We start from the raw sequence: 72,089 nt of genomic DNA, 5'->3' as shown, positions 1-72,089 counted from the left end.
ATTTGACTCATTGGCGTCCTAGCATGAGGTCTTTTATTTCCCATGCCAGTTTAAGCATTGGAAGCCAAAGACATTAAATTATTGCTTTCTTATACTTCTTTGAACACGACGAAGACATCAAAAAAAAAGAAAAAAAAAGAAAAGAAGAAGAAGCCTACAATGTGTGTTTTGCTTCTACTGAATTGACGGGGATGGAGGAATTAGCATTTTGGAATACTCTATGGAGAGAGGAGGGCATGATTTTATAAATCGATAAAAAAGAGAGAAAAAAAGAAAAAGGGTGATTATCCAATTAAAACGGGTCGATTTGACTTTCTATTCTCTTTCTTATAATTTTGTTGATTTTATTATTAAAATTGATGTGTTATTTTTTTATTAGAACATATAAGAGCATCTCCAATGCAAATAGTCATTTTTGCATGCCAAATTTATAATTTGACTATAGTTACAGTGTCAAAATGTTATATTTTAACAACTCTGCTCCAATGGTGCATTTCATCCAAAATGCTATTTTTTGGCACAATAACCCATTTTTTCCAACTACCATTATCAACTACCAATTTTCAATAACTATTTTTTTATTTTTTTGTGAGTGTTTGTATTTTATTTAGCTTATTTGCCTGATTAAAAAAATAATAATAATTAATTATCAAATTCAATGTAAAAGATAAGAATGTAAATTATATAAAAATAAATGGGTAAACTTGTCATTTACATAACAAGTAAACTCTATAAAAAAACTTGTCATTGCAGTCATGTGAATCTTTACTCTGTAATTGCAGTCAAATGAATTTGCATGTCATGTTACCCTTGTTTTGCTTCATTGTGGTTTCATCCATTACTGAAAATTCCTTACTACTGCTTTCCATAGGAGTCTGAGTTGTGTCTCAGTTCTAGATGTGTGTGATGTTTTCATTTGACAATTGTGATAATTCAATTCACAATTATTTTGTTTTGTTTGCTTATAATTCAGTTCTCTTTTGCTACGATTGGTGTCTCCATTTATTTGAGAAATCAAGTAAATACAAGTGATTGAAATCTCATTACCCTGTTAAGAGTCAGAAATAACAAGCAATATGTACAATGATATTACAACATTCAAAGCTAGCTGTTTAAAACATTGTCCTTTACACAAAAATTGAGCTGCCTTCAAACATTGAACCCATTTACACAAAAGATTTGTTTTTGACAGCCCATTTACACAAAAGATCAGCAACTAGCTGCAAAAGTCTCAACTTCACGTGTCCTAACACAATAATCAAAGTTTGTTGAGTGTGTTTGTAGTTTGGCAAGAATCTCATCCTTGCGCAGCTGGTAATAAACTTTCGCCTGAGGGTCCATGTTAGAAAGGTTCATCATAATCTTATCATCTCTCTCTTTTTCCTTGGCTTCTTTCTCTATGAACCTACTGTAATATATATAACAATCACATTGATAATTATCAGAATTGAGAATACCGAAGTGTTCTTTAATATATATAACAATCACATAAACAACAGCTGAGCAATTGAGTTTTCAAAAAAAAAAAACAGCTGAGCAATTGTGTCTTAGGCAGCTTGGCTGATCAAGCTAATTGTCCTGACAAAAACACACACGAAAAAACTCACAAATGAGACTGCAAATTAAAGTTCATCACATCATGCAAAGACAGATATAACTTGTGTATCTCACTTTTACACACACACACACACACACACAGACACACATATCAATGCCCATTAAAGAGAGAGCTTTCATATAAAGAGGGTCAACTTGAATTAACTTTCTATAACTGACAGAATTTACATCAGCTTTAAAAACTCAACACCCATTAAAAACAAGAGCCTTCTAATTCAACAGAAGAAAAATCAAATACCTCTCATTGATTTTGTTTGGTAAAAATGCTTCAAATTCAAAGTTTTCATAGGAAAAAAAGAAAAGTGTATCTCACACTTCACATAAAGAAGTTACAATTTGAAAAACTAACCTCGTAACTGAAAAAACATAAATTTGTATTAGCTTTGAACCCTCAACAACCATTAATTAAAATAAAAAAAGAGTCTTGTAATTCAAAGTACATAAGAAAAATCAAACACCTATCACTTATTATTATTATTATTATTATTATTTATTATTATTTTTTTTCTGTTGGTAAGAGATTGAGAGAGAGTCTATCACTCTGAGAAGAAGTTAAAATTAATAACATGGAAACCAAAGCTTTATTATGCAAAGATTCTTCTAGCTCTATACTTTAATAGTGGTGTCTCATTGTAAACCAAACCAACTTTTTCTATTTTTCATCGGCAAGCAAGATTCATGTTTAACCTTTTTAGTGAATTAAAATTAAACCTAATTTGGCTATGATAACTATTTCAATTTGGTTATGAACCTACTGATATTTTATATAGTAGGAAAATAGTCCATAACAACATATAACATTGTAACTTAAACCAACTTTTTCAATAACTTATATTCTATCCCTGCGAATCTTTTATTTATGCATCAAATTCTATATATAATCTTTTATTTGCATTGCCCATCTATGGCAAAACTGCGAATTATATAATGTAAATCAATTTGCAAGCTTCTGTAGTCATGAATCATTGATTATGGAGATCATTGTTGTTATCTCAACTGAAAATGGATTCAAATGCCTTGTTCTGTTTCTGGGTTTCCCTTATATTTTTTGTTCTGTTACTACATACTAGATGAGGCATGTCTGATTTAATCTCTTAATTTAATAATTTTGATTCTTTTCTTTGAGTAAGTCTTATCTACTTCTTCTTTTAAGTTTGTCTTAGCTAGAGTGAACTATCAACTGTTAAATTTATTATCAAATTGGGTGATTTACAATGTTTTTCCTTTATATTTTAATCCTTCAGTTTAATAAAGTATACATTTGTTTATTTATTCTACTTATTTATTTATTTAAATTTTCCATCTTTATGTGATCAATTTTATGTTGGAAGTTATTATTATTCCATTTTACAGATCAAGTTTTTGCATTTTACCCTTAGATGAATGCAAACACAAACACACACATACATAATACCAGGATGTATGAATGAAGATAATACATTTTCTGAATTTATGCTGCTCTTTTCAGTTCATTTTTCTATTATAGTTTTTACCTTTATATCTATTTCTCGTGTTTCTTCCAAATTTGGTTTGTCAAGTTACTGTCCTTTTGCCCCAAATTAACTGAATAATCTTTTTCTGAAACGCTAATTCAAGTTTGTTTGTATCAAGTCCGATTTTATTTTTTTATTGTTTTGAAAATTTCAACTGTGAGATAACACCATTTATGGTGTACTGGGTGTCTAATATACCACCATACTATTATTTATATGTATAGGCAATTTGGGGACGAAACATGGGAAGGATTTCAATATTCTTCTTAGGGATTTTAGTAATGTGCTGCTGGGCAGCCATGGTAGAAGCGTAAACAAGTGTATATGTAAAAAAAGATGAGAAATCAACACAGAAATTGAATTGAAGGCCCAATTGGGAATTAGCAATTACCCAATAAACATACTTGTAAAACAAAACATATGCACAGAGAGACAAATCTGGATCCCAAATACAAAGCCCATGCCGGATTTTAGAATGAAATTGAAATTTCTTAAATCAGAAAGCATATATATACACATATATATATACACACATGCAAATATATACATATCATACCTGTTGCTTCCTTCTAGAGTTTCAAAGCGACGGAGGAGTGGCTATGGTGTAGGCATTTGTCCATGGTTTGAGGAGAGAGTGTGTGGTGTAGGAGAGAGAGAGGGAGAGAGGAGGGCAGGGCTGAGGTAGAGCTCTGATCGGGATGCTGGTGGTGGGGTTTGATCGACAAATAGCGGGCCGTTCTCTTCTCTCTCTCTGTCCTCGTCGCTGCCGTTCTCTTCACTCTCTCTCCCTGTTGCCCTACATAGGGAAATAGCAATTGCCATTTCTTGTGCTAGAATTGACAAAAGAAATGGCAAAGTTAAAATTTAGCGGGCTAAATGACAGTTCATTGTAGAGCCCATTTGAAGCCCATTGTTATATTTTAATAATAGCAACTCAAATAAGATTGAGTTAGAAATGCTCCGAAGGTGAATAAGATAAAGCTACTCATCATTAAATAACTAAATATTATCCTTATAATTATTAGGTAAAAAAGCAAAAAATTCCTTAAACTGTACAATAATTACATAATGCCCCTCAATAGTTTTTTTTGAAGTAAGTTATACCATCAACTATAAAAAAAAAGCAAAATGCCTCCTCCAAGACCATTTAAGACAAAATTTTGACCGGTAAAATAATATAATTATTAATTTATTTATTAATGTATTATAAAAAATATTAAATTCATGAATGTTAAATAGCAATGTTCGCATATTTTTATTTTATTTTTTTCTTCTCTAGTCTTCCCTGCCGCAAAAAGTTGAAGCCAAAGTCAATAAGGCTGCCATCGCCCACAGTGACGCCGGTGATTTCTGTCGGAACAGAGCTTCATGTTTGGATCGGAGATTTCAGAGACAGAGCAATCACTTCTGCGTTCGGATCTATAAACAAAAATAAACAGATATATTAACTTCTATATATATACGTACTATATAATTTCAACTGTTCGATACATATTTGGAGAATTAGTTCAATGATTTTACCTGGCATTCCAGGGAGATTTCGCTTCTTCTTTGATGTTGATTTTGCTGGTACTACTTAATTGCCGGAAGAAGAGACACTCGCTTCACCTGAAGCTATGGAATCATTCATGCGGATAAGTTATCTACGTCAGCTGGCATGGTGATGAAATTTGTTATAGGGTTTTTTTTGGGTGGCCAAAAGAACGAAATCTAGGGCATTTGTCTTCTCAAAGAATTTAAAGAGACTATTGAGATTAAATTTCTACTTTCTAGGGTTCCAACAAAGTTTTCTCTAACTTCCAGTCAATCTTGCTATTTCTCTTCACATCTACCACTTTCTTACCAAAACCCATATTAACAAACAACCTAATTAACAAAACGCACGACTTAAAATCAGCTCTGAGCTCGAACAAAGATGAAGACTCAGAACAAATCGCCTGTAATACCGGTAAATTGATCGCCGGCGAACACAGTACAATCCAATATCGAAGTTAATGGAGCTTTTTCACTCTATAAAAAACATAACCAAACAAATAAATTAGAGATTTTGCCCAAATATGTGAATTTTCGGACATTCAACTTTACTTGATAACAACTATCCAAAAACAATTTCAAACGTTTCGACGAAAATGATTGAAGTAACGAACCGATTCAAACGCCGAATATCACAATAAGAAAAGCTCTCTATGTCGACGGCTAAAAAAAAAAAATTACTAAAGAGAGAGAGTTTTGCAAAGTCGTCTCTCTGTTAGTCTTAGTTGTTGTCTCTTACTTTCTTGAAGAAGAAAAAGGAAATTGAAAACCCAATGTCCAGTATCATTGGATCGATAAGACACGGATGATTAGTTGGATGAATGCCCATCATCAAAACCCAATGTTCTGACGATGGCAGCCTTGTAGAAAAAAATAAAATAAAAATATGAGTGTATTATTGGTATTTTATATTTATGAATTTTATATTTTTATAATAAATTAATAATTAAGGGTAAATTAGTAATTATATCACTTCGCCGGTCGGAAAAGTTGTCTCTGTTGGTCTTCAAAGGGGCATTTTGCTTGCTTTTAATAGTTGAGGGGGACAACTTGTTCTCAAAAATAATTCGGGAATATTATGCAACTATTGTATAGTTTAGGGGCGTTTTTTACTCTTTTGCATAATTATTAGCATCCCTTAATAGCTAAAATTATAGCATCACTAAAAAGAAAATTATTATTTATTTATAAAATAAAATAAAATAACATAGTTTTTTTTTCTATCTCTCTGTATAAGTATACGGGGTCGCGTGTAAAAAACACCCCTCAAGTATGCTTACGGTACATATCACACCCTTCATGTGCAAACAACACCCCTCAAATTTCAATTTGGTGCAATTAAATCCATGTGACATATTTAAAACCAAACTTGACTAAACTACCCTTAGTCAACAATAGGGCAGCAATCGAGCCGAGTCGAGCCGAGTAGTGGGCTATTTGAGCTCAATTCAATCTGCAGCAGGAGTGTTCGAGCTTAACTCGAACTCGAATTGAGCCTTGGCTTCATTGTTTAAACTCGGCTCAACTGTGTTCGCCAAAAACTTGAGCTCGGCTCGAAATTCGTTTATAATATATATATATATATATATATATATATATGTGTGTGTGTGTGTGTGTGTGTGTGTGTGTGTGTGTGAAACGCACAAAACACACATACAAGAACACATCAAGAAGAAACCTAGACTTCAAAATCTGAGATCCCAAAAGAAAGTAAAAACAAGGAAATTGGGGGTTTTCAGTAAAGAGTAAAAGGAGAGAAAAGTAAGAGCTCTAGACATTAGCACCGCACTTCGCATCGATCTTCTCTCAATAATACTCCGCTTTCGTCTGTAAGAGATATATATATCGTGTATATATATAAAGGGAGAGAGAAGAGGAGAGAGGAAGGTTGAGTGGTGATGGATGAAGGCGGTAAAGCCACCGATGGTAGATGGAAGGGATGCCAGAGGTAAAAGAGAGGGTAGATGAGGGAGTGAGATCCTGGCGACCGATCTTCGTTGATGGTTGGGGACAAAGGCGGATTCAGCCTTTCTAAATGGGATGGGTTAATTTTGGATTGGGCTAACTTTGGACTGGACTATCATTATTTTTATTTATTTATTTATTATTATTTTTTTTTACCATACTACTTTAAGCCCAAAAAAAAAAAAAAAAAAGAAAAATTTATGGAGTGGGCTGAAGCGTAGCTTCGCCCACCCTTGGTTGGGGATCAATACCTCAAACTCTATATATAATTACAATATGACCCCAATATAAATATATATCTACATATAAATGTGTTACATACAATTACAATCTGACCCCAACTTTTGTATATATTATAATTGGGTTTGTGTATGTATATATATATATATATATATATTATAAACGAGTATGTACGCAAACGCATTATCGAGCTCAGTTCGTAAACGATTCATGAACAAATGAGTCGAGTCTACTGATGTTCAGCCTCGGCTCATTTATGAATCAAGCCTCATAATTAGGCTCGAGCTCGGTTCGCCGAGCCGTTCATGAACTGCTCGGGCTCAGCTCGAGCTCAGTTCATTTATAAAATATATAAAAATACAATTTTTTTTGTAAAAAAACCAAAAAGAACAACCAACAAACGTGGTCGTTTTGCACACCCATTTACACTACACCACATTCCATCATTTCAAAAACCGTAACCCATCGTCATCGTCTACCTCCGTTGCCTCGCGTTCTTGAGAGAAAAGAGACCAGAAACCCTAGCCACCATCGTCCATCATCTGCCTCCATCACCTAGCGTTCTTGAGAGAAAGAGACTAGAAACCCTAGCTCATCGTCCATCATCTGCCTTCATCACCTCGCGTTCTTATCGATTCAGAAAGTAAGATCAGTTCGTGTTCTTTTGCGTAACTGTAAGTTCTCTCTAACCCTTATTTATCTTTATATTTTGTTTTAGGGTTTTTCTGTCTCTCAATTAGGGAATTTTTTCTCTCTCCATTAGGGTTTTTCTTTTCTTTCTTTGTTCCCCAAATCAATTAGGGTTTTTCTTTTGTTTCTTTATTCCCCAAATCAATTAGGGTTTTTCTTTCCTTTTTCTTTTCTCAATTACGGATTTTTTCTTTTCTGCCTTTTCTTTCCTTGAGCGAATCATCTTCGTCGTTATACTCATATTTACCTTTTAATTCTGTTTTTGATGTTTCTTTATTTCTCATTGTGAACATTTCAGTCGACGATTTAGGGCTCTCTTTCTCTGGTGTGCGACTGCGATTCCAGACTTTCAGCGGCAATCCAATTTCTCTCTGGTATGTTCTCTCTCATCTTCTTCTCCGGCGATTTAGGGCTATTTTTTCCATCTCCTCTTCTTCACAGCTTCTCTAGATATTTTTTATGGATCATGTGTTTTTTTTTTTTTTTGTTTGGATCATGTGATTAATTTTTTTCTTCTGGGTCATTAGATTTTTTTTTTTTTCTTTTCTGGATCATGGGATTATTATTATTATTATTTTTCCTGGATCATATGATTATTATTATTATTATTTTTTCTTCTAGATCATTAGATTTTTTTTTATTTTTTTTTTATGGATCATGTGATTATTAATTTTCTTCTGGATCATGTGATTATTATTTTTTTTCTGGATCATATGGCTTGATGGACCTTAAAAATGTATTCACCAGGATGCATAATTGATAGAACATATGTCTTAGTGTCTAGTCGTACTTTAAACTGCCATGCGATTAGATATTTGATTTCCTCATTAAACTATCATATTGCTTAATTTAAGGTTACGAGATTTTAAGATACGTTGTTGCCTTAATTGATTGGGTGCCCACAATGTGGAATCTTGTGTTGTCAATGTAGTTGTCTTGTTGTGTAGAAATTGCTCCTTTTTAGATAGCAATTGTTTCCTGTGGTGATGGTTTTTTTGGGTGGAACATTGTTCCTCCATTAATTGTTGATTTAATCATATAGAAAGTACCATCTGAATATATTTCCAGTGTATGGCTAACACTACAATGTTGTGCCTATACATAATGTGTCCGGTTGTTGTTAATGGTATGGTGGACCTTAAGTTGAAAAGTGAGAACTTTTTATCTACACTCTAGACACTTTTTAAATGTAGGGAATCATTTGGTGGTACTCCTTGGTTGCACATATTTAAGTTCTAACTAGCAAGGAAAAAAAAAAGGGTTATAACTAGCAAGATAGGTTTCCCTAGAAGCTAACCAGTTTTGTCCAAGGATTATTATTTTTTTTCTGGATCACGTGATTATTAATTTTTTTTCTTCTGGATCATTAGATTTTTTTTTATGGATCATGTGATTTTTTTTATAGATGGAGACAAGTCATTTAATTCATCTGCATCATTCGGGTAATTTCAACAAGTGTAACAAGTATGTTGGACGGGACTTGCAGCTGTTTGATAATGTGGACCCTAATACAATGTCATATTTTGAAGTTCAAGGTATACTGAAAAGCCTTCATTTGACTGCACACAGTAAGATTTTCTACACGTGTAACAAGCGTTTGATAACTTGGAATATTGCATATTTCTAATGGTGACATTCATGATGTTGAGAATCAGGGAGGTGATGGGAATGGTAGAGGTAATGTAAACGAGACAGTTGCAGAAACTGTGAGAGTGAGACCTACAAGGACTGTTGAGGAAGAGTTGCAGCCATACAAGGGCTTGGGATAGGGAGAGCAGCACGGACAGCACAAGGAAGAGGTGATAGGACTGTTAGAGGAACTGGGAGAGGAAGAGCTACATGGACTAGGCAAGGGAAAGGTAGGGGCAGTGGTAGCATTGGAGTGACAACACAAGGAAGGGGTGCATTAGACAATGGGACTTCCAACTTTGTAGATGTTCCGGACACAACTAGTGAGGTATGGGTGCGCTTGTTTTAACAACCTATCTTCATTAAATAATACTTATTTGTGCCTTTGATATGACCTAATTATTTGTTCAAAATTGTATTAATAGGTTTTTAATGTTAGCCAATCTCAAATTGTTGACATGCCTACTCTCCTATCACAAGCCACCCAAGACTATTGATGGAATTTGGTATCTCAGCAACATAATTGGTGTATGATGACTTAAAGTTGCAGAAACCGGTATTGGGTTTTGTTTAGGATGATGGTTGATGTATCACGGCTTTACTTTTTGAAGGTGCATTAGATGCTTTAGATGTAATGTTTAATGAATGCTTGATTGCTTGTCAGTAAGGTATTCACTTGTATTATTGGGTTTTTATTTTACTGAAAGTGGTACATTTGTTGAATGTGAAATTGGGTTTGCACTTATTGAATGGTTTGATAAATGACAGGTTAGTTGAATGCATTACTATAGTTGAATGTTTAAAAAAAATTCTTCATTCATATATTCATTCATATGGCTGAAGCATTAAAGTTGAATGCAATATTACATAAATAGATTTCCTCTGGGAACTCAAATAATAGATTCACATCACTATATAATACAGGTTAAACGAACCAAAACACATTCTTGCACAACGATAAAACATTCTACCCGAATTTCAAATCTTCAAAGGACTTCTAACTTAACAATAGAGAGATGGGTTTTTGAGGATGAAGATTCCATGTAAAAAGGAGAAATATAGAGAGATATAGTGCTAAGAAATGCAAGAGGGAAGTAATATATAGTGAAAAAAGTTATTAAAAAAAATAATATATAAGGTAATGTGCACATAACACCCTTATAATATGAGATTAGTAGCATATTTTCCCTCTTGGGTATTTTCGGAAGACTAAAAGGGTAAAATAGGTATTACAATAATAATTTAGGGGTGTTTATTGCACAGAGGAGTAATGTTGTACAATTTTAAAAGATTAGGGGTGTTTATTGCACACCTTTTCAAATAGGGGGTAAAAGTGTTACACAGAGTATACTTGAGGGGTGTTTTCTGCACTTACCCCTAAGTATATATACCCACTATTACTATAATTTTTGTATCCATATATACATATCACTACTACCTCTAACTAAATACCTTAATCCATATATATATATATATATATATATATATATATATATATATAAAAGTGAGAAAAACAACATTAATGTTTTAATTTTGGATAAATAATATCCCTATCTTTTATTTTCGTTATATAATCTCGTTAAGTTTGAAAAAAATGATCAAGTAATGACTTATAGGTTTTGTCGACAAATAGTCCTTACTTTTTTAAAATGTGCATTTCAATCCATAAAATTAAAAAACTATGCAAATAAGTCCCTTTGACCACTTTTTGGTCAAAATTGACATAAAATAAATTTTAAAACCCTAATTTACCCTTCTCTTCCTATTATGCCCTTTTTTAGTGGACTCCCGGTAGCCACATCACTGCCGCCACAGACACACTGCACAGCTCTCCGGCACCCAAAGCCACCACCACTCCCACACCCAAAGCCGCCACCACCACCACCTCCACACCCAAAGCCGTCACCACCACCCCTAAACCCAATATAATAATAAAAAAATGCAACCGTGAGGTTCACGCACGACGAGAACGACAAGAGTCCGAGAACAATGAAGAACCCACTGGCAATGGTGGAGGGATAGAATAGCGGCAGCGAACAAGAATGTTGGCAGCGTGACTGAACGACGATGAAAGAGTGACCAGTGACGAACAAAGATCGGACTTGTAGCTACAGACTATGGTTTGAAGCGGTGGTGATGGCGGCAAGCTCCACGACAGCGTAGGGACGGCGGAACTGGGTCTACCGTGATAATGGATTGACAATGGATTGTGATATTGAGCAAGGATGTCGACAACAACGGCGATGAAAGAGCTTACCGGCAAAACTGGGTTTGTATAGCCAAGGAAACTGTCCGATGGTTTGAACGGCGACGAGCTTGGTTATGGTGGTCTGTTATGCTCGATATTGTTCAATGGCCGTGAACATAACTGTGAGCGAAGATAGTTCTGCCGTCGATGAAGCTTTTGTCTTTCTTTCTTGGCGAGGAAGACGGTGAAACAGTGGTAGTGGGTTGAACAGCACCCAAGATGATGATGAGTGTGATGCACTGAATCATAGTTGGCAGGTTTATACGGCGATGATGGAGTGTACCCGTGGTAACGGAACCAGCTACAGTGGAATGAACCAGTGACAGCGGCGATAAACCAGTAGTGGCAGAATGAATGGCTGGAAAGATGATAGAATTGTGCTCGATAATGATGGTGTCGGCGTAGGGGAAGTGGGGGAGATGTAGCTTGGGTTCGAGTTCTCTGACCTCGGTGAAGAATGGCTAGGGGTTTTTCTCAATGTTAGCGACTCAGCGTCGGTGTCGGTGGAGGTGATGATGATGGTGTCGGTAGAGGGGAAGTGGGGGAGGTGGAGGTGCGATCGACTATGACTGTGTCGGTGGATGGTGTCGGTGGAGCTTGGGGTCGAGTTCTCTGACCTTGGTGAAGAAGAAGATGGAGGAATTGACCTTGATTGTGTTGGATTGGGAAATTCGGGTTTTGATGGAAGGGGGTGGAGGAGGATGTGGTGGTGGTGAAGAAAATTAGGATTTTGCAGGGGTGGAAGAGGCAACCGAGGTAGAGAGAGTTCGGGAATGGTCTAAAAGAGTAATTTCACCTTGCATTGTTTTTTTTAATATTATTTTATTTTACTGAGGGTATTATAGTTTTTTATGCGATTAGGGGGTATTTGCACCAAATTGATAATATAAAGGGGTTTTATACCACACAGAGACTTTTTTGCACTATACTCTATCTATAACATATGGAGTTTTTTTTGCAGTTAACTCCATTTATACTTATTAATTTATTCCACTGAAATGAGGGTATTATCATCATTTTAAGTCTCCAGGGGTTATTAAAATCAATAATATATGGGTATTTTACACTACATAGGGACTATTTTGCATTATATTGATAATAGAGGGGAGTTTTTTTTGCACGTAACCCAATATTTTATGAACAAACAAAGAATTCACATAGATTTCGTCTACATTGTCGCTTCAGATTTTTTTGTTGCTTCAACTGCTTGACAATTTCATCAATCTGCATGTGTGTATATCTGAGAAACAATAAAATGGCAGACTTTTTAAATTTCAAAATAATTGCTATATTTACGATGCCTGTGGGATTTTTTTATTATTATTTTAATCCGGTTTTTTTATTGTGACACGTGGGTAACATTGAACCCGCAATGAAATCCTCAGCAGATTCTCACCTCATAACTTATTAGAGTTACTTAAGTAATTTTTTCGATAATTGCTTGATACACGTAAGACGAGATTACATATGTCTGATGGTGTCCGGATTTTCACAAAATCCCTTATCAAAACTTTTCCCAAAGCCCCTTTTTCATTTCAAAACAATTCTTTCCCATTTCATTTCAAAACAATTCTTTCCCATTTTTCCTTGCCCAATGCTATGCAATTTCCCCAGAGCCAATGGGTTTTTGCCTTGTCCCAATCATAATGGGGTGGATTTGGTAACTTTCTAAATGAGTTTGGAGTGGGTATGATAAAATAATTGAAAACTCGAAACAGGTTTGACCCACTCCACCACATAGTAAGATATTGTCCGCTTTGGGCCTGAGCCCACACGGTTTTTGCTCTTGGGCTTCACCCCAAAAGGCCTCATATTAATTGGAGGTGACACACTTACATATAAGCACTTCACCTTTCCTCTACCCAGGCGATGTGGGACTGTGCACCCGTAGCTCGCCAGTGTGGTAGCCTGACAGTGTCTCTCGCACCCGCCCACGGCACACCCGCCCACAGGGTCATCACAAATGTAATACCCCTAATTTTAAAAAGAATATTCCTGGTATTTAATGTTATTTAATTTATTATTTAAGTGCATTTTATTTGATTATGTGTCATTTTTTTTTAGGTGCTTAATTGTTTTCTTTTGTGATGATTTAATTTATTTATAGTTATTTGATTGGAATTACTTGTTAGTATTTTAATTATTTAATTAGCATTAATGGTTTAAGTATAATTGGTTTAGTTATTTGATTGGAATTACTTGTTAGTGTTTTAATTATTTAATTGGCATTAATGGTTTAAGTGTAATTGGTTTAATTATTCTATGTGTGTCTTATTTTATGTGTGTCTTATTTGGTTTAATTGGGTTTACTAATTATTATTTTGTTCAATTAGATTATTTGTTAAGTATTTAATGGTGAATAGGGTAATTAGGTAAATACATCAAACTAGGGTTTTAATTACAGTATAAATTAGGGTTTTGTATTATAGCCGTCGTAGGTTTCTACGTTAATTGGATGGGCCGGTTAGGATTGTGAGTTGGACTTAAATGAACCTAGGGTTTAGGAAAACTCTATAAGTATAAGGTAGACGTTTGTGTAGGGTTTTTTTAAACAAAGCACACGTTTTGTGGAAGTGGAGAAGGAAAAACGCAGTTTTTCACATTCTGCCAAGGTTTGATCAAAGCTCCGATCCCGCTTCGTCCGTGATCCGATCGAGCTGAATTTTGGAGGAGAGGTTCACGACTCAGTGACGCACAATCTGAACGGTGGAGATCAGAGTTTGACCTCGGGAACAGTGATTCGTACACATGAACAGTAACCGGGTCGCACATGTTTTTTCCATTCTGCCCAGATTTCATCAAACATCCGATCCCGCTTTGTCCGTGATCCGATCGAGCTGAAATTTGGAGGAGAGGTTCATGACTCAGTGACGCACAATCTGAACGGTGAAGATCAGAGTTTGACCTCGGGAACAGTGATTCGTACTCGTGAACAGTAACTGGGTCGCACAGGTTTTTTTTCCATTCTGCTCAGATTTCATCAAACATCCGATTTTGCTTCATCCGTGGTCTGATTGAGTTGAAATTTGGAGGATAGGTTCATGACTCAGTGTTGCACAATCTGAACGGTGGAGATCAGATTTTGAGTTCGGGAATAGTGTTTCGTACCCGTGAACAGTCACCGGGTTTTGGAACTTGCCGGGATTTTTTAAGAAGACGACGTTGAAACTTTGAACAAAAGTTTCTGAGGCAGGATTCTATTCTTACTCTTTCCCTTAGGCTTCATACTCTTTGCACTCTTAAATGATTCCAGGATTAATGAAGATTAAACTAAACTAAAATGATATCTGTTTTGCTATGAAACTGGTAGTTACAGTAGTGTTGTATGCTTATTCAACCTAGACTAAGCATGTTTGTGGATGCATTGTGGTTCTGTGGTTCACGTTTTTCCTTACCACTGCTAGTATAAATTATTGGAAGGATAGGTCTAGATGATAGCTATCTTAACTTCTGTAATAGCAACTGTTGGAACTTAAATACTAGGAGGATTTGAGTTTAACACTAGATCGGTTTTGTGAAACACTATAAGTTGAGCATGTCTACATACATACTGTGAATATTGTTTTGATGCTTACATTATCACAGTTAGTATCAACTGTGGAGGTTAGGATTTTGTGATGCATACCCTACATATCTGTATGTCATTTGTAAGGTGTTAAATGGAAGTTTTAATTAATTCTGTCTTTATATCAGACTAAAGGGAACAACTTAAATTGGGCATGTATATGTTGTTGTTGTGACCCTGTTTATCAATACTTATTTTATCACTGCTGACATTGAATGTTGGAATTTAGTTGATATATACTTGATTTGTTGGTATTATTGACTATTGGATGATTGGAAAGTAGGCACCGGTATGGGACGGTGGCATACTAAGGATGGGTTTGGTTTTTAAATCAATACCATTACTCACCTACTTGGAATAAGGATGGGATTAACTAAAAGTTAAGTCCCGTGGATTTGTATTGTCATGGCAACTACTTGTTGAGCGGCAATACCAGGGATTTTGGATGGATTTTATATATGTACTGTTATGGTGCCTCGATATGAGCTTGAGCCTCAGGACCGATGGCTAGGGAGCGTATATGCATCGGGATGTGTAGCTGGCTACGATGGTTGGAGGTGTACCCTGTTTAGGTATAGGTACATATGCCCACTTCGTGTGCGTTTTAGCATGTTACCTCTATTCAGGTTGAGACCGGCCTGTAGTCCAGTGAGAGTCCTTTAGTGTGACTATATATATATTTACGGACTATTAGCTATTGTTGAATTGTTTAGGATGTACATGCGTATCGGGCCTCTATTTGGATTGTAGTAGTATAGAACTTGCGCGTGGGCCTGACCCACTTCTATTTTTCAGGTACACGACAGTTCCAGGCTTAGACGTGTTCGTGCTGAGCAGAGGTCTCTATTCACTCTTCCGACGATGTAGGGCTCTCTCTATAGTTTTATTTCTGGACGTTTATTACATTTGTTCTATTTTCCGTTTGGATGTTTAATAGGGGTCCACTAGAGATGGATTCCCAAGTTGTAAACTGATGGAGTTTTGGAGTTTGGGTTTGATGGATTTTAATAATTATAATATTTTGTGGATTCTATTTTTAGTTCCTTCCAGCTTTAAGTTCATTTCTTAATTTATTTTGTATTCCGTGTTCATTATAAAATATTAATTGTTTGATATTCCCTCGGGTTTGGGCCTGGGCCTGATCAACCCGTGTCTCGGATCCGAGGGGTATCACACCTCGCCCTTATTATATATCTGTACCTTTAAATTTTTTTATATATGTATTTAATATTTTTAAAACCCTTGTTTATTTGTTGGAACTGGAAGTTTCAATTAATATTTTAATGTTTACTCAGTAATTTAAAAGTTGACCCGACTTATTTATCAGCCCAATTTGAGCACATTGGACTAGTTTTGTTTTGTTTTTTTTTTTTTTTTACTAAATAATAAAAGTGGCATAACCCGCCCTGCCTTTGCCCTTACCCTGTAATTAAACGGAGTACACAGGGCGGAGTCGGTACTTTGTCTAACGGAGTAGGGACAGAGATGGTATACCAGTTACAAACTCGTCCCAGAGTTAGGGCGGAGTTAGTATAATGAATTGTCTAACGAGACAGAGTATGGTTTAGCCAAATCTGCCCCAACTCCGGCTTGTTGCCATCCCTGTTTATGATAGTGTTCTTGTTTGGAAAAGATATTGTGTATTACCTAAAATATATGTTTTCCCCGGTGCATGATCTCGAGTACTTTCCTTCCCTTTTATTGGTTGTTTGGCTCAAGTGAGTTTAAAGTTGGTGTTTTAGGCATTTTTTATTGAGTCGTCATGCTCATCCCTTTATTTTAACATTTTTAGGACATTAAAAGGAAATAGTGGACGATACGCCTCCACAAGCTTAGAATGAGCTAGAAAGCTTGTTTTGACATCTTTTGTAATGATATTAAATAGACGATGACCATTTTTGTAATTAACCTTAATTTTTTGTAACCATATGTTTTTGGGCACGACTTGTATCTTTTGGGTAATCATGTATATTTTGAGCATTGATGTCATTACATGTATTTAATACCTGTATTTTGAACTATTTTTCGTGCATGTCAATGCTTATCAATGTTCTATTTCATCTTGTTGTGAATTGGGAGAGGGACTAAATGATTAAAATGACCAAATTTTGGTTCGAGAATGAGACATAATTGAAAATGGGGCAAAAAGTACAATATGGGGACCTCCGAGCCCTTACGAGTGCTTGCTCATCAAACCCATGGTGTAACGACTCGAACCCGGGGGTTCGAATCGCTAATCGGGTCCTTACCTGAACCGAGGACACAGTAGGGGTAAAATTATAATTTTATATTAAGTATGGATAATCTGACCATAAGCTAGTCAAATAAGGTTTTTAATAATCATTTTAGTCATTCCGTAACATTCAAAGAGGTTTTACAGACATTAGTTATGGTTGCCCAAAAATGTCCTTATTCGGTTTAAAGGAAATCCTAATGCTGTCTTACTAAAACAACCATATCTCTCGGCATGAATAAAATCTGAATATGAGGTTAGTATCATTGGAAAGCTGACTCAAAAACCTTGAAATTTGGCTCAAGAATAACCCTATTTGGGTTTGAAATGAAAAAGTTATGACTGCTCGAAGTTAGGGGTTCAAAGCTGAAACTCACCAAGGGAAAGTGGTTCTGGGAGGCCTGAAATGGTTCAGGAATTCTTGAACCGGTTCAACATGGGTAGTATGCCCACGTTAGGAACCAGTTTCACCCTTGAACCAGTTCAAAGGGGGTGGAACTGTTTCAACATGGGCAGAATGCTAAAAATTGCCCAGGACAACCCAAATTGAGTGCAAGGGTCATGTCTCATTTGCATAAGGATAGTCCCCAAGTTTATGTTAACTTTACATATATGAAACTGAGGTCACTATACATGCCCGATTTATATTTAATCATACAAAACATTATGATTACAACCCAAAATGACTACATGGTTCATATACACATTAAGTGAGTTCAAAATACATTGTTTTAAGTCCATACACATTAAAGGATGATCCATGATACTTTGGAATACAAAATAATACAAATTGAGCCAAAACTTTACAAAATATACATATGCAACAAAATATAGCAAAAAAAGACTCTTTCTAATCCTATCTACGCTTGTAGGGGAACGTCGTCCACCACTTCATTCCCGTGACTTGAAAAATGTAGATGAATGAGCACAAGGCCAGTAAAGAATGCCTAGGTGGTTCTCCTAAAACAAAGTAAGTAATCACATGTCTTGCATACAATGAATAGGAAAGAGAAAAGAGGCCATGCAAAGGGTTCACAAGCAACACTTCCATATTCCACTAATCACCATTATCATCCACATGCAATGCAATGCATAAAATGCCTAATACAACCACACGCCATACCCATACCCTTGCATGTCCATGCTTTATATCCACACCCTCACATACCCACACACACAAGTTTCTCACCTACACAACTTTTATGCCAATGAACACCCTTATGCCATGCATATAAAAATGCTTCAATTTCAATCATTCAATACTCATCATGCCTTCATTATACAATAAACAATTTCATGGCCACAACAAGATAATTTGACAACTTTAGCATGTTCCAAACATTCTAGTAGCATCTAGCAAGTGTATAACCAAAGACATAAAAAACAACCATATAAGAAAAATATATAATCCGTCACATAGCCACTTCATAGTATGTCATTTGAAATTTATACCCAAGATAAGCATATAATTACATCAACACATCAATTACACAAAACTTATGCATAAACCAAAACCCTAGAATTACATCATTCAACTAACATAAAATTGACATGCCAAAGGAGGGGAAATATATCCGATTAACTACCAAATCCAAGAAATTTGACAATTAGACAACTCTACCACTTTAAATGCAAAAAGCCCCAATTTTTGAAATCCTCAAGTTCACCCAATGAAAAATCTGCTCTGATCACTTTGTAGCTCTCGTTGAGCTCTACAACTTTGCTTTCAATGACAAAGATCAAAACCAACTAAAAGGAGATGAAATCTAAGCTTAAATCTTAGGTTTTTAAAGAGAGAAAGTGAGGGTTATGGCTTGGAGGAGAAGAATGCATAGAAAATCGGATACAAATGATATATATGTGGTCATGTATAATAAATTTGGTTAATTGCGGGTCATACATGGTTCAAAATATCTAAATTGCCTCATTATACATATTACAATCATGTAATAAAACACCCAACCACATAAATATACCCCAAATAATATAATATGAGATACATTGACCTCAAAAAATAATTCCGAGTATGAAAAATCCAGGTGTGGGTCCCACCCGAGACCTCTCGGCCCGAAAATTCAAAGAATGCCGAAATTGTCAACAATGCATTTCTAAGAATTCTGAACTCGAAGAAATGCCCCAAATAACTCTCGGGACTCATACGGCATACCCCACGTTGTTCGGCACGCAAAATGAGACAATAAATAAATTAAACCAGAAAAATAAAAAAAATTCCCAAAAAATGAAAAAACGAAAAATTGTGAAACATTACACGTGGCCTTGGTATTGTTCACCAGTGCACTGGGGCTAACTACGAGCGCTCACAGGTCACCTGTGACTGATCACAGCTTCCAGCCCCACCCACGCAACGACGTGCATTACAACCTCCGAGCGCTCGTAGGCTGCCGTGCGAGCGATCGCAACTTCTCACTAGGCACACTTTGGACGTTTTACCCTTGGTCCAAAACCTATAATTGACTCCCCCATTCATATATATTGATAACATATGAGCTGTAGTATACCTATTGAAGAACATAATGATGTTAAATGACCATATTACCCTTATATGTTATATGGTTTGGGCTAGGACCCGATTAATTATCCGGATCCACGGATTTGTGTCATTACATATGGATCATTAATAATGTACATGAGATGGTTGTGGTCGAGTCTTGGGTTGAGGGAATAAATGTCCAAAGTGTGCATGGGTTGGACACTACGATCGATTATAGGGCACCGTACGATCAATCGTACTTGCAGCATGCGCATGCGCCAGGAAGCTGTGCACGCGCGCGGAAGACATGGCATGCTACGATCAACCGTAGGTTTTCACCAAATATGTTTTATGTTTTTAATTCCAAAAGTCTTGCAAAAAATAAATGTTACCAAATATACTTCCGATTACTTTTTAAAATTCTCTACAACAAAACACTTGTTTGGTTTTTGGTTAAAACAAAACGCGTACCAAATAGCTCCAAAATGTTCTAGAGTGTTCAACAATTATCATACACCGACAAACATATAGATAAACCACCAAATTTATACTTAATTATGGAATCCAAATTCAAAATCAGCCTTTTTAAATGTGCATTTCTTAAATCATAATACCATTTCTTAGGGCATGTTTGATAAAGATGTGGTTTTCAATTTTTTTTTTATTATTTATTTTTTAATTTATGTAAAAATGGAAAGTTTTAAAAAGCTGTGCAGCCATTTATGTCAGAACCAAAAAAGTTTGGTAACGTACATCTGCTGCTGAATTTTTTAAAAGAAAAATGAAAAAATATATTTGGTATTTTTTTTTATAAATTTTTTTTGACTCTTTTATCTATTATTCAAGTATAACTGAAAAGTAATAGAATAATATTTTATTTACTATTAGAGTATAATTGAAAAATAATAAAATACAATTTTTTATTTTACCATTTGAATAAAAAAATATTTTTTAAATTTTATTTGTTATTTGAGTATAATTGAAAAATAATAAAATAACATTTATCTAATTGTGAAAAATAATAAAATAATATTTCTCTAATTCTCATTTTTTAAAAAATATATATATTTTTTACTATTCAAGTATAATTAAAAAACAATAAAATAATATTTCTCTAATTCTCATTTTGAAAAATAATAAAATAACAGTATTAGAAACCAAAAGAAAAAATTAAAGCTTCATTTTGAAGTTGTGGAAATTTTGAAGAACTAACAACGAATTTTCAAAAATTTTGAAATGTAAAAAATCAAAATAGAGTTACCAAACATTGCCATTTAAAAAAAAAAAAAATGAAAACCACAACCAAAAAATCAAAAACTCAAAAGGCTACCAAACAGGAGAAGTCTTTTCTTCTTTTTCAAAATATGCTTTTCATTTAAAATCTTTCTCACAAGGTGAGATGATACATCCTACCTAAATTAGACGGTGTTTTTCTAATCAATTTACAAGGCTCTTAAACTAATTCTACCCAAAATCCTGTAATATTAAATCTTATTAAAAATTTCATAAAATTATTTTTACTTAAAGTATATATATATATATATATATATATATATATATATATATATATATTTTGGAAAAACTTCAAGTAAATGCACACACCAATAAAGTTGCATGGCTCAAACACCCAACGTCTAAACTAATTTTAGATTTCTCTTGAAAGTTAAAATGCAAAGAGAAATTGAATTTTCTTTTGAGAGTAAAATACTTCCATAGTTCAACACTTCAACATAAGGATATATATATATATGATGGTGGTGACATTCGCTCTCCGAATGGAGCTCCATCTATTATTTTATTTGATTGAAATGACAAAATAAGCCCCAATCAAACTTTATTAGACTATCCTCTTTTTCCTCCTATTTTTCCTCCTCTTTTTCTTAAAATTGTTCTTTCCTTTTTCTCTCTTCTTACAAACCCTATCGCTTCATTCCTTTCATAGCTCTTGCCTTTTTTTCTCTTCATGGTTTCCTTCCTTTCATGACTACTTGTTTTCTCAACTCAACTACGAGTTCTCAAAGTCGTCCACCAAGCTAACATATGGACAAACTGATGAACAAGAAAGGCTTGCATCATAATTAAACCAAATTGTCTATCTATTGAACACAAACTGAACAATCGAAAAAGTATTAACAAACGATGTGAACAACAATGAAGCTGATTTTGCATTCAAATTCTAATAGCTCCTTAAATTTTGAAAATATATTGGGTTAGAAGAAGAATTCAGAATTAAAATATATTAGGTTATAAGAAGAATTCAGAATTACTGATCCGGAGAAGGAAAAAAAAGTTGCAAGGTTTGCAATGGAACATGAGAGAACATACCAAACCCATTTTATTGCAAATCTACTTTTACCATTAGAAAAAAAAAAAAAAATGAGAGAGTAAGAGAGAAGTTGGATAAGAATGTCTTTGGTATTTATTAAATTATTTTGTTGATAATATAGTGGAGCGCCGCTCAAGAATATCACTAACCTTTATATAAAGGGGGAAGCCATCATTATTAATTTGGGACCGCCAAACTAATAATATAAAAATAAAATAAAATAATTATAGTAATTTTTTAATGCACTGTTAATTTGTATTTTTAATAGCATGTGTATAAAATGATATGAGAAAAAAAAAATGGAGAGAAAAATAGTTGAATAAATGAGGTTTCAAGTGTTGAATATGCTCCTTTTCTTTTTAGTTCCTAATTTAAATTCATAGAACGAAAAAACTTAAAGTTGTAATTTATATACATTGTCCATGGGGCCAATATATCCTACAAACTTTGGGCCTAATTAAAACTATACAAACAACTGGAGAAAAAGTTACTGAATAGGCGGCTGTGTGATGAAATAGTGAGTATAAATAGGTCCATGTTGAGAGTACCCTCTGCCTGTCACGTATTCAGAGCAACCGATTCCTTCTCCTTCACTCCCCCCTTTAGACTCGGACCCTCTTTCTCTATGGAGACAATTACCAGAAAGCCACATTCACTTCTATCGTTTTCCATTTTCTTGATCTTCTGTGGATTTACTCCATCTTTGTCAAAGTTCAGAATATTAACAAGAATATATATATATGGCTTGCATGAAGCTTGGCTCTAAATCTGAAGCATTTCAACGTGAAGGCCAAACCTGGTAAACCTTGTTCGCTTATGTATCTCTAATTCTTGCATGAAATTTCATTTTCCTTAATCAATCGATCATATGGGTTTAAAGGAAATCAATTGACATGGATTGTTGTTATATCAGGAAATATGAAATGGGTATTTTATGTTTTTCAGTTTGGAATTGGAATTGGAATTGAAATTGAAATTTGTGGTGCTACATACATACATTTGACTTGATGTTCTTGGTAATCTGTAACTCTAATTTCTTGTCTTGTTAGAATGTGGGTATGTGAGCTAGGATGGGTTTATCTTATGTTAGGGGCTCAATTCTAGCTTACCCACAAGAAAAAAAAAAAATCTGTTAAAAGGGAAATTCCCATAATGTAGATTACATTGTTTGTGTAATATTGAGGACTGATACACTCAATTGAGCTCAGGTCGAAGGCTTTCTCTAACATTTATTGATTCAGAAGTAGTGGTTACTATTGTTAAATCGAATTCAAGCTTTGTAGTTGTGCATCTTTTATGTGCCTATTCATTGGGCTAGTTTCCTGCATAACTACTTCCTCATAAATTTAATCTTTACATCAAGGGCTCCCTCCAACATCTCTTTGCAAGAGATTGATGCAAAAGTGGAAGTATTATAGTTTTAAGTTGCATACATCAGCTTCATCCCTAATAATTGTGCACACACTATTCCCAGTGATTTATTTAGTTTATTGCACATATATAACTACTTCATCATAAATTGTGTTGTAGCAGTGGTTAGTAAATTAAGTAGCTCTACTAGGAAGGCCATATGCATGGAATAAAATTTAGTAGGAATCTAATACATGATGGTGATTTTGTTGATACTAACTTAGAATGCACATCGACTAAGTGCCATCTTTCTTGAGGAGTGTAGAAACTGAACAGGGACTCGTGCTCTCCCTAGTAGGTCCTTTCATACGCAACTTTGACTTGCCTATGTAATGCGTATCCGGTATGAATGTATGTCTAGGATCCTCATGTGTTATTATCTAATCCTTATGTATCATCATCTAATATATTTAAGTGTCATTTAAGTGCATGTGGACAACACTTGCATAAGTTGTCATTTCTATTGCATGAGGACTACTTAATTTGAATTTGAGTGGATGTGGATACCACAGCACATCATAAGATATAAATAAACCAGCATAATATAACTAAAACAATTAATGAACTTAAAAACAGAAAATAAGATGCAGAAATCCTAATTACTGAATTTCATCACAATTTTAGTTTGACAGTCCATAAATTGCTCGTCACTTTCTAAAAGATGTGTGATTGATGGGTGTGATCATAGCAGGAGTCGCAAGCCACTACCCAACATATTAATGTGCCCGTATAAATTTTCTTTACAAACCACTCCGTATATCACTTCTCCTCAGAACTGATATGGTCCATTGAATAAATTGTTTTTCCACAATGAATTTTGCCTAGTTAGGAATTTACTATGGTTTCATGGAAATTCCCTATGCTCTCTTTTCAGGCATTGCACAACTGGACTTCCAAGCGACGTCACGATTGAAATTGGAGAAATGTCGTTTCATCTTCACAAGGTGCATTTATTTGGTTAAAATCAACCTTCAAATATAATGTGATAAAAATTATTCAAATTTGTGTGTTCTGCCTCTACATTTTTTCCACCCATTGATTCAATTCACTTGCATATTCATACTATCTATTTTTTTGTCCCCATTTTGGCAAATGCTGCAGTTTCCTTTGTTGTCAAGAAGTGGGAAATTAGAAAAACTTGTCCGAGAATTTTCCGGTGACAATGGATCAGTTTGTGTCTTGCAACTCCATGACATACCTGGTGGAGCCAAAGCATTTGAACTTATTGCCAAATTTTGCTATGATGTTAAAATAGAGCTCACTGCTTTGAATGTAGTCAGTCTTAGGTGTGCAGCAGAGTATCTCCAGATGAGTGACGATTGTGGTGAAGGAAATCTCATTGCCCAAACAGAGGGTTTCCTTAATGAAATCTTTGGCAATTGGTCAGACACAATAAAGGCTCTCAAAACCTGTGAAGAAATTCTACAATATGCAGAGGAGCTTCATATCGTCTCAAGATGCATCAATTCCTTGGCCATGAAAGCTTGTGCAGATCAGAACTTATTTAATTGGCCTGTATCAGGGTGCAATAATACACGGAGCACAGAAGACAGTGCCTTGTGGAATGGAATATCTACTACAACCAAGCCACAACCTATGAATGATGATTGGTGGTATGATGATGTGTCCTTCCTTGGTTTACCTCTCTATAAACGGCTGATCCAAGCTGTTCAGTTAGGAGGGATGAAACCTGAGAACGTTGCTCGTTCCGTTGTGTTTTATGCAAAGAGATACCTCCCCTTGGTGAATGAGCAATCAAGCTTCAAGGATGTTAACCATGCTAAACCCGGCTCAACTATTTCTGCCCCTTCTGAGACAGATCAGAGGGCTCTTCTTGAAGAAATTGTGGAGTTACTTCCCAATCAGAAAGGAGTTACACAGACTAAATTTCTGCTCAGACTGCTCCATACAGCTATCGTCTTACATGCAAGTCCATTATGCACAGAAAATTTGGAGAAAAGGGTGGGGGCTCAGTTAGACCGCGCTTCACTAGAAGATCTTCTTATACCAAATATGGGCTACTCAGTGGAGACCCTCTATGACATAGACTGTTTTCAGAGGATTCTTGATCATTTCACGTTGATGGAACAGGATGCAGCTGCAGCATCACCTTCATTTATAGTTGAAGAGGGGCAGCTGATGGAAGGAGCCCATTCACTCACATCAATGACAATGGTGGCTAATATTGTGGACGCATATCTTGCTGATGTTGCGCCCGATGTTAATTTGAAGTTCCCAAAATTTCAGTCACTTGCTGCCGCCCTCCCTGATTATGCGAGGCCACTTTCTGATGGCATTTACCGTGCCATCGATATATACCTAAAGGTAACACAATTTGGAAATGTTTTAAATGCATTAGTTACATCACTCCCTAAAGCTATAATGTTCTTATGTTAGAGATTAGAACATGAAGGATAGGTTTTACATTAACCCGTCCCTTCGATGGGAACTCTTACAAATTTTATTTTATGTTCCTGTTTTATGTAGTGGCTACAATACCTACTTCCCTTCTAGAGAATGGATAATTCAGCTACAATAGAAGACAACTTTGTCATTCTTCCGCTCTGTTTCTTCTTTGCTTTCTCTCTTTGAATTGGACTACCCTCTAAGCAGATTTACCACTTCTTGAAGTTCTTACTTGTCTAAAGTGTGCCACTGAAATGATTTGATTAGCTTTTTATAGAGTGTTAAATAAGATATTAAAGTAAATGTGTTTAGAATTAAAACATTGTACTTTGTGAAGCCATCTTGTCTCTGTTTATGTCTCTCTGGAGAAATTCTTCAAAGTTATAATGTTCACAAGGTTTTCATTATATCTATTTTAAAGTCATTTTATGTGTACAAAAATAAAATGATACGGAAAACAGAATAAATAAATTAGAAAATTTACAGACACAACAAAGATAGCTAATGCATTTTAAGAAATCTTGACCTATGGACTTCTTTTCATTTCTATTTTCTCTTGCTAAAGTGAAAGCTGGAGAAGAAAAGAAAAAAGCATAAAATAATTTGCTTCCTCTGTCATTTACAAAATTATGTCAGTTCACTTGGGTTCTTTTACGGTAAGTAGTTCACTTTGAGATAAAAGACAATAAACCTGTGTTTCGTGTGATTTTCCAAATGATATAGTTATAACATCACAAGCTTTCTGCTCTTCACTAAAGTTGATTTTTTTGGCCGTTAATAAGGTTTATGTGTTGACCTTGTGATGGATCATATTATATCCAACCAGTGTCTCTTTGTATGTATTGGGGTTGGATTTAGTAAGTTATGGGTCTATAAATTCGCTTTAATCTTATCACAGCTTAAGTGCAGAGAACTAAAATTAAAAATCATTTAGAAGCAAAAGAAAGTGAGGAAATGCCAAAAATGTTGGGATTCGCACCCTACTAATATGTTGGTAAGCTAGGTAACTGGGTATAATTGACGCCCTTTGACCATTAATGGTGTATGATTATTAGCATGCTAAAACTGTTGCACATTTTAAACTTCAGGCACATCCTTGGCTCACAGACTCAGAGCGGGAGCAAATCTGCAGGCTCATGAATTGCCAGAAGCTGTCATTGGAGGCCAGCACCCACGCAGCACAGAATGAAAGGCTACCTCTCCGTGTGATTGTTCAGGTCTTGTTCTTTGAACAACTTCGGCTACGCACATCAATTTCTGGCTGGTTCTTTGTCTCTGACAATCTTGAGAACTCGCAAAATCCCAATACGAACCTTGCACTCTCTAAAACTGATGGTTCCAACCAAGTGGACGCTGCACAAGACAGAACTTCGAGTGTTGAAGACATGAGAGAGCGCGTGTCTGAGCTTGAAAAGGAGTGCGAGAGCATGAGAGAGGAGCTTAAGAAGCTGGTGAAGATGAGGAGAAGCTGGAACATCTTTTGCAGACGGAAATCACATTGTAATTCTAAAGAATCTAAACGTTGCAACCTAAAGCCACCAATATCATCTGCTAGTGGATCACAAGATCATGCAAATGGTTAGTTGGGAAATTGAATTTTGAAAGCTTAAACTAAGAGGATAAGAGGACCCTTATTATTTTTCGTTACCTATTTAATGCTACATGATTTCATATTTTCCATTGTTGTATTGTTTCAGATGATAGATTGTACTTAACTTCATTGGTAATTGGTTCTATTTCACATTCAAGTTGCTGCTTCTCATTGTTAATTTTATACTTACATTGAAAGATGGCAGAGGACTGCAATTAAGATACATGCTTCGATATGAATAACTTTTGAATCTATAAACTGGTCAGGGTAGTGTGAAAATTTCATCAGTAGTGTCATGGGAAAGGGTTTTGGTTGCAACCTGTTGAAAAAGAGATATTCGGTTTTAATAAGACCAGATTTTAGGGGATATGATAGGTGTGTAAATATAGATAGTCAATGACTAAGATTAGGAATTTTTGTTAGTGTACAGCCTGTAACTTCTGTTAGTGTACAGCCTGTAATTACAGCCTGTAGCTTGCTGTTACAGCCTGTAGTTTCCTTTTGTTAGCCCCTTGCATTTCCTATTTAACTAAAGCATTGTAAACCATTCAAAGTATGCCAATATACAGATTCTTTTCAATCTTGAAATCGCCTATTTGGTATCAGAGCATCTTACCGATTCTTCTGGAAAAAAAAAAACCCTTAGCCGTCTCTTTTTTTTCTCTCTTCCAAACAATCCTAATCACCATGTCTGAAGATGTACCTGAGTCCAAGACCAAGACCAAGACCTTTGAGTCCTAAGTCCAAAACTTTAAAACACACTCGGTCCAGATTACCATAATTCGGCTAAATGGTGAAAACTTCCTTCGCTGGTCCCAGTCCGTGCGGATGTACATCCGAGGCAGAGGCAAAATCGGATACCTGACAGGAGAAAAGTGTGAAGTTTCTTTTTTTCTTTTTTCCATTTTCGTGAGCTTTTTGAATTTTCTGAATTTATTTCATTTTAGTACCTCGTTTTGCGTGTCACGCGGCACCGAAGGGCATTTTAGTCATTTCCTCGAGCCGAGGGTTCTGGTGATGTATTTTTAATCATTTTAAGTCATTTAGAAGTGGAGGTATCATTCTAGAAATTTTTTGAGGTCGGAATGATTTTCGTGTTCCGGAACTTTTCCCGGTTTTCTAATTTTAATAAATCCTTTAGTGTATTTTTAGTAACGTGTGGGATAACCCAGAACCAGTCGACGTAAAACCCCATACGTTGACCGAAAGACCTGAACCAGTCGACGTGTAGCCTCTCACACGTCGACCGGTATCTTGGCAGTAGCTTTTTCACTGTGCATGTCCTATACCAGTCGACGTGTAGCTATCACACATCGACCGGTATCTTGACAGTGGGCAATGTCACTGTGCGTGACCCAAACCAGCTAACGTGTAGTGTACACACGTCGACCGGTTCCAGTTCCAAACATTTCTCATTTAATTTCCCTAATTATCCACTTATTTAAAGTTACGAGTATTTATTTTAGGACCCAATAAAATTCAATAATTATTTTGTGGCCACAGAAAAGACTATATTGCCCCGGACTTTATATTATTTATTATGTGATACAAGTAAATGACTATTTTGCCCTTTGAAGTCTCAGACCATTAGAATTGTGATAAATGACCATCTTGTCCTTGTTGGACTTTAATATACAAATTTAACGTGAAAGGACCATATTACCCTTGGATGATTTTGGGTCGAGTAAGGACCCATTTAATGATCCGGATCCAATGGATTTGGGTCGTTTCAAATTTGTTATCAGAGCGTTAGGTTCAAATACCTAAGGACGACGGGTGGGGTTGACCTAAGTGGGACTTAGATTGATTTCGAAGTATTGCATGTTAAAGTGTTATTGTTTTGAGAAACATGTTTACTTGTTACTTGCTTATATGTTTACAGTTTTGAAAGCATGCTTACTTGCTAAGTGCTTACGTGTTTAAATTGCCAGTAAATGTAAATGAAGTGTACATGTTATATGAAAGCATGTTAATTGTAATAAGATGACAAGTATAAGGAATGTGGTGATGGCAAGTGGTAAGCACGGTGTGTGCAGTTTCATTTTAATGATAATATGGTAAATAGTAAGCACGGTAGGTGCAAACGTGTTTTGTATGATATTGTGGGTTTCATTCATTTTGTATAAGTATATATATATATCTATATTCTTATGTGTTTATACGGTTAAGCATTGGGATGGTTGCTAGTACGGTGGGGTACTTATTACGGTATTGAGGGTTGTGTAAGTTTTGACTTGAGTAGGCGAGGAACTCGGTTGCTCTAGGGTTGTTTGGGTGCCGGTTTTAGCTCGTAGATTGAGCTGTTTGGTGTGTGGTCATCCTGATCTTCTTAGATGCATTTTGTGCGGTGCTTAGAGCATGACTTTAGAGCAGGTTCTTATTTCATGGCATGGTGCCCTTGTAGTGTGTGAGTATCATGCATTGGTGTATGGGTTTTGGTGACCGTGGAGGTCAGGTGTGCGAATAATAGTTTTGTGGGAGAAAGGTATGATATTAGAAGGTTATTGTTTGTGACTTGGTTCACAGTTTGGTGCGGAGGTTTATTTCGAACCGGTCGTGGTAAGCGTGATAGGGGTTTCTTGAGTCATAAGTATAGTCTATGGGTTGTAGATGTGTGATTGAGAGTGTTCTGGTACTGTCCGAGGAGGCGTGTTGGTTCTGATTGTCTTGGGGACTTGTTGGACTCTATAGATCTAGGATGACGTAGGCATTGATTGGAGTCATGCTAGCGTTGTGTGATCGATTGTTTGATGTGATTCGGTTCGTGTGTGGTGAGAGTCTGTTTTAGAGACTGATTTGTCAAATAATGATTCTCATTTTTGATAGTTGTAGGAGTGTGGTATGGGTAATTGACTCTTGGTAAGTCGGTTGTATGGCTCGATTGATGAGCGAGTTTTTGGGTTGGCACGGTTATTGAGAGAGTCTTGAGGTGGTGTATAGTGGTAAGTGGTAGCTATGTAGTGCATGATTGCACGATAAGGTAGATAGTATGTGGTCAACGGTGTGCTTGTTTGTTTACGGATAGAGGGTAGATGATAGGTATTGTGTATCAAATGGGTTGTGTTTTGGAAATTAGAAGTTGTGGGCCAGAGTGTATCTCAAGTATGTTTAGAGTATCAGGTGATTGTGCTGGGTGTTTGAGGATTCAAGTAATAGATTGTTGATTTGAAATGATTGGGACGAGGATGATTCTGTAGGCCTAGTTGGTAGCCCCATTTGGCTTTTGTCGGGGCTAAGGGTGTTCTGAGGAACAGGAATGATGAGAAGTAATGATGTTGAACCTAGGGCGTGAAGTTTTCTTGTTTAGGCATGTTGATTGCCTTAGAATGAGTGGTTTGAGTAACTGGTTGAACGTTAGTGATTGATTGCATCGTTGATGGTTTTTAGGAGACAATTAGGTGTTGAATATTCTGGGTTTTGAGCTCATTTTGTTTTGAGGATTTGTCGGCATGACATTGCCGTATGGAGGTTCTTTTCTAATGGTAAATAGTAGTTATTGTGGGAGTATCAAAAGTAATGCTGATTCTTTCGTTATGGTGGTCTTATTTTAAGGATGTGTAAGGAAGAATTCATTGGTAGTGGTTTGATGGTCCGGTAGGATGATAGGTTTGAAACGTTATTGGAATGAGTGGCAGTAGAGATGTTTTGGTGTTATGGTGTGGTGTTTAGTACTGATGAGCGAAATGGTTTAACGTGTGATCCAAGGGTAGATTAGAGTCTACGAGTTGTTTGTTGCGAGTTGCTAGATAGATGATGAAATTGTGCGCTAATTGAGGGGATTGTGGACGGTTTTGTCATTAGAGTCAATGAGGACAACGTAGTTGGTTAGGCACCTTCTTCTTTTGACGAGTCAGTGGGTTGTTGTGACTGAGGTCACGGGTCTTGTGCGCACGGTGATTGAGGCAGTGTCGCTTGGGTAGGCAGAGATAAAGTGGATGGTAAAGTGTTATGTTATAACGTAGAGGTTGTCGGTTGGGAGTGACTGATCTAGGTAGAACGGGACGCGGTGTTCGAAGGCGCTATGACTATTTCTAGTGTTAGTGTGTCGTGAGCGTCGGTGTTCTTACCGGATTGGTTTTTGGTTAGTTGGGGTATTATAGTCCGTATGCAAGGTTTCTATGTTGATAGTGTGCGATGGTCCGTCCGTAGTGAGGTTTCCTGGGATCGAGATCGTAATCCCGTGTGTGTTTCCAGTTGGTTATTCTCCTTGTGTGTATGGAGTTCAGTTTTCCTCATGTGAGATTGGGTGTTCACGGTTGGACGGTTAGTGAGCAGCATGTGACAGGGTGTCGGGTGCATTCAGGTGTGAGTCGTCAGTCTCTTATGAGAGTAGGGTTCAGTACCCTTTCCGTTTGTTCTGGTCTTGACAAGGACATTGTTTATCGTTGGTTTTGTCCTCCATCTTAGAGTTGTGCGCTTCCGCGGATATGCGGACCCGGGTGTGGTTTGTTATACTGTTAGAGTTCACTGCTAAAGGTTTGGTGGAATTGGTCGATTCACTCCCACGGAAGGAGGTAGAGTCTTTGGTTTTTGTTGTGCTTTATCTGAGAGGTCTTGATTAGTGGTGTGTGAGGCACGAGTTGTCTAATAGGGATTGTGTATTTCTAGTGTCTGGTACTATCGGTGATGGCTAGGAGATATGTTGTGAACTGTAAGTTTAAGGATTATTAGGTGATGTGATGTGAGTCACACACTCGAATGTTTTTATAGGCGTTTGATACGAGCAATGTCTTGAAGACAAATGTTGATGTCGCCTTAGAATTACGTGATTAGAGAACGTGAATGTGGGATTCTGATTAGGAATAATGGGAAAGATTGACTTTGGTTTTGAGATCTCAGGCATGAGATAAATTGTGTGTTTTGATGAGGTCAGAACTGAATTAAATGATGTTATGGAGTTGTTTACATAGTATGAGTATTATGAGGAGATCGGAGAGCTCTTATGCTGGTCAATGATTGTGGTATTTGGTGCTGTGTTGCTTTTCGTTTGTTATGGGTTGTGTGTTCAAGGTATGGTTGGGATTTTATAGCATGTATGTGACCGTAGAGTCGTTAAGGTTACGTAGAGTGATGGATTGATAGTGAGTAAATTCTGTGGTTGTACTGTGGACTCTATGACATTTTATTTGAGGTTTGGACATGAGAACAGGAATGACGTCTGTGCTGAGACCGGATCGATGATGAGAATGGCTTGGCTAACCATTTCTCCTGAATCAGTCCCTCTTAGCACGATGTCGGGTCAAAGGTCAATGATTGTTTTAATTTGTCAGGGATAGTGAAAGCACGGTATTACGCGTTGTGTCGGTGTAACAATGTGGATTCAAATGATTTGTTTTGGGTGAGGAAGTGTGTTAGGTAGTACCAAGTGTCTGGTATAAGGCTTGCGAATCGATGATTAATTATTGAAGATTTTGTTTTGAGGATTTGTGACCTGGGTACAGGATAATTTGTTTTATTGTTTTAGTGATTCATGATTATGTAGTCGTTGGGAGATTCATCATTTAGTTATCTTGAGGATGATAAGTTTACTGTTTGCCGCTTGGTGTGTTGGTAGTCGTTGTACAGGTGTGTAATGGTGTAGTTAAGTGTTAGGTAGTGAGTGTTCTGTCTGACAGGGATGTATAGATTAGAGTTGAGCTTGATTGTGAGATGGATGGGGTTCTTTGTCTGGGGTCTTGTGTGTCCTTTTAGGGAAGAGTTGTGATTGAGGGTTGTCATATTCGGCGGTTTAGTGACCGTTCTTCTTTCGGGCTTTGGAGTCTTGCGTAGCAATGTAGAGTGGACCGATATCCGTTTTGAGTCGGGTGTAGGGCCTAGTTGGTCTCGTGTTCTGATGTTAGGAGTGATGAGTACCCTTATAGAGTGATGAGCATTGGGTTTTTCTGGCAAGAATGTGCGATTGCCTATTGACATCGGGTGTCAAAGGCAAGGTTGTTGAGTTCTTAGTCTTGTGGTTTGGCGAAGTGTTTCTCGGGAAGATGTGTCGTTGTAGGCCTCTTTCTTTAAGGAGGGTAGATTTCGAGGATGAAATCTTTTAAGGAGGGTAGATTGTGAAGTTTCTTTTTTTCGTTTTTCCATTTTCGTGAGCTTTTCGAATTTTCTGAATTTATTTCATTTTAGCACCTCGTTTTGCGTGTCAAGCGGGCACCGAAGGGCATTTTAGTCATTTCCTCGAGCCGAGGGTTCTGGTGATGTATTTTTAATCATTTTAAGTCATTTAGAAATGGAGGTATCATTCTAGAAATTTTTCGAGGTCGGAACGATTTTCGGGTTCGGGAACTAATCCCGGTTTTCTCATTTTAAGTGAGGGGCATTGTAGTCATTTCGCATGCACATACATATATTTGTATCTATATATTAGAGGTAGATATTTATGGGATGTAGATGGTATTGTGTGGAAATAGGAGGGGTACAAAGGTAACTTAGCATAAAGTGGTAATCAACAACAAGGTGACATGTGACACATTATGGGCCTTGGAATTAAAACTGCAAGACCACCTTTTCACCTTCTCCTTCTTCTCATTCGGGCACCATTTTCCTCTTTCTTTCACTTTCTCTAACTCCCTCTATATTCCTACACAAGCACCCATTTATGCCTTCTAAGGAAAAACTTTGATTCAGAGAGTTTAAGGTGGGATTTTGATGGAGAGGATGAAGGGAAGATGGAGAACTTGGCATGAGCTTCAAGTTGAGACCAATATTGCTAAGGCTTTAAAGGATTTCGAGATTTGGAGGCCTTAGGGCTTGTTTGGCTAGCTTCAACGAGGTAGGGGTGTTCTAATGCATGATTTCTTGTACTTTTGTGAGTTTTATAACTTGAATTGATGTCTAGCATGTTCAATTAGTATAAATTCTTGTGAAAATTGCTTAAATGATAGATATGGAATATATGTGACTAATTGTTAGTTGTTTTATAGCATTTAAACATGCTTACATGAAGTTGAATACATGTCTTATATGCTTGTTATGCAAGGTTGATGTTAAATGAGAACTTTAGTTATGTAGTTTAGAATGTTGCTTTATATAGCATGTGTGAGAGTTTTAAGGTGGAATTGATGAATTGGAGTATGAAACATTCAATGCATTCGTTGGGATAGAAAAAGGGGAAAAAATGTCTTTAAAACAAGTGAAATTGTTTTGGGAAAAGTCTTCTAAAAGTGTTTGCGAAAACCCGGACGCCTAGGAGGCGCCTAGTGGTCCGTGGTGTTAATGTAGTCTAGAGGGAAGTATGGTTGAGCTAACCAGGCCGGATGCGACGCCTTGAAGGTGCCTTGTGGTCGTGGATGGTTAGCCAATCCTCCTTTCGTGACGCCTTGGAGGTGTTTTGGGTCGGATTACACTAACGGTTTGAAAGTTGAAACGGAAATGTTTCGGATATAGGGAGTGACATTCTCATGACATTGCACTTCAGTAGTATATTTGGTAGGTATGTGTTTGAGTGACAATTATTATATACTTGTCGTTGTGGTTATTGCCAGGTACCCCTATGTTATGATCCCGTTTTCTTTCACCTATTCCTTATGTGGATTCGAGGGGTCATAAGAAGTATGTCTTAGACACTTCCTACTGAGCGTTTAGCTCACCCCATTATTTTAATATTTTCAGGTTCGGGAAAAGAAGTGGCGGACTACAACCCACCACAACCTTAGCTTGGATTAGAAGAATGTCTCTTTTGTTATCTTTTGTTTTTAGGCCTCATTTTGTAAAGTGTTGACCCAAAAATGTATTATTTTGCTGTATGTGAAATATTTAGACTCATTTTGTATATGGCCATTGGGAAATGTAATAATGCTTAATTGCACTAAATCCTTTAGTGTATTTTTAGTAACGTGTGGCAAATTATGTTATCAATGTTATCACTGTTGTTGTTGCTTTGTTGCTTTGGTATTAGACGTTAAAATGTATTTAAATTACGTACGTTGGTATGGTGGTGTTGGGTGATTGGTCATCAAAGTTGGTGTATTTCGGACAGTGGGAATTTCAAGTGTGGATAACCTAGAACCAGTCGACGTAAAACCCCATACGTCGACCGAAAGACCTGAACCAGTCGACATGTAGCCTCCCACACGTCGACCGGTATCTTGGCAGTAGCTTTTTCACTGTGCATGTCCTAAACCAGTCGACGTGTAGCTATCACACATCGACCGGTATCTTGACAGTGGGTAATGTCACTGTGCGTGACCCAAACCAGCTAACGTGTAGTGTACACACGTCGACCGGTTCCAGTTCCAAACATTTCTCATTTAATTTCCCTAATTATCCACTTATTTAAAGTTACGAGTATTTATTTTAGGACCCAATAAAATTCAATAATTATTTTGTGGCCACAGAAAAGACTATATTGCCCCGGACTTTATATTATTTATTATGTGATATAAGTAAATGACTATTTTGCCCTTTGAAGTCTCAGACCATTATAATTGTGATAAATGACCATCTTGTCCTTGTTGGACTTTAATATACAAATTTAATGTGAAAGGACCATATTTCCTTGGATGATTTTGGGTCGAGTAAGGACCCATTAATGATCCGGATCCAATGGATTTGGGTCGTTACAAAAAGAAGGAACCGAAACCTGAAGATCCATCCCACTCGACTTGGGATGCAGAGAATTCGATGGTGATGACCTGGTTGGTGAATTCTAGGGAGGAGGACATCAGTTGTAATTATATGTGTTACCACATAGCAAAAGAACTAGGGGACATTGTCAACCAGATGTATTCAGACCTGGGAAATCAGTCTCAAGTCTATTAACTAACGCTGAAACTTGGATAGGTCCGTCAAGGAGATAACAGTGTTACAAAATATTTCAACTCTCTAAAATGTTTGTGGTAGGACCTTGATTTGTTAAGTGATTATGAGTGGAAATCGCCTGAAGATTACAACTATTACAAAAAGAAGGTGGAAGACAACCGCATCTTCAAGTTTCTCATTGGACTCAATGTCGAGTTTGATGAAGTGAAAGGCAGAATAATTGGACGATAGCCCCTGCCTTTAATTGGTGAAGTCTTCTCCGAGGTTCGAAGAGAGGAAAGTCGCAGGCTGGTCATGCTTGGAAAAAAGTTATCAAATGGTGCTATTGAGACCTCTGCCCTGGTCGCATCTGAAGTGAATATTGGCAGGAGACATAATGAAAAACCCCGTCTTTGGTGTGACCACTACAACAAGCCTCGCCATACCTGTGAAACCTACTGGAAAATTCATGGTAAATCGGCGAATTGGAAGAGTAAGCAGGAAGGCAGATTCAACCAGGAAAGCAGATTCAACCGAACCCCATCAGCTTATGAAGCCAAGGCACTTCCCTTTAGTAAAGAATAGATGGATCATCTTCTAAAATTGCTGAAATTTAATTCCTCATCTGGTACTCCTAATGTTTCTCTTGCTCAAACAGGTAACAACCCGAAGGCCTTATTTTGTCGTTCAAATTCCAATGTTACCCCATGGATCATTGATTTAGGGGCTTCTGACTATATGACAAGGTTTTCTCATTTATTTCAAACTTATTCACCATGTTCTGGCTTTGAAAAAATCAGAATAGCCGATGGTTTTTATTCTCCTATTGCAGGCAAATATTTGGTAAAACTTTCAAAAATTATTGATCTTAAGTCCGTCCTTCATGTCCCTAAGCTTGATTGTAACCTTTTATCAGTTAGTAAATTGTCCAAAGACTCTAATTGTCGTCTTATCTTTTTTGAATCCTATTGTGAATTTCAGGACCAGAGCTTGGGGAAGACGATTGGCAGTGCTAAAATGATAGATGGTCTCTACTATTTTGAAGATGATATTTCAAGTAATAAAAAGGCTCAAGGTCTGAGTAGTTTTTATTCTATCCCTGTTAGAGAACAAATAATGCTATGGCATTTTAGACTAGGGCATCCTAGTTTCCTTTATCTTAAAAGATTATTTCCTACTTTGTTTAAAGGATTGGATTGTTCATCTTTTTATTGTGAGAATTTTTTTTTATCAAAGAGTCATCGTACTACGTATTCTCCCAAACCTTACCAAACATCAAAACCATTTTATTTAATCCATAACGATGTTTGGGGCCCTTCTAGGATCACAACTCTTTCTGGAAAAAAATAGTTTGTGACTTTTATTGATGATCATCCACGTTTATGTTGGGTGTATTTAATAAATGAAAAATCTGAGGTTGAAAAATTATTCAAGGATTTTTATATGATGATTGAAAATCAATTTTAAACAAAAATTGGCATTCTTCATACTGAGAACGGCACCGAATACTTTAATAAAGTTTTAGGAAGTTTTTAACAGAAAAATGAATTTTTCACCAATCCACTTATGTTGACACGCTCCAACAAAACGGAATTGCTGAAAGAAAGGATAAACATTTACTTGAAGTTTCTCATGCCATCATGTTTTTAATGAATGTTCCTAAGTATTTGTGGGGTGAAGCCGTTTTAACAACAACATATTTGATTAACAGGATGCCTACTCGTGTTCTTAACTATTTTACACCCCTTGAAAGCTTTAAATTTTTTTTTCTTGAAACTCGGATTTATTCCAACCTGCCTTTGAAAGTATTTGGGTGCACTATCTTTGTCCATTTACCTAGTAGACTTCGATCTAAATTGGATCCTCGGGCTAAAAAATGTATATTTGTTGGGTATGCCCCGAATAAAAAGGGGTACAAATGATTTAATCTGAAAACAAAAAAAATGTTTATTAGTATGGATGCCTTTTTTCTAGAAAACCATCCTTATTTTCAGAAAACTTTTCTTCAGGGGGAGAAAGAGAGAAGAAAATTTTTGGGAGATTTCTATTAATATTCCCTTACCTAAAACTATTGTCTCATTCTCTATTACTCCAAACACTGATCTTTTTAAACAGGGAAATGATGTTCTAGAATCAGGAAACCCGGGGCCTCCTAGTCCTAATCTACCGAGCCTTACTGTATATCCAATAAGGGGAGAAATCCTACCAACGGTTCCAAAAAAACCGAATCCTGAGCTTCTGGTTTATAACAGGAAAAAGACTTATCAAAAGAGTAGAGAGCCTACTATTGTACCTGAGCAAGGCCAATCAGAGGTCCCGAGCAATGACTCCCTGAACACTCAAGGTACTCTAAATCCTAACTTGTCTACAGTTGTCCCTACTATTTCTGACAGTACAGAGTCACTAGCCAAGTTCCTGTAGACCTTAATATCCCTATAGCTGTTAGAAAAGGAATCCGAACTTGTACTTAGCATCCCATTGCCAAATACTTGTCTTATGATAAACTTTCCCATAAACATAGGGCCTTTACTTCAAATATTTCTCACTTGTTTGTTCTAAGAAACATTCAGGAAGTACTAGATGATTCGAATTGGAAATCAGCAGTGGTAGAGGAGATGGATGCTCTTAAAAGGAGTGGAACGTGGGAGATGGTTGACTTGCCCAAAGGAAAGAAAACTGTTGGGTGTAAATAGGTTTTCACTATTAAGTGTAAAGTTGATGGTAGTGTGGAAAGGTACAAGGCAAGACTTGTGGCGAAAGGTTTTACGTAAACGTACGGCATTGATTACCAAGAGACGTTTACTCCTGTAGCAAAAATAAATTCTATCTGAGTCTTATTGTCGTTGGCAATCAATTCTAACTGGCAATTACATCAGTTGGACATAAAAAAAATGCCTTTTTAAATGGAGACTTGGAGGAAGAAGTGTTTATGAGCTTTCCACCTGGGTTCGAAGGAAAACACGGTCAGAGCAAAGTCTGTAAACTCAAAAAATCCTTGTACGGTTTGAAACAGTCTCCAATAGCGTGGTTTGAACACTTTGGAAAGGCTGTGAAGAGTCATGGGTATCATCAGAGTTAGGTAGACCATACCATGTTCTACAAACACGGTGAGGAAGGGAAAATTGCCGTTTTAATTGTGTATGTGGATGATATAATTTTGACAGGTGATGACATTGAAGAGTTGACCAGACTGAAGAAGAAACTTGCTAAAGATTTTGAAGTCAAAGATCTGGGAGCATTAAAATACTTCCTTGGAATGGAATTTGCCAGGTCAAGAGAAGGAATTTTCGTGAATCAGCGAAAATATGTACTTGATTTGCTTAATGAGACATGACTACTCAGGTGTAAAACTACTGACACTCAAATTGAAGTCAACCTGAAGTTAGAAGCTGCCGAACCTGAGAATATGGTTGATCGTGAAAGATATCAGAGATTGGTGGGAAGACTAATTTACTTATCTCACACACGCCCAGATATAACATTTGCAGTCAGCATGGTGAGTCAGTTCATGTACTCTCCTGGACAAGAACACTTTGAAGTAGTGTACAGGATTCTGAGGTTCTTAAAGGGCTCACCAGGTAAAGGACTTATGTTCAAGAAACAAGGTTATTTGCAAGTGGAAGTGTACACAGATGCTGATTGGGCAGGCAGTATAGTTGATAAACGATCTACCTCAGGATATTGCACCTTCGTTGGAGGAAACTTAGTTACGTGGCGAAGCAAAAACAAAATGTAGTAGTAAGAAGTAGTGCAGAAGCCGAGTTTAGAGCACTCGCCCATGGGATTTGCGAAGCTATATGGTTAAAAACACTCCTTGAAGATTTGAAGGTTACTGTTTCTCCTCCAATGAGAGTTTACTGTGACAACAAGGCTGCCATTTCAATTGCTCATAATCTAGTCCTCCATGACAGAACCAAACATGTGGAAGTTGACAAATACTTTATCAAGGAAAAGCTTGACTGTGGTATGATTTGCATTCCTTATGTCTCTACTACTGAACAAGCTGCAGACATCCTTACCAAAGGACTACACAAGAGACAATTTGAAGTTTTAAGAAGCAAGCTGTAATACCCCTGATTTTAAAAGGATAGTCTCGGTATTTTTTTAAAAATTATTTTAATTGCAGTTAATTATTTAGTTGATTTCTTGGCTAATTGTTTACTTGTTTAGTTGATTTAATTATTTGTTTAAATGTGTTAATTGATTTATTTGTTTAAATGAAATTGTGTGTGATGATGTGTATTTGTTTAGGAATTTAATTATTTTATTTTTATTTTTATTTTTATATTTTTAAGGAATTGGATATGGATTGTAATAATGGACCAATCAATTGGACTCCATGGACTACTTGGATAAGGGATTTAATGGGTATCGATAATTATCCATGGACGGTTGGATATGTATATATATATAATATATATATAAGGAAAATTCTTTACTAATAATCTGATGTGTACATTTATATGTTATATATAAAAATGATTACATATAAATTGTACGTAAAATATATTTTAATTACCTTTTTAGTATTTAAATTTTATTTTATTTTATTATTAGTTTGACTTGGATTGGAAAAAGGATTAGGTTATTTTATTTAGCCTATAAATACATAGCTATAGGTTAGGAAAAGAGGTTAGAAAATAAGTCACGAAATATATTTTAGAGAGATAAAGAAGGAAGAGAAAGAGGAAGAAGGAGGTTAGGGTTTTTTATCAAATCCTTAAAGGCAAGTTCTAATTCTTCTCTTCTCCTTTGATTCATACTCTATGCATGCTAGATTAATCCTAGGTTTTTTAAATAATTTAATTGGAATCTAATTATATGAATTGATTTAGGAATTTCAGTTCATATTTCAATAATGGATTTTAATTATTTATTTTCTTCTGCCTATGCTATTGGTGGCCTTGATTTTAACTTAATTTATGTTATTTATGTTAGCATGAATCAATCAGTTTGTGCATATGCGGGTAAAGTCATAAGGCATTCTTTATAAATTTGTGCGCGTCGAACGAGGAAACTATTGATAATTGATTTAATAAAGAAAATCCAGAATGTGATTTAAACGATAATAAGATTTTGTTTTTTTTCCATGCATGTCGAACGAGGAAGAATAGCTTTAGGAATCTTCAGTTTGTTACATTGAGTTTGCAATTGAAATTCAATTCTTACGTAAGCCATAATGAAAAGTCAACTTATTGTAATTTGTTATTGTTTCAAATTATTAGAAAGGAATTTGGTATGTAAAAAAATGTTAGTTATGCGCTAAATATTTTAAAAGTTAGACTAATTAATATTGTGATATTAAACTGATATTATTATTTTTGATTGATGGATTAGTATTAAATATTTATTTAATAAATTCATTAAGAATTGGAATGCATGATTTAAGTTTACATGCTAAGTATGGAATTTAATTAATTATAAAAGAGATAAATTAATTAAATATTCTTGGATTAAATTATTTTAATAAATTAAATATTCTTGGATTTAATTATTTTAATCAATTGTTAGATTTAAATTAATTTAATTAGAACATGGAGATGTACAATTTAGTTGAGATGCATGTTAATTTCTTGTGATGTAAATTAAATGCATGCTATTTGAAATTTATATTTTTGCTCAAGTAAAGGCAAAGGATGTGTATATGATTTATATCATATTTATTTGGATTGTTATATGTAAACATTATTGACATTATCTTTGGATTTGAAACTTTTGTTTGATTATAATATGGATTAATGCACCATTATGGGATGGGGGTATATTAGGGACAAATTAACTTAAGAGTTAAGTCCTACCTATTTTAAATAAGGGAACGGATTAACCACAGTGTTAAGTTCTACTTATTCGTGTCAGGTCAACGGAATAGTTGGATGACATATTATTGAAATAATAATTGGATAGGTTATTTTAATGGTTGGATAGGACGGATTTTACATATAGAATTATACGCCACGATATGAGTTTGAGTCTCAGGATCAGTGGTTAGGGTGTATATATTGCCAGGGATGTGTAGCTAGATATAGTGTAGTTGTGTACCCTGGTAGGTCTAGGTACTCATGCCACTATATGTCCGTTTTGTATGTTGCCTACTATTCAGGTTGAGACAACTCTATAGTCTAGTGAGGTTCTGTGATACCCCTCGGATCCGAGACACGGGTTGATCAAGTCCGACCCGAGTCCGAGGGATATCAAACAATTAAAGTATTTTAAATCGAACACGGAATACAAAATTGTTTAAGAAATAAAAATTTAAAAGCTGAAAGGAACTAGAAATAAATATCTTCCAAATATAATTATAAAAATCTAAGCTTCAAAACCTCTGTAAGTTTACAACTCGGGAATCCATCTCTAGTAGACCCCTAATAAAATCCCAAACTGCATGGAAGAAAACTGAAGATAAAATCCAAATCTAATATCTGGAAAGAAGTCCTACGTTGTCGGTAGAATAGAAGTCTGTATCTGCTCTGCACGATCAAACTCTAACCTTGGAACTGACGAGTACCTGAAAAATATAAGGGTGGGTCAGGCCCACATGCAAGTCCTGATCTACTACAATCCAAACAGGAATCCGATACGCAGATACATACTAGAAAGACTCAACAATATCTAGAGTAGTCCATATATGTATAAGTACACACTATAGGACGCTCACTAGTCCAAAAAGGTCTGTCTCAGCTTGAATAGAGATACCATGCAAATCGCACATACTGTGGTCATGTGTATCTAGACCTACCAGGGAACAACACCTCTGTCCAGCTATCCATCCTAGGCAATATACGCACCCTAACCATGGTCCTGAGACTCACGCTCATACCATGGCACATATAATAAATATATAACGTTCGTTCAAGGTGTGTCATTCAAAAAGTTTATTGACCTGACACATAGTTATAAGTAGGACTTAACTTTTGTAGTTAATCCATCTTATTTCAAAATAGGTAGGACTTAGTGTTTAGAACTAATCCATCCCTAAAGTAGGTAGGTCTTAGTGTTTGAACTAAGCCATCCCTAATATGCCACCGTCCCATACCGGTGCATATACATCCAGATAAGTAGGACTTAACTTTTATAGTTAATCCAACTTATTTCAGAATAGGTAGGACTTAGTATTTTATACTAATCCGTCCCTAGCATAGGTAGGTCTTAGTGTTTTGAACTAAGCCGTCCCTAGTATGTCACCGTCCTATACCGGTGCATACAAACCTCCATACACACGTAGTTGACAAAATAGTTTAAATATATATCAACTACACTCCAGAATTTAGCATAAATATAGTCCAACATGTATATGGCCAATTAATGCATCCAAAATAAGATTTAGGAATAATCAACAACCATCCTCCAGTATATGCATCAATATATACAAATACACATCAAATGACATGAGGTATTTACTACAGAATCATGTTCCAACTATTTAAACTGCTAAACAAATCATAGCATTTAAATCTTCCACAAATAGCCCATACATTGATACAATTACAACGATTCAAGTAACAATTAAATCCCAACTAAGTATAGTTAATTTTAGTTAACTCAACATACTTATAATACTGTGCAAATATGATTATATATTATTAAATCATATATAAAACCTTGCTAAGTTCTAGTACATAAAACTAGCAAAAACAGTGTGCAATAGTACTAGTTTCCTTAAACTGTATGTTACTCCATGTCTTAAATAAATTACAAATTAATGTTGCACTATTGTTTTAAAGGTTCACCACAGTCATATTCATCCTTTAAACCAAGTTAAACAAATTAAAAACACCCTACGAAGTCAAACAACGCCCAAAAACCAAACTGGAAGACTGTAGGTGAGAGCAGGCTCATGAAAATTACAGAGCCTGCTCTTTCTTCAACAAGAGCCGGCTCTAATACCCCAGGAGCCGGCTCCTAGCAAGGTAGAGCCGGCTACACGCCTTTGGGAGCCGGCTCTAAGGGTAGGAGAGGCGGCTCCTCCTCTTTTGGAGCCTGCTCTTCGTTCCTTAGATGTCGTAGTTCGTTTATGCGTCTTCTTCTCCAACTCCAGTGATTAACAGAGCCTCTATGGTGTTTTTACATCCTCGTTCTATGTTCAAACTTAGTCCTAGATAAATGTTAAACCACTGATATCCAATCCTAAGCTGTATTGAAACACCACCTCTTAAAGCAACAGCTACAGAATTTCAGTTAGAAAATTTAAGAGACTCTAAACAGATTTATTCAATGATAATAACTACTGCTTTTAACACTTGATTTAGAGTTTGATCATCAATTACATAATCATGGTCTAAATTTAATCAATAACGACACAAAACACCGAGAAGAAACATATAACAGAAACCTCAAGACTTATTGCAAACACTCGTTTCAACGAGACAGTATAGTTTATACATGCATACAAGACTTGATATATTTTGCGTTTAATCCATTTTCAATCTTTAGTTTAAATTCCTGGAATCTAACTAGGCATGCACAGAACACGAATTAAAGGGAAGGAGAAGAACAGAAACTTGCCTTGAGACTTTGGTTTAAAAACCCCTAACTGTTGTCTCTATCTTCTTTGGCTACCTTAGTTGTATCAAACAGCCTCTGCTGCTCCTAATTCAGTCCCGAACTCCTCCTTGAATCACTCAAGTTCACTATGTATTTCCTCTCAATCTTTTCTCTGTTTTCTCTCTATCACACTGTATACGTGATTATGGTGAATATGGTTTTTATTTGTAACCCTAAATCAACGTATAAACAATATATATATAGACTTTACAGAAACCATAAGTCCATACAGATATCACTCGGCCCATAGGTAATCCTAGGTTATAACAATGTCGGCTATGATAAAACCTAAAACCCTAAGTTACAATTAATGCATTTAAAACACATTAAACCAATTAACATATATAAATAAATAAACAATTAAAACAATTAAATTAAAACTAAAAATAAAACATTTAATTCAAATAAAATCAACTAATAACAATTAAATTAAACAATATCAAGTAGTTCAAATAAATTCAGATAAAATCAAATAATACACCAATTAATGAAAATACACACTTAAACAATTTAAAAATGCAATAAAATAATAAATAAAAATATCATAATTATCCTTTTGAATTTAGGGGTATTACTGGTTCCTTTAGTGTGTGTATATCTATATATGGACTATTTAGTTATTGTTGAATTAATTAGAATGTGTACGTGTATTGGGTCTCTGTTTGGGATGTAGTAGATTTAGAACTTGTATGTGGGCCTGACCCACCATTATTTTCAGGTGTTCGTCAGTTCCAGTCTTAGAGATTGTTCGTGCCGAATATAGACAGTCATTCACTCTTCCGACTCTACGTAGGACTTTTCTTCATGGTTTAATTATTAGTTTTATTAAAGTTCAGTTTTTCAGTTGGGATATTATTAGGGGTCCATAATATGGATTCTCGAGTTGTAGTTTAATTAATTACTGGTATCAGAGGATTGGAGGATTTTATTATGGGATTTTAATAATTATTTATTTGAGGATTTTTAAATAAGAATTTATTATTTAGTTCCCTTCAGCTTCTTATTTATTTATTTCTTTATTATTCCTTTTGTATTCAAATGCTTGTTTAAATATTAATTGTTTGATATCCCTCGGATCTGTGCTCGGACTTGATCACCCGTGATTCTAGAATCGAGTAGTATCACACAAGCTAGTTATGAAAGACATCTACAAGCCAGCTCGAGGTGGAGTGTTGAAAAAGAGATATTCGGTTTTAATAAAACCAGATTTTTGGGGATATGATAGGTGTGTAAATATAGATAGTCAATGACTAAAATTAGGAATTTTTGTTAGTGTACAGCCTGTTTGTTAGTGTACAGCATGTAATTATAGCCTGTAGTTTCCTTTTGTTAGCCCCTTGTATTTCCTATTTAACTAAAGCATTGTAAACCATTCAAAGTACGGCAATATACAGATTCTTTTCAATCTTGAAATCGCTTATTCAACCCAATGTCACTGCAACCTTGGGTTGGGTCAAAACAGTTGAAAATAGACATGAAAACCTAGCGGATTTGTTAAGAGGTATAACTAGGGTAACATTCTACTGTCGATTGAAAAGGACTCGAAACTTATGAGTGACCCCCATTTTGTTATTTGTAGCATTTCTTCACATTAATCTTAGAATTCACAAGAAATGATCTCTTTTATATATTTTGAATGCATGTCATGGATGAGATCATTTAGCTATGTTGATATCTTCTTTATCTGAAACCTATGAGATTTCTTAATAATTTTTTCTCAGACTGTTTAGCGAAGGCAATCTTGTATACAGATGGATGTGTGTATTATATATGAATATACATATCTATTTCATTTGAATACTTTGTTCCTCCATTGCATTTTCAAAGCAAAAATACAAGGTTTTGCCAATTTGGTTCTGTTTTTCACAACCTCCCGTGTTTCACATCATATCAAAGAACATATTTGATTGTGTATGTTTTTCTCCTTCATATCCGAACCAAAACCTCATCAAATTCGACCCCGCATCCTCCAATTGCTTTTTATTTCTTCAGGTCAGCATTTCACATTACTGCCATGAACAACCTGCATACGCAAAATGAAACTGGGGCCATAGTTAGCTATCATATTGTCCTAACATATCCATGACACATGATCCTTTCGTACTTTTTCCTCCCCATTGATTCCATAACGTGTGGACCCTCCACAAACATGTCAGTGTCCCATTTGTCCATGAGAGTGGAGCCACCCTTCTCGCTCTAAATGAGCACCAAGAGGCCCCTTCTCTTCTCTTCCAATCAACTCGTTGGCCCCCTTCAGTTACCGGTTGTTGGTTAGACCAATTCTGTCCGTTGTCTGTAGCTCTCAAATCTTAACAGCAAACAGGTACTTGAGAACTGTCTTGGACATGTCTGTTCCACAATTGGCCTAGCTCAAACCTTAACGGCAAACACATACTTGAGAACTGTTTCAAAGTTGGCCTCTCTTTCATCTTTCAATTAAAGACACTTGGCTGCTTTTTCTAAGTTGGTTCTGATCTTCATCTGTGCATCAATGTACATTCAATGATTCAGATATGGATTCAGAAAAGTTCAATATATATTCTGTTGTCAGGTATAATATACTATTTTGTTTTTGCAATCATCTGATGGCTAAGGTGTCTCCACTTTACTAATGCAAGGATGTCAAATGGTTGCTAATGCATGTTTTCTGTCACTTTTACACTAGGATTGCATTATATATATAGATACACACACACACACACACACATAGCATTTTTGCAGGCCTATCAATAGGATCTATCAACAATAGAATCACAAGGCCACATCCCTTATTCAGGAATCTAAGAATAAAGCTTCTGGTTGCCAGAGGAGTTGATAGAATCATGAAAGTTCATGTGTATATTCCCCGTGATCTTCAACTAGGAATTTATGTCACATTTGCATGGGGAGCTATGGTACAGTTATTTATTTATTTATTTTTAAATACATATGTATACATACACATAAATATGTTTTCATGGCAATAAGAAGAAGAAATACAGGACAAAGCAAAAAAACTTGGACAAGTTACCATTAGAAGGAGAATATCATATGCATCTAGCACTTACAACTTAAAAAAGAAAACCAAACTTCCAATTGACGGGAATAGTGAAGCTTAGCATATTTAAGTCAATTACAGCAAGTAATTTACAAAAAGAATTCCCCTCAGATTGACAGCATCAAATTTTCCAAGTTAGCTTCTTTTCTGTGTCAAACCACCATGTCACCTAGAATTATCATATTGTTGAGGGTAGCCAAGTTGCTCCATCTCCCAGCTCACCTTTGAAGCAACTCGTTCATGGCGAGGAACATACTCCTGTGATAACAAGTATATGACAATGGGATTAATCCACTGTATTATCTATATGAATCTTTTCAAATGTGAGAGGAAATCATGTTTTCCGGTGTCAAATGTCCATTGACATACCATGAAACAAATGGAATTTTTTACTTTCTGAATTTTTGTGGTATGGAACAAACAGAATAAGCAATCTTTTCTTTTCATTTTAAGAGCAGGACAGGCACTAAACTATTTCAGAAACTGTCTGCAGCAATTATTTTCTTAGAAAAGTAGTTCAGAGGAGATGAAAAAATCTAACTGAAAAAGGCAACTGTGATGTTGAGTTTTTATGTTACCTCCAATTTTTTCACCAACTCTTTTGCAGTTGGTGCAGAGAGAATGATATGACGTGCACTTGGACTAACAAAGCCCTCTTCCACAGCTTTGTCGATAAATGATAGCAGTGAATTGTAGTATCCATCTACATTCAGCAACCCGACCTGCAAAAACAGTAAAATGAGATATATTTATTAGCATTGAATTAGAGTTTACGCGGTTAATTAAAGCAGATTCTCAAAGGCAATTTTAGCAGGGTTGATCAGCAACAATCCAACAGAATCTCATAAAGCAGATGTAAGAATTACAGGTTTATCGTGAATGCCAAGTTGAGCCCATGTTATCACTTCAAGTAGCTCTTCAAGAGTCCCATAACCACCTGCATGTAACATCATCACATAACATAGTTCCTTAATTTCAAGATTATTAATAAATCACCCATTTGAAATAAGTAGGAACTTCAGGGTAGAATTTAAATTGGTTAAGACTTATTAAGCTTAGTACCTTCCATTTGATGGTTATCATGGCCTCAAAAGCCATTCAAAATGAATGTTAATGACCAGCTAACCTCACCCATTTTCCATTTCCCAAAACATGATATTCATTGGTCTCTCTTATAGTAGTATATTTTTTCTCCTCACAGACAAGTTTGCCCCTACATGTTCTTCCCATCTTTCTGAGCGTGTTAGCACAAGAGTAAAACCCACCAATAAAGGACAAATGGGAAAAAAGATAAAAACCCACGAGGATGAGACTAAAGTGAAAAAGGGGAGATCAAAAGTATAAGGTGTGAACATGACTTCCTGTTAGGTGCGGGAGCTTGTTGCCCAAAACTAATTTGGTAAAAGGTTACTCTCATCTCCTTTTCAATTTTTTACCTTTTTTGGTAAATCATTGTCCCCTTAATTCGGGAAGAAAATTTGGTCAAGTTAGCAGCATCAGAGGCTATTACTACAACAAAGGAAAAAGGAAAACACATACTTATAAAACACAGTAGTAGGTCATTCAGGACCAAAAGCTCTAATTTTCAGTGTAAGATGTTGACTGGTCAATAACTAGGGTTTGAAAAGCTGCCCTCTCATCAAGGGTTTAGGGTTTTCTGGGAGAGTCCAGAGGGTTCTGAATCTTGTGATGATTTAGGCTTCACACAGCTGCTTTGGCAATATTACCAATACCATATACCATACATGTATCAAATTCAAAAACACAACAGCAAATTATAAAAGGAAAATCATTGCACTTTGCCCCCTCAAAAGAATCATATATATATATATATATCAATTGATTTAATGAACCCAAATTAAAATAATCAACAAGAGGGCATTGCTTGGTGCAGTTGTAAAAACTCAGGCTGACAAGCCTATTGGGTATAAAGATTGACACAAAAGGTGATGGTAATACAAGGCAGTGGGATAGGCACAAAACTAATCATTTTTTGTCATTTTGCTTTTCCTTTTTGCACACATTTGTTTGCAATTAAAATTTTGATCTTAACAAAGGAATGGGTTTTTAGTAATTTGACTAAAGGGACTGACACTTCTTACTTCCTTTTGACTAGCAACTAAAGATCAAGCAAGGAAATTCATCATTACAAGCTGACCTATTTTCAACTCTGAAAAGAACCAAAACACGAGGTTTATACATCATGGTCAATCTCTCAAGCTAGAAATAGAAAACTAATAGCCCTGAAGTCCTTGTCTTTAGTTGATTTGCTCAGAATTTTTGTCCAAAATAAAAAAATTTACACTAACCTGGTAAGGCAATAAAAGCATCAGAATGCTTAGCCATCTCTGCTTTCCTTTGATGCATATCTGCAACAGCCTTCACTTCCCCTACTGTTTCACCAGTTAACTGCAAAAGGGTACCAAAACCCAAGTAGAAAAAATATTATAAAGTTAAAATCCGGATATATATATATATCTATATATATATTTTATGTGTGTATATGTGTTGTATATATAGAGAGAGTTTAGATTTTTATTTTTATTTTTAGTTTTTTTGGGAGTGTTCTGCACTTGTGCAGTGCAGCAATGATGAAGCTTGCAGTAAATGGTGGACTTAAAACTAGATAGGCTTGCTGGAAAGGTTGTCCTAATCCGAATTCTTTAAATCAGCTAACTCCAGAGCCAATGGTTCATATAATACCAGAGGGATATAAATACAAAAAGAATAAACAAGTTAGCAAAAAGCCAAGAAGAAAAAGAACAAAGAGGGATATACTAATGGCTGAACTGACCATCCAACAAAGACGAAACCAAAAAGGAAAATATCAGAGGGAGCATTTGAAACTTAAAAATTATATAGAAGTGGTAAGATGCCAGCTTACAAATGGTACCATGGATAAGGGCTATCAAGTACCAAACACACACACAATAAAAAAAGGGGAAAAAATTACAAAACTTTGAGAACCCCCTCCTCCACACACACACACTCATTTCAACCCACAATATGTACATATTAGAATTTAGAGGGAGAGAGACAGTAGTAAAGAAGCAATATATATATACTTACATATATACATATATATATTTATAGTTATATTAACATCATAAGCTATATGTTAAATGGAAGTACTAATATAAAACGTAATAGCTAGATATAATCAAATAAAGAAAGAAAAAGAAAAGGAAGGAAGATAAGGATGTACCAGGACTAAACTCTGTCCATAGCATTAGAAAAGTGATTAAAAATAGTACTAGTAGATTAGTGGGTTTTTTATTAATTAATTAATCTTACAAGGAAAGGTTCAAGACTTTTTTTGTGTATAGCAGACATACCTCTCGAGGCATGAGCGTCTTGGGAATCACTCTGCAAGAGAGACAATAAGATGACAAAAATTAGTTGTAAAGTTGAAAAACCAACAATTTCTTAGTCACTTCGTTTGTTTTCTAATTTATTTGAGAGTTTTGAGGATACAATGGAAGGAATAGTAAAGGAGAAGGAAGCTCACCCAATAACATGCCGACCACCATTGTGAACAGCTTGTGAAACCAACCCCATTAGGCCTATGCTACCACCTCCATAGACCAGATCAATGTTCCTTGACACCTTCAACAGACAAATGTCAAATCAGCCTAAATAGTGCATATAAGAATTTTTTTTTTTGGATGAAAAATGGAAATTTTGAGGTGGGTACGATGAACCCATTTGAAATTACTATAACCCAAAAAAAAAAAAAAAAAACCTTTAAGATTGTAAGATAAGCATGGAAAAAATGCACAGAAGCTGAAAAGCATATTCTTTCCATCTTTGATATGGGAAAGTAACTTGAAGCACTGAATATAGCTTCACATGAATCACATGATATAGGTACACAGTACACACACATTACATATATGTGTGTGTGTGTGTGTGTGTGTGTGTATAGAGAGAGTGAGAGAGAGAGAGAGACCTGTTAAATAACAGAGCTGCTGAACTAAGTCATGGCTAATATGAAAGGATTTGCTTAAATAACTTACCAAAAACAACACTTTTGAATGATAATTTAGAAGAGAAACCAACAAGAATGTGCCATTTCAAGGCATCAATTGAAGTACTTTTAGATAATAAAAAAAAGCTCATGAAACAACTTACAAACAGATTAACATGAAGACTAAGTAAATTTCAAGTACTGATTCAAGAAAAACAAACCCATCTCAAATCCCAAAAGAACACTGTCGCATTATAACAAACATGTTGTTAACAGAACAAAACATATACATAAAAAATGGCCATTACGTACCAATTCCTTGCCAAGCTCAATAGCAGCATCCTGATAGCTACTCTTCTTTCCTTGGCTACTCCCACAGAACACACAAATCCTCTTGAATATTAAATGTTTCATTTCACTCTCTCCCTCCATGTCTCTCTTTCTATGTCTATCTATCAATATATATATATATATATATATCTCCTTCGTTGACTATAAACTAGAAATAGCTTAGAAGGAGGAAAAATCTGCTTCTCAATTCTGTATATATATCATATATATACAAATATGAGTCACTGAACAATACATGAATCAACTAGTAATGCCTTTGCTTGACCACTCTTTAGTGTGTCCTCACCATGCTTGTATATATAGACGTTACCACCACGCGTGTGAACCATACACACGTATATGTATCGGGCTTATATCCCAACGGACCCAACCCGCACCAGCACGTGTGAACCACACACACATACAGTGATATTTTAAAGACTCTTGAATCCACAGCTTGTATTTGTATGTGAGATTCACTTCATATTATTAAAAAAAAATACTGTACTAGGAATTTTGTAAAATACATTACGCATACATATTTCAAGTAATGAAATAATTGACTTATTAAATTAAGTATATATACAAAATGGGTCATTATTTTCCTTTTTGGAAAATGACTATCAATTTCAAATTCTACTTCAAGTAATTGGAACACATGCATAAATCATAGTAGTTTTAAAATTCAAAATTACCCAGTGACCCAGTACTTCCCCTTTATTTACTAAAATCTGTTTTCATTTAAACATTCAACTCTATTTTTGTTAAGACTATTTTCTATAGCCACTCCTCCATCATATATAGTTATATGCCCCTTAAATCTGAAAATTAATCACCTTTGTAACTCTGAACTTTGGATACATTGTTTCATTGTATTCTTCTTACTGACCTCGCTGTCTCTTATTATTGTTGAATTGAGATTTTCAGAAACAATGTAAATGTGATGAAATCGGTGAAATCTCATCTTAATTGTTTATTAGTTATTGGGCTAATCCAAAAACGGACATAAACCATGCCATTAATTAAGAATGTCATTTTAATGGACAAAGTCTCCAATATTCCAAAATCTAAATTTCTAATAAAACCATAGATATCACAATCAAATATATAATGTCTGATTTCCAATTCAATTGACTAAAAGTTTGACATCAAGACACAGTGGTGACAGAATCCATTTCCTTTCCACCAATCCTTTAACATATATGAACTTTCCCCTTTATGATTCAGAACTTTACAAGTGAAGGTAACATTTTATTAATCAAAAAGGTTAAAAATGGATATTGTGTTGGGTATTTCTATATGCATGAGTACAGTAATACAAACACACACCACACACATTAATTAATGATACAACATATATATACATATGCACACACACATTGGATGGGCATATATATATATGTATATATATATGATAAGAATTTCAGAAGGAACCATAGAGCATTGTGCATTGATGATTGAATAAACATGTTGGCAATACCCTATCACCATGTACCCTCATCCACCCTCCTTCACTCGACACACTTGTTGTATGCATAGGAAACATTTTATATTTATTTCACACGCCATTCCCTTCCCCCATATCACCCCACCTCTTAATTCACCAAGCATGCTGTCCCCATCCCCTTACTAATTCAATTGCCTTTTCTCCTCCTATCTCATTTTCTTCCTCCACAATATATATTACCACCTGAATTTTACATTTTTATATTTTAAAACTAGACTAAAACAAACTCTTATCCTATTTATGTATTTTTATTTATATTTATATTTTTTAAAAGTTCAACCATATGCATACACATCCATAATATTGCTCCTAAAAAGGGTTGAACACTCGATTTTCCTTTAGAGATGAGATATATATCATACCATCTGGGTTGATGTCAATTTATTGACATGTGACAGTTTCACATCGTCTCGAGGTAGAAATTTCTGTCATTAATATATGTGGATTCCCTCAACCAAGTGTTTTGAACAAAATCGTGAGCATCAAAAGTAGAGTTTGCAAATTAGACAATATCTACATGAAATTGAGGTAGGTTGTGACAGATGGTATCTGAGTCGATTCCTAGCATAGAAGAATTTTGAATAAAATCATGAATACTGAGAGAAGAATGTACAAAACGAACAACATTTACACAAGTTGGGATGCCTCGTGACACTTTATCTCATATTTTGGTCAACTATATAAACTTTATTTTGTCATATAATTTTATCTAAAACCTTAACTTCAGTTAGTTAATTTTTATTTTTTTTTCAGATTTAGGACTTGATGCACGAAGATATGACACTAAACATAACATGGAAGGGAGTTACCCTATTATATTCTAAAACCCATTTGTAGTTTCTAAATATAGTTATGGGCTTCCACATATAGATGATTATATTAGTAAAACTTATACTATAATTTATCATAATTTTTTGATTAATTTAGTTGCCTAGATTGCAGGAAGTGAACCATGCTTTTAAAATAATGTGTATTATATTGTTCAAACATCCCCAATCCCTAGGTCTTGCCCTTTCTGGCTGTTCTTCCATTAATTTATATGTTCTTTGCTGTCCACTTATGGCCCATTCTCTAAGTTTTGAGATTATAAACTTATAATTACTTCTTAATGGGGGATTGAGCACATACTTATAAATTATTTATGTACTTATGCATGCTCGCACGCGCGTTTATCTCATGTTTTTGTGTGTTTGTAAGTGCTGATTTGCTAATGTTCTCAAGTATATATATATATATATATATGCATATACTTAGATAGCGTCTTTTCTTTGCTATGAATTGTATAGCATTAGCTAGCCTTGTAACGTGAAATAAAATTAAGGAACAAAAATGGGATGAGTAATGCCTGTAACAAAGATTGGCAAGAAGACAAAATTAAAAGGATTTAAATAATTAAATTGAGATTGGAATATGCTTAAACATTGGTATATTCCCACTACTCAAGTACCCTAAAAACGACACAAATTGTGGAAAGAGTAAGTCATCGTCAACCATTGTAGGAAATTGTTTAAGATATTTATTTATTTATTTCCTGATGTTTAAGATATTTATTGAACAATTTATATCTTGTCACTTCCTACTCTAATTGTCATCCAAGTCACGAACTTGGTTAATATTGAACAATTTAACATTGCTAAACATGAAGGAAAGAAAAAAGGACTAGTTCAGAGACTCTCGCTGTTGTAAAATTTGAAGATTAATAAAAAAATGAAAACAATATGGCCTCATTTGATTCCAATCTCAGTTTTTTTAATAATTGTGAAAACAGATAAAATTTTAAAGAGAAATAAAAAAAATATACATTTCTTTAACTCATTTTTCAAAACACCATCCACCAAACTTTGTTGTGCGTTTTCTCTTGTTGCAATTCCTTTATAATGTATAAGTAGATTGGAATCTAGGTACAAGCATTCATTGTACATCTGTCCACATATAGTATATATCTTCAGTGATCAAGATTCATGCATATGTATTAATAAAGAACCAGTTCCTAACCTAACAATCCCATCCATGTATCATATATCAGTGATGCAATTTTATATTACACTTAATCGAAGTAAAGGAAATGTTGTTGAAAAACTTTAGCAAAATTATAGGAATTAATTCCGCATGTATAAATATTATAATATGCTTGTATATATAGATCATATTCAATTCATAATAAAGAAAATTTATTGTATAACCGTCATATTTGGTCTCCAGGGGCATAACGGCGTTGACAGAGATTTGGGAGGTAAGTCCTTGAAGTCTCGCTTTCGAACCGCACTTCTAACTTGAATGGTATGTGTATTGTGAGACTGATACACTTGTTTATAAAAATAAAAATAAAAAACATCATATTTGGTGTTAATTTTAAAACTATATGAGAGATTCTTGTTATTTTGGTAATCTACAAAAGAGCTAGTGTTATTTATTATTTTAGTTTAATTTCTTTAAAGACAATGCTTATCTATTCATCGGTGAGTAATTTTACCCTACTCACCCCTTACGTGTTCCAATAATAAAATAACACATCAACTTTAATAACAAAATAATAAAAAATCTCTTCAATGGTTGATCCGAAAAAACAGAGGAGGGCGTGGATTATTTTGTTATTAAAGATAATGTGTTATTTTGTTATTGGAACACATAAAGGGTAAGTAAGGTAAAACTACTCACCGGTGAATAGTCAAGCATTATCTTTTTTTAATTATATTATTGTTAATAATTGTCCATCTGAAGTAAATTTTTGGTTCTGCCAGTGTGTGTATGTATATCTTGGCGGGTGAAGTAAATTTTTGGTTCTGCCAGCGTGTGTATGTATATGTTGGCGGGTGTGTATATATATATATATATATATAGTGTATGTAAATGTTCTTGCAAGGAATTGGAAACATAGTATTAGTGGACTGAACGATTGGACTGTTTAATAACATGGTCGGCCAGCTAGAATGATATGACAAAAATAGAATTGAGAATGTTGCATGCATGTGACAAAATACCAAGAAATAATTAAATGAATGAAGAAAAAGATGGAACACCATATTGTGTAAGAAGCACTCAATGCGTGTACTGCTTAAATAGCTAGAAAGATCATATGATATGAGTAAGCACCAGCTAGCTATATATATCTATCTCTATATTGATATATGAAAGTATTAATTCTAACCATTTCTGAACTCTCATGCCTCTGTCTGCACCTAAGTTTTGAGCTAAAACCAGAAGATGCAATCTGTACATCATCTTTTCGTCCTACTAACACCCGACCTATCCTTTTATTAACTTCATTTCCCAATGCATCTTCCCATTTTTTTTTTTTTTTTTTAATAAATTTAGTCTGATAAAATCTAGATTCAACCTCCGTATTATTAATGGACTGGGTGAATATTGTTACCCATGTAGAGAAACTGTGATGTTGCTATAGGACAAGATTTAGTAGGACCCGCCTAGGAACTTTCGTTTCATCGGGAATCCATTACAAGCTTCACAGAATCGAAAATGACAATAAATTCATTACAAATAGTTTTTCAAACTAGAGCATGTTAGCCAAATGTTTTGTTTTTGATGTTTTTATTTTTGTCCAGTGTTATAATAATAAATAATAAAAACAAATGTGTTCACTAAAAATTGTTTTATTTTATACAATATCAAAACGTTTAGTTAATAGTGGTAAAAAATCGAAACATTAATTTGATGTTTTTATATATTTTAAAACTATAGCGTTTGGTGCTGTAGCGATGAATAGTATAAAAAAAAAAAAACTCTTAAATGACAATTTAAAACTAACTATTATATTTTTTTAGGCTTACAACATTTTTTTTCAAATATGTTTTCATATTTTTGTTTTAAAAAATCTTGTAACAAATAGACATTACCAAACATGCTCTCGATTACTATTCAAAACACTTTACAACAAAACACTTATTTTGTTTCGGGTTAAAACAAAATGTCAAAAACAAAACGACTCTAAATCTATTACAAATAGTTGTAACGACCCTCACCCTGGCCAGACACAATATTGTCCGCTTTTGGCTCACCTAGACCAGAGACTTCCCAGGGGGTCACCCATCCTGTTACTACTCCAAGTTAAGCACACTTAACTACAGAGTTCTGATAGGTTCACGGCCATCATGGCTTTAAAACGCGTTGTGTCATAGAAGGGTGTTGAATCTACATATAGCACTTGCTCCATCCACACCCAGACGATGTGGGATTGTGCACCTGTAGCTCACCCAGTGTGGTAGCCTACTGGTGCCCCCTGCACACGCTCACACACACTCGCCCACAAGGTCGCCACAATCACCCCCCTTTTGGGGCCCAACGTCCTCGTTGGCCACACTTCCGGCTGGGTCAGGCTCTGATACCATTTGTAACGACCCTCACCCTGGCCAGACACAATATTGTCCGCTTTTGGCTCACCTAGACCAGAGACTTCCCAGGAGGTCACCCATCCTGATACTACTCCAAGTTAAGCACGCTTAATTACAGAGTTCTGATGGGTTCACGGCCATCACGGCTTTAAAACGCGTTGTGTCATAGAAGGGTGTTGAATCTACATATAGCACTTACCCCATCCACACCCAGACGATGTGGGATTGTGCACCTGTAGCTCGCCCAGTGTGGTAGCCTACTGGTGCCCCCTGCACACGCTCACACACACCCGCCCACAAGGTCGCCACAATAGTGTCTTACATACAAATTTAACTATTTAGTAGAGGCACTCTTTTGAGTTACGAAAGAGTTTAGGTTGGAATCATTCCACCATTTTCCTCTTCTCTCTTTGTTGGATTAATAAATAAATAAATATACAAACTCACATTAAAAAAAAAAGTTAAAATTTACTTGAGTGGTGAAGGAGCTCAGAAAAAATATATATATATATATATATATATATATATTTTCATTTGTTTGTCTTATCTCAAGTTGGAATTAATAGGCAATAAAAGAATACTAAAAATGGTACTTAAAAGTTACAATTTGAATATGTTTAGAGCATTTTCATCAGTCTGTTAAAATATTCTTTTGTATAAAATATCACGTATGATGTGTATTTTTTTTTTTTCCTCCAACAGTCTGTTAAAATACGCTGCCATATCATCAATGTGTAAAATTATTGTGTATTTTACACAACATTTTTACACAGTCACATTAGCATATTTCCTTTCTCTTTCCCCGATTTTTCTCATTTCATTAACGAATCAACCTTATATTAAGTAGGTTTGTAAAAATTATGTGAGATTCAGGCATAATACCGATTGGTTGTTATTGGGAGATATAATTCTACACAAAAAATATAAAACAACCTGTTAGAGCTAAAAATGCTCATTATATATAAATTTTAAATTACTTATTTTTAGCTCCAGCACTTAATATAGGGTTAATTCTTTAATGAAATAAGAAAGAGGGAGGAGAAAAAAAATATATTAATGTGGCTGTGTAAAAAGTTTGTGTAAAATACACAACAATTTTACATATTTGTGTATTTTAACAAATTGCTGAAGATAAAAAATTTACACATCATACCTGACATGATATTTTAACAAACTACTGAAGATGCTCGATGTCAAAAAAATACTCCACAATCTGGACATCTTTCCTACATTACTACCTTATTTGATCATCTTCCCTTTTCTCTTTTAGTTGTAAGACTTTTAAATCAAATTTCGAATTACTCACAAGTTTAAAAATGGAGGCTGCTTAATTTCCTTAAATATTTGCTTTTATAAAAAAAGTAGTCATGACAATGATGATGAATGACCCATGGCCCCGGGGCACAATGGCAGTGGAGCTAAGGTGCATGCATAAGCTATGATCACTAATTTTTCCACCAATTGCAGTTGAAGTTGCTTGTAATCTTTTTCCCAGCAGTGAAAAGACATGTGTCATATTTACCCAAATTGTGCTTTTCTCTCCTATATTTTTGAGCCCTTTTTATCTTTTATGCACTAATAAAGTTGGAACAATGTAGGGCTACTGTCTACGCCCAAAATAAAGCTACATTTTTAGGGTGCTGCAAATTTGCTTACTTTTCTTAATTCAGAGTCGGCAACTCCCATATTATAAGATATTTTACCATTGTATTTTACACTATAAAAAAATAACTCATTAATCAAAAAGAGGAATTTATCAATCCACTATTAAATTTAATAATACCTTTGAGAACTTTTGAAAATTCCTTAAATACTTCCGAGAATTTCTGTAGGAGATCCTTAGAATGCTCTACCTCGGTCTGAAAATTGTTCCTTGATGGAGCTGATTCAGCGTTGAATAAGAGTTTTGAAATTACTAATAATTAGAATTTAATTCTCATCAAATTAAATTAAAATATTACGATCCAACTGTTAAAATAACATTAACCATACAAATATAACCCTAACCCACGATGTATCGATAATTATATTACAATTTAATTTTTGAAAACATAATGCATAGAATCACAAAATAATTCTATTTATTTAAGATTCCTAAACTTGCTATTTACACTTATCAAAATACTTTGCTAAAATAACCATTAAAAGAATTACCCTAATGATCATGTAGAAAAGTGAAAGTTTGAGACTTCTGAGTCCTGGAAGACGCATTGACATTTGAGTTACTTGCTAGGGCCCAAAAACTAAAGAACAAGAAAAAAATTGCTAAAATTTATTTTGGAATTTGTTTGGTATGTGCATAACTTATATGCATACTACGCAATATTTTAGAATATTCTCTATATCATTCGGAAAGACTTTAAAGGCAGATAATACTAGACATATCATGTAGCACTTTCATTTAAAAGTTCGTGTGAAACCTTTTCTTTTTTTTTCTTGACAATGGTCAGTGGGTTAGTAGCTAGGGAGGAGGGAAATCGAACTCTAAACTTATAGAGTGGGGCATTAAAAACCTGACATTTTATCATTCGGATGACACCACCACACTTAATTACTTTACACATAATAACCACGACCATATTAGAGACAATACTTTGATGGAGTCAAGGTCAAAAAGCACTTGTCTTTTAGTAAGAGATGGGAGAGTTTTTCCTTAAGATAGAAAAATTAAAACCAAACCGACCATATGAATTTCAAAATTGTTCCTCCCCAAAACACACCACTTGTCTTATCCCCACAAGTTAGGCTTTTGAATCCAAAGTAAAAACATCTTTCATCACCACGCCACCTCGTATAACTACCATTTTGGAAGCATCTGAATTAGGCTTTACCACTGGTGACCCTACTGCCAAGTTTGCACGAACAGTAAAACTGTGTATGGTGGACGTATCGGCCAACAAGGCGACTTATAATCAGTTAACAATTATCTTTCAAATTGTACATATCGTTATACTATTTCATTAATCGATCGATTTATATTAATATTTATTCTAATTCTTTACATTGTGATTGTAAACCATTTATAAGGGTTTGTTAAAATAAAAGTTTATATATTAAGAACTGTAACTTAGTAGTACTTTTTCAATTTTCAATTTTAAAAGTCAAATGTTTAATTTTTGGTGCAAATTATTATTATTTTGAAAGTTAAAGAAATTTGTGCGCACACTGTGTCTTTACTGAAACTCGAGTTTCTAACTTGTTCAAAATGAGTGGTTTCGCTGACCAATTCAAAGTGCAAATTAAAAATCCAAGAATCTAGTGAGGGTATATGGTGCAATTTCTAAAAAAACAGTTTAATTGTGTCATTTCGGATCAAATCAATCTTTGCAAAGTTTCTTCATAATACTCTCATTGTGGAAATGTTGTCACATTTCAATTAGTACTTGATGATTATATATACAAGGTTTTGGAGAAAGATTTGGAATACAATGGTGGTCACATTCTGTCTCCTCCACCATATCCATAGGGTCGGTTCAATCTAGGCTTCTTCTTTTTTATTTTTTTAATCTTTAGCCTTAATAGGAAGTGTCACTCACATTTTCTTCCTAGCTAGGTTTCCAGAAAAGGATGTTTTTACCACTATCTTATTACAACTTTAATATGTAATTTAAATTACAGAACAATATGGATGCCATGGATTTAACATATATATACATCATATATATATATATATATATATATATAGAGAGAGAGAGAGAGAGAGAGAGAGAGAGAGAGAGATGTGGTCCATATGTATCTTCAAGTCAATTGGCAAGGAGTGCTTGGAGTATCTCGCAAACAAGAGATGCTCATGCCTGTGGCAGAAGATGACAAAACCTCTTTTGTGCTCAAATAACAGACTTAACATTATGGGTTCCATGTCATCATGATGGGATTAAAAAATGCTAGTCACCCAAAAAAACCTAATAATAACCCCAACTGAGAAATTCAAGTGAGTTATTTTTTAAGAAAAAATTATTATGCATTTTAAATATTAAGTGGACTAAACCAGTGATGTCACATGACCAATCATTTAAATTCAGAGAATTCATCATAGCAATAAATTAGGTTTTACTCATTAGGGTTTACTGGTAGTTTTGAAGAATGCCTTAATTAATTTGAATGGAAAAAAGCCTACATTCAGGGGATTGGACCATTAGTTGGGGGTGAAATTTGAGGGTGGGTGCTGTGCTTTTTGACCCAAAACCTCATGAAAAATTGAATCATGGGCATGTTTGTTTTGACTAACCAGCCTTCACTTTTGGAGGGAACGATTTTCTTGGAATCAGAATTTTTTTTGCAACTCATAAGATGATTTCATTCACTTTAGTTTGTCTGATATTTTCAGTAAATTGGTATTTAACCTAATACTAAAAGTTACCGTCAGCAGACAGCATGTAAATCAGTTGGTTAGAACTCATCCTAAGATTTAACACACACGCACAGATGTATTGTCTTTAACATTTAACACAACAATTGATGAAATTTGGAAATTTTAGATTTGTTTAAATATTCATTTTATCCCAATAGTGCAAAAAGTCAATGAATGAATTGCTAATCACAATTTCTGAAAAAAAAAAAAAAAAAAAAAAAAAAAGGAAAAAGAAAAGAAAACTGAAAAGTGCACGAACATATGAGATTCCATGACCCCACCAAGCCAATAGGAAACATTAGCAATTGACAGTTATTACAGTTATAAAATCAAACTATAATGTTATTCAGATTTTACTAGAATTTAGATACCACTGTATATAAAAATAAAGCTAAAGCTATTATGGGATGAATATAAGGGTGCCTACATCTAACCTTCTCCGCATGTAGAAAGTTGCGGATTCAAAACAAGAAAATAGTTTTTTCACATACAGAATTCGAAACAAAAAAAATTTTCTCTTTACACGCCGGGATTACGGCTGCCGACTCTCCATACCTTTGCCCCCTTTCCCTTTGTCATGAGGACCAATACAAGGTTCGTACAAAAGCACATGCACTTGTTCTCCATTTGGACTACCAACCTAAATGCCATGGACTCAACTTCCCTTATTTATTATAAAAAAAATGGGATGAAAAAAAATTGACCCCAATTTTCTTATAAAATTAAGCTTTTTCCAGTGTAAATGTTTAGCAAGAAATTTAAATTTTGCAGGTCCAGTATAGCCTATAGGACAGAATAAAGATTCTCTAGCAATGGTTATTTTGTATATCAAGTTATAAACAAAAAGAAAAAAAGAAAAAAAAAGAGGACATGTAATCTTGATTGGTGGACTTTTGACATCCGTATTTAATCAACAAATCACATACTTATGAAATGGGTAACAAAATAAGCCCCCATCTACAACTCAATCAATTAATTTCATGATGAAACAAGTTGGTTGAAACAATAAATCTCTGAATCCAAAAGAATAAATAAACAAGTACTCCTGAGCAGTTTAAAGCAATTTAATATACAGAAACAGAATGCATCACTAAAAAGGAATCATTATTATTTTAATTGAAGTAATCACCAAATTGATATCTTTGGCATTTTTCACATGGAATCATGAACTAGCTTTGTGGCATGGATTAAGGGGGAGAAAGCCTTTTGGGGTCTTGAGCATGTTCTATGGTCTCGAGTATGTTCCATTTACTATGCAAAATTCAAAAGATAAAAAAACATCAATTGTATCTCAGATGACTTATCTAATAATAATGGCTTCACTCACACTCTTAAAAAAGAAAATTAAAATCTTAAAAATTATTCAAAACTTTTGCTACTGCAAGTACCAATTCCAAAACTAAACATATCTTCTACTTCTTCTATTCCTACGTTAGATCATTTAGCCACAGGCAAAGCAGGCATCCCAGTGTGTGTGTGTGTGTAACCTCTCTCTGTATATTGTATAGAGCAGGTTTTTGGCTTTACACCTTCTATGAATTGTTAAATCTTTCCAGAAACACTCCAAACAAAGTCAGTCAGCCAAATGGTCAAAGTGGGCCAATCTCTGCTGACTATGTAACAAAGCTTCACACCGAAAGGGCTTCTGGTGTGACAAGAACTGAAGGTCCCATGCCTATACATTTTGTGATGTATATATGTATAAAGATAACAAGCCATTAAAAAAGGGATCGTGATACAAAGAAATATGGAGGTTTCTGACTAGGGTTTGGGTCCCATAATTGTTCTCTCCTTATTGATCTTGTTCCCCTTTTAGAAGTAATGTTATGTTTCACCCTCATCAGTTTGTCTACCACCCCTCACTTTCCTTCTCAACCAGGCTTAATTTTCAAAGGAAAACCTTTTCCATCGGTTTATTTCCTTGGTTTAAGTGTAGCTTTCCTTCTCAATCAAGATCCCAACTTTTGGTCTGTTCTCTTTGGACCTTAAAGTAACTAGCATTAGCCAATAGAAGACAACCCATGTGAGTTAACTTATACATGCACAGAGAAGAAACTAAAGCAAACTCTCTAGGAGGGAAAAGATTCAAAGATAATTCAAGACATAAACAAAGCACTGCCAAAATGAAATGAACATGTATCGAGATATGTTCTACCCAATGTGCCTCCTTTTCAATCATAAAGCTTGTTGCCGACATCTTACATGGACCTGATACGCGAACAGAAAGCATATATCAGATTTATCAAACCTCCAAATGCAAGGACGTGAGAAAACGAACATTCATATCACTTGATATTAAAACATACTTCTACGAAACATAGAGTGTAAAAATAAACAATTCACTTGTTTTGAAACAATAATGTAAAAGGAGTAACATAACATGATAGTTTTATACACAATTATGTAATAAAGTTGATATATTGGATATGCTTGAACAACGCAATTGTGATCAATAAAATGAGAGAACATAAATGACAGACTGGTGCTTGAGCCATTTCATAACTAAATGTAAGAAATTTCAGTAATTCTGGTTTTTTACTATAATGTTTGCAAGTTCCAAATTACATTAGACTCAAAGACCTATTCTATCTCTCTTTCTCACATACAGAGATGAATAAGACCTATTTTATCTTATCATATTCATAAATTGGATTTTTTTTTTCCTTATTTAAATTTTTTTTACAGTATCAGTTTTTTTCCTTCTTATTTACTATTCGACCGTTGCATGGAAAGATCTTATTCTCCTGTATGTACTACATGATCTTCTACTCAAAAACAAGAAATACAGTCAATCGCTCAACCTAATAAAAAAGATATGGATAGAAAAGTAGCAGCCACAAAGCATATTTCCTTAGTTCTGTTTTAGTAGACATTTTGTGCATGTTTCCAATATCACAGTTCACACGTCTCAGTTCTGGTCTTTCTATCTTATTCTCCAGTGTGTACTACATGATCTTCTACTCAAAACAAGCAATATTTAATCGCAACCAATCACTCAACCTAATAAAAAAGAAATGAAGAGAAAAGTAACAGCCACAGAGCATATTTCCTTAGTTCTGTTTTAGTAGACATTTTGAGCATGTTCCCAATATCATAGTTCACATGTCTCAGTTCTTTTTGTGAGCCATCACATGCTTAATTTAACCAATTCCAAGTGTTTGTGATTTAAAAAGAGAGGGAGGGGGAGAGAGAGAGAGAGTAAATTAACCCAAAACAGCATCATTGTTTCTCTAATACTCTATTCAAACATTATAAAACCTTTGGCTAAGTAGGTTCATATAATACCATTTCTATTTGGCTTTTAAGTCAAAGATAAAAGAAGTTAAAAGAGTTCTAATATAATCATTGAGATCACAATTTTTGGTCTTTAGGTTAATTCAAACCACGTTCAAAAAGCCTAGAACGCATTCAACACACACCCCATAAATCAAGCTTTTGAATGCAACATGCCACCATAAACTCATGCCAGAGTAAAGACTTATAAGTATGACTGCCCAACTTCTAAAGTTATAATCATTCCCTAATGAAGCAGTATAATGGCTAGAGTTTTGGACAACCCTTTGGGTCAAAAGTTCAAACTGCATGTCCAGTGATTTTTCATTTTTTTAAAGATAAAAACTAATTCTTTCACATAAGTTTTGGACATTAATTATTTGATAGTTTGAAGATACTAGTTTAATTCATGTATATTGCACAGAAAACAAAAAGAAATGCTAAACACTTGACTTTATATCAAAGTCCTTTACTAAAGCTACTCTTTCTTTTTTTTTTTTCTTTTTTTTTCCTTTCTTTCGGACTTCCTCTACCAATTAAAGTTCCTAATTCTGTTATTTTCACATTACCTATTTTGAAAGGCGGAAAAGAAACACATGCCTTTTGAATATGTCTAAGTAGCAATTCAGGTTGTCATCCACACTTAGGATCCGTTTGTTTGGATGTAAAATATTTTTTAGAAAATACAAATATTTTTATTTTCGGGTATTTGGTTGTCGTAAAATAGTTACAAAGAAAAAATTTATTAAAACCTAAAGAAAATAAACTTACTTATCAATTTTCGGCAAGTCATTTTACACGCCCCATCCTATGGACTTGACATCAATCTCGATTTAAACCTTTGCCAAGCACCGAGAAAACAAAAATAAAAAAAAAATATTTATTTTACCTGAAAAAGAAAAATCTTTTCCGAGAAAAATATCTTTTGTCGAAACAACGAAGCCTTAGAGTGGATGGGCTTCATGCAACAGTATGGTTGCCCCATTATGATCTGGTCACATACAGGGCCGGTCCTGAGATTGACAAAATCTTGAGAGGACCTAGGCGAACTTAAATGTGAGGCCCTTCAATTACTGAAATACATACTAACATACGCATAAAGTAGTAAAGGGTAATATTCAATTTCGAATTTAATCACCAAATTTTTAAGAACCCTAATTTTGAATGGGCATTGAATTCGTTTAATTAATAGAAGGACTAAGTTTTTATTTTTTATTTTTTTATTTTGGGCCTATCACTCATGGAAAGGGACCAAAGTTTTTTAATTTTTATTTGGGCCTATCTCACTCATGGTAAGGGGCTTGAGTTTTTTTTTGTTTTTTTTTTTTTGGACCTATCACTAATGGGCCTAAAACTTTTGAGGCCCTCTAAATGTTGAGGCCCTAGGCGACCGCCTTGGGCCAAGGCCGGCCCTGGTCACATATAGTCTCTCCGGATAGAGAGGTAAGGCTACATAATCTGACCCTCCCTGATCCCCGCATTTAACATAATATCAGAGTCACCCTTATAAAACAACCATTTAACATGCATAACTCTATCTTCATTTAATTCAAGTATTTAAATTTTCTTTCTTTTAATCCTCTTCTTTTTTGAAGAAAACAAAATGAATAACTATATGCTGGTAAACAACAGTCTGGCTTTCCTAAACAATCATATTTTTTCATGTCCAGCTGCAGTACGTGCATGTCTAACGAGGCCTTATATGTTAGCAGTTTATTTTCTGCTCCTGAGAAAATCTAAAAACCAAGTTATCCTATCAAACTATCATTTGCACTAAGATGATTTTTCAAATATGGTTAACAGTGGTCCAAATATACAATTCCACACTTCCTTTACATGGTATGACTAATAGTACCAATTGCAGGCTTGTTTATCCCAAATAAACATGCATGTATATGTTTGTAGTTATATATCAGAACAAAAATACTTCTAAATACTGTGTATTGAATTAATAATGCAAAATTCCCCAACTTACATAATTTTCCCTTACCGGTTTTCATTTGCTTCAGATATCTTTTCAAACTATAAATCACTAATATAAAGGTGCACAAAAGAAATAGTTAATCGATGTGAATGACTGAGAAGCTTCTTGTATATCACAGAACCTGTCTTACATGAACTTGAAAGATAGGACATGCTGCAGACATTGTAGCGTATGGGTATCCAACCACTTAGTTGCATGACTCTAGTGTCTACATACATTGTGGCAGTGTATCCAACCACTTATTTTCATGACTCTATTGTAGCGTCCTGCGAAGGAAGTATATAGCATTATATATGTTAGTAACCCATAAACTGTCAGGCATTGGAAATATTTTTCATGAAGGTATTACAGTTTGGGAAGAAATTTTGATTGAACAAAAAAAAGAAACTACTTCAACCGATATGCACTCAGGTACAGCCATACAAAAGTCCCTTAATGGAGTAGTCAATAGCAAAGTCATGGAAAACACATCTAGATAAGCATTTCTCGAGTATACTTTACTACATGGATAAAATTTTGATCTGATTCCAATGTAAACTAAATAGAATTCAGTGATTGTTTGCATTGATATAGTAACTACTTTATAAAGTAGTGGATACAAAGTGCGGATTGATCAAGATTAACTGCCCAATTTAAGTATCTTTTGGAATGTGCCATGGGCATCAAGCCCAATATGTGCAGGTCTCCACGTGTTCTGACAGAAAAAATGACTAAACATGAAGACGAAGTCTTTTCAAACTCCTCACACAAAGGAGTTGCTGTCGATTTCAGGCTTCCTCGATGAACTCCAACAAGGAGGAGCTAATGTCAACTAGGAAAAAAAAAAAAATGAGGAGGAGCTAATGTCCAACTCTGCAAAACACAATTGAACATGGTTCTTACTGAATTTTTTTAGCTGCGTTTTCCAAATAGAGACTCCTCCTTTCCGAAGGTTATGCATTCTAGACTTCCTCCCGACCATGAAAGGTGTTACTTGGATTAACATTCTATTTATTTCAACAATTGCTTCCATGCAAAAAAACATAAAATTCAGCAAACCAGAGAAAATGTATCAAATCAACCATATTCTAATCAATATGTCCACTGGATGAAACCCCACCATTAGCCACCACTTAATTAATTGCAAAAAAAACATAATATAGCTGATAAGCAGTGGATTAAATTTAGCGTTCAGGGTAGAAATTCACCAGGATCTATGGATATAAACTTCAAAACCTTTTTCCATATTTCCCTTTTACAATACATATACTTAGAAGTTCGTTTACTATTTCCATTTATTCCACACTTTTCCTTGACCAACGTGCACATCAAAGCTTGTTAAATTGATACTTTCCAGTGCACCATTTTGTTAAATGTGAAAATTTTCCCAGTTAGTAATATAAGTTTGTTAAAATTAAATTGGATGGTCCTATGCTGGATTGTGAGAACATATGTCACCAATCAAGCAGAAGCAGCAACAGGTTAACAGCAAACTTTTCACGATCTCTAAAAGGAATCTCCTTCAGGGTATAGTATGTTCAACTGGGCTCTTCTTAAGCGTGAAGGTTTTAAAAACTTTTCAACGGAATAAACTGCTACATTATTCAGCTGTAAGGAAGATTCTATTTGGTTTAGATGTGTGAAGATTTATTCACAAGTCTTTTTCCCCTTCATGGAACCCTTCAAACAATCATTATTGATTTATGTTCTAGATACATAGTTGCCATCATTATCCACTTTTCAACTACTAGGCTGTCTTATGTTAATCTCGCGAGGTGATGATATGTTTCACTGCATTAATGACAAACCATATCAACTGAATTGATTGAGCAACATAAGACAACATTTAGACAAGTATGCACTCCAACAACATTGAAACATTGGGAATCTGACTTATTTATATTTGCACACTTACACTATTAGATTATTTTATCTGAAAAGCTTGTACATCCATCATGCTATTATGCTAATCAAGAAGTATTTCAAGTTTGTGTACATGATTTATACATCTTTACATGATGCTACACAGACTCTTATTGGTGAATGAAGTTACTACGTTGCTAAAAATCAAAGAGTTCGGAAGTTATTAATTCTTACCTGAGAACTGTCAATGGTGAAGTTTCAAGGTACACATCCCATCTTCAGCTTTCACCATATTGTAATATAATTGAAGATCCAATCTCAAGCACATAATACCAAACCCGTGTTTGCATGTTCAACTTGGTTCTTCAATAGCTTATACTTTTCTGACCCTGCTGCTTGTTGCTGTAGAGGTAATATTGGTCCAAGATAAGCGACTTTGATCTTAGATTTAAATGTACAAGATGCTTGCATTAGCAAACCTCCAAAGAAGAGCTAACCCAAGCAGAAAATTACAAAATTGAATATCCTGAACTGTGCCAGCAAGATGGTTTGTCTCCAGATCTAATTTGTTGCAGAAAATCCAAATCTTTCAAGGCAGGACTCCTATCAAAGGGCTTCATGGCTTTGGCATCCAGGAGGATATCTTACAACCCATTAAGAGAGAAATCTTTGCATATGTATGCCACATACCCAGTATTGGTTCCACCTATGTGGGTTTCAGACCATTGCACCAAGAAATGGCTCTTATTTTCATGTTGTGATTATTAATATTACAAAAAACTTTCTGATATTCATGCATTTTAAAGACTGACACACTCCGCGATATCAGAAGATAACAATTCAAGGATTGAGTAGATACAGTTCGATTCTGGATGAGTTTCATCCCTCGTAGAAAATAAATGATTCTTCCCCTTTATTTCAACCCAACTACAACTCATCTCCCCCTTTGCTTCTCTTTCCCTCATTTGTTTCCTCATCTCTGCCACTTCTGTCCATCTCTTAGTTGATGCATAAATGTCAATAATCATCAAGCATGCACTTGAATTGTGAGGCTCTAGCTCTAAAATCCGATCGGCAGCATGTAGACCCAATTCCAACTCACCCCAGACCCTACATCCATTCAGCAATGTTCTCCAAAAGATAAGTGTGATCTCATTGGGCATTTGCATTATACTGTCATATGCTTCTTTAAGCAACCCAGCACGTGCAAATAGGTCAACCATGCTGGCATAGTGCTCAGGTCCAGGGTGAATCCCATAATCCATCTTCATACTGTTAAAATATTGCTTCCCTTCTTCGACCAAACCACAATGGCTGCAACCATGTAGAAGTCCCAAGAAACTGATACGATCAGGCAAAAACAGAGCTTTTTGCATCTGATGAAAAGTTATTACAGCCTCTACACCATAACCATGCTGCCCAAAACCCATAATCATAGAATTCCAAGTAACATGGTCACGTTTGGGCAAGTCTACAAAAACGCGCCATGCATTATCAAAACTGCCTGATTTTACGAACATAGAAATGGCTGAATTCCCTATATGAAGGTTGCTATCAAATCCTCTTCTAAGGAGTTGAGCATAGACTTGCTCACTAACCGAAAGCATTGCTAGATCAGCAGAAGCAGCTAAAGCACTAGTAAATGAATGTGAAGTTGGGTGCATCCCTACTACCAACATTTCTTTGAAAACACTCAATGTTTCAGCAGGAAATCCATTTTGCTGAAAACCCGATATGATTGAAGACCATGAAACTGAATTAGGCTCAGGCATCTGCTTAAACAAACCCCACGCATCTTTAATTCGCCAGTTTTGAGATAGCGCTGTAACAATAGCAGTCCAACTAACAACATCTTTATCCGGCATGACAACAAAGAGCTTCAATGCAATGTGTGTCTTTCTTTCTTTGGCATAAGCCATGATCATGGAATTCCAAGAAACAGAACTCTTCTCGGGCATTTCATCGAACAGTTCCCTTGCATCCCCAACCCTGTTGTTTTCAATATAGCATTTGATCATCACATTCCAAGAAACAGGATCTCTATGACCCATTTGTTCAAAAATCTTTTTTGCATGATCAACTTCTCCTCTTAGCGAGTAATCTGACATTATTTTTGTCAGTGTCACCACGTCTTCCTTCTTTGTGCAGTTACTATGCAATGCATATGCACTATGCCTGTGTTGGGGACACACTAAAGAAACTTCGTTTCTGTTATGGAGGAGTTTGGTGATTATTTGCATATATTTCATTTGGGGTTTGCCCTTGTATAATGCTTCAACCATCTTCTTGGTATTGAAAAGCTCATTTGTAATGAACACGACCTATATATCACAGTTGGACTGGATATATATATATATATATAACTTTTGGTGGGGGCTACCATAAACCCTATCAAACTTTGAGATCTTTCACTAGTCAAGGTAGTACACCTTTGACGAGTATATATATCTTTCAAATTTCAAGCAGTGACACTGAAATTATTAAACATTTTAGGTAAATAGTATCTATTAATCTGATGAAAACAAACCTTGAATTTTATTCAAGAAAACTCTGATCACTATATTTGTGAAGCTATACAGGGCACTTTCCAGCATGAAACTGAACAGATTAAGTGCTTTACAAATGACGTAGGAAAATTTCTTTTGTTTGACCAAATTCATGAGTTTGGAGCTCGGCAATAAAATCACATCACATTAACATAATTTGGTGCAGACCTTCAAACCACATTTTTTCTGTTT

The 72,089-nt window shown here is 35.1% G+C and overlaps 3 protein-coding genes and 2 long non-coding RNA genes across 6 annotated transcripts; 2 read left to right on the top strand and 3 right to left on the bottom strand.

Moving 5' to 3' along the window:
• Nucleotides 1-1,065: 1,065 nt before the first annotated feature.
• LOC132313043 (uncharacterized) lies at nt 1,066-5,551 on the bottom strand. The gene is made up of 3 exons (XR_009483371.1): nt 4,632-5,551; nt 3,667-4,529; nt 1,066-1,408 (listed from the first exon to the last, which is right to left on the bottom strand). It is a non-coding gene; the product is annotated as an uncharacterized LOC132313043 (long non-coding RNA).
• Nucleotides 5,552-7,291: 1,740 nt separating this feature from the next.
• On the top strand, nt 7,292-9,897 carry LOC132313042 (uncharacterized). 2 transcript variants are annotated; one of them, XR_009483370.1, is made up of 5 exons: nt 7,292-7,522; nt 7,837-7,912; nt 8,944-9,106; nt 9,194-9,495; nt 9,593-9,897. It is a non-coding gene; the product is annotated as an uncharacterized LOC132313042 (long non-coding RNA). The 2 variants fall into 2 exon arrangements; XR_009483369.1 differs by having other exon boundaries at nt 7,293-7,522; nt 8,944-9,073.
• Nucleotides 9,898-22,605: 12,708 nt separating this feature from the next.
• LOC132315042 (BTB/POZ domain-containing protein At5g03250) lies at nt 22,606-27,562 on the top strand. Its single transcript, XM_059813804.1, has 4 exons — nt 22,606-22,829; nt 24,315-24,388; nt 24,504-25,765; nt 26,935-27,562. The coding sequence occupies exons 1-4, from the start codon at nt 22,771-22,773 to the stop codon at nt 27,427-27,429; spliced, it is 1,890 nt and encodes a 629-aa protein (XP_059669787.1). The 5' UTR covers nt 22,606-22,770; the 3' UTR covers nt 27,430-27,562.
• Nucleotides 27,563-47,696: 20,134 nt separating this feature from the next.
• On the bottom strand, nt 47,697-52,162 carry LOC132313041 (cytokinin riboside 5'-monophosphate phosphoribohydrolase LOG1). Its single transcript, XM_059811657.1, has 7 exons — nt 52,028-52,162; nt 51,257-51,354; nt 51,084-51,114; nt 50,058-50,157; nt 48,615-48,685; nt 48,327-48,470; nt 47,697-48,006 (listed from the first exon to the last, which is right to left on the bottom strand). The coding sequence occupies exons 1-7, from the start codon at nt 52,145-52,147 to the stop codon at nt 47,914-47,916; spliced, it is 657 nt and encodes a 218-aa protein (XP_059667640.1). The 5' UTR covers nt 52,148-52,162; the 3' UTR covers nt 47,697-47,913.
• Nucleotides 52,163-67,364: 15,202 nt separating this feature from the next.
• Nucleotides 67,365-71,789, bottom strand: LOC132313040 (pentatricopeptide repeat-containing protein At4g02750-like). Its single transcript, XM_059811656.1, has 2 exons — nt 69,586-71,789; nt 67,365-67,775 (listed from the first exon to the last, which is right to left on the bottom strand). Exon 1 carries the CDS (start codon nt 71,631-71,633, stop codon nt 70,152-70,154), a length of 1,482 nt encoding a protein of 493 aa, XP_059667639.1. The 5' UTR covers nt 71,634-71,789; the 3' UTR covers nt 67,365-67,775; nt 69,586-70,151.
• Nucleotides 71,790-72,089: the final 300 nt, after the last annotated feature.

This window comes from Cornus florida, unplaced genomic scaffold (assembly GCF_030987335.1).
Source record: "Cornus florida cultivar Cherokee Brave unplaced genomic scaffold, ASM3098733v1 CherokeeBrave_3.0.0_Hap2_Chr06, whole genome shotgun sequence".
NCBI lineage: Eukaryota > Viridiplantae > Streptophyta > Magnoliopsida > Cornales > Cornaceae > Cornus > Cornus florida.
Note: the sequence above shows the minus strand (reverse complement) of the source record. Positions and strands in the feature narration are given on the sequence as shown.

Bases quoted from the DNA above. Each gene is read 5' to 3' on its own strand.
- LOC132315042 (XM_059813804.1), top strand. From the start codon at position 22,771: ATGGCTTGCATGAAGCTTGGCTCTAAATCTGAAGCATTTCAACGTGAA. The intron at 22,830-24,314 runs GTAAACCTTGTT...CTCTCTTTTCAG, and splicing joins CAACGTGAAGGCCAAACCTG to GCATTGCACAACTGGACTTC. The intron at 24,389-24,503 runs ATTTATTTGGTT...GCATATTCATAC, and splicing joins GTTTCATCTTCACAAGGTGC to TATCTATTTTTTTGTCCCCA.
- LOC132313041 (XM_059811657.1), bottom strand. From the start codon at position 52,147: ATGGAGGGAGAGAGTGAAATGAAACATTTAATATTCAAGAGGATTTGT. The intron at 48,686-50,057 runs GTTAGTGTAAAT...TGTTACATGCAG, and splicing joins TGCTTTTATTGCCTTACCAG to GTGGTTATGGGACTCTTGAA. The intron at 48,471-48,614 runs GTAATTCTTACA...CTGTTTTTGCAG, and splicing joins TTGGCATTCACGATAAACCT to GTCGGGTTGCTGAATGTAGA.
- LOC132313040 (XM_059811656.1), bottom strand. From the start codon at position 71,633: ATGGTTGAAGCATTATACAAGGGCAAACCCCAAATGAAATATATGCAA.